Genomic DNA, 72,089 nt, shown 5'->3' with positions numbered 1-72,089 from the left:
AGCGTTTGGTCCTGAGCTCCGTGTGTGTCTTAGTGTCTCCGTCAGAAGTGTACTGTGTCTATTTTTATTTGTTGTTGTTGTAGACGTCCTGTCCGCCCCTTGATTTAGTTTCTATTGTCCACACGGTGTAGGGAGAAGTAGAAACGCAGAAATCGAATGTTGTCGTAGCGGAAGCAGAAGTTAAAAAGCTGCAGCGGCTCTGACGTTTGCCGCTCAAACTCATTCGGAGTAAAAAATAATAACTGAAGAAGTTGTTTTTTCATTTTTCTGCGTTTAAAAACGTTGCGGTAATTTCTCCTTTTGGCAACAAACTTTTGAAGTCGGAGAAGAGAAAAAGAAATAAAAGTCCCCCGTTCAAATTGCTCTTTCCAAAAAAATGCTCATTTGATGAATATTTCACTTTTTAGCAGTTCCTATTAACAATAAATTAAAAAAGACTCGCCGTGCGGATAGCTGTCCCTAAAAACTTTTTTGCCATCATATTTGATTCAAATCTTTACCCCATTATGGCTGTTATTTTTGATGTGTTGGAAGTGTTTCTGCTGCTGAGTCAAACCACATCAGTATTTCAAATAATCCCCTAAAGGACCGTAACAGCTCCACTGGTAGAAACACTAGCCTGGCTCCGCCCTCCTACGTACTTCTGCTCAATTTTCATTTTCCTTCAGTACTCCGTCTGGGTTTGCGGGTATAATCTTGGGTTTTCTCCGGCCAATTTTACCGGGTCCACCAGTGAACAGAGTGTCACTGATTGGACGGAGGGGCTGAGAACGATGACGCGTTGAGGTCGCTGCGCTAGTTTGAGTTGTACTTCCTTAATGGCGCGCGGAGAAAGATGTGAGCGAAGCCATTCGGTTCCCGTGTGGCAACGCTGCGGAATATCCAGAAGTTAAAGCCCGAGAGCATGAACAATCTTTGCTGTGTTTGTTGTTGGCGGTCGCGATGTTGGCGCCCTCCCTCTCCCTACAAATGAAATGGACCAGAGTCTGGTAGGACCAGGCTAGTGGACCAGAGTCTGGTCCTACCAGGCTAATGTACCAGAGTCTGGTAGGATCAGGCTAATGTACCAGAGTCTGGTCCTACCAGGCTAATGTACCAGAGTCTGGTCCTACCAGGCTAATGTACCAGAGTCTGGTCCTACCAGGCTAGTGGACCAGAGTCTGGTAGGACCAGGCTAAGACAACACCGCACTGGGAAACCATTCCCATTTTAAATCCCCTCCTATGAGAACTTAAAGTAGTGTCCACTATACACCCCAATCTCTTTCAGAATAATCTCTGCAGGCGATATTATCCCAATTCACGCTCGCTATACGATCATTTTACATCTGATTAATCTGGAGCTTTACATTTTCCTCAGAAGTGATCTTCTCTCCTGTGAAGCTTTTTGATTTGGGATCATGCAGCGGCACTTCGTAATGTTTGGATTTATATTATCCAAAAACACTAGATACATTTTAATTAGCATTTTAGGCACCGCTTGAACCGACCTGAACCCTAAACTGTGCCATCTGTTCATGTGGAGCTGAACAATCTACATTCATTTCTGCCAATTTTCAGATTTTAGCTTTTTCCTTTTGTTGTTTGTTACATTTTTGAAGGCCAAGTCCCGTGTACCACAATTCTTTAGTTTCAATGCCTTTACTGTTGAGGCTGCCTGTTACTGTATATTTAAGCTTTACTTTAAGGATTTCAAACTAAGCTGTCAAACTATTTGTTTTAGTCCTTTTAGTCTCCGGCTCCAAACAGCAGAGCAGACACCTGCAGATGTCTTGATTCTGTTAGTTAATAAAGTGGCGGCACAGATCCGTTTTCTTGTCTTTAAACGAGTGCAAAGCTCTAAATGTCTCCTAGGTAGGGTTGGGTACCGAAACCTGGTATCTACCGGGCCGAATGGAAATGCAGATTTCGGTGCCTCATTTAGGTGCCGCTTAAATGCCTTCTGCGCTGCTCTCTGATGCTCCGAAACAGACGTTGGAGGCAACAGAAGCATTGCTGCATATCACGCTAGTTAACACTTCACTTGACAGCAGGTAACGTTAGCCTACCGTTAGCTAGCAGCTGGATTAAACACGGTTAAAATGCTGACAGCTAAACGGTGTAAAGGGTGTCTGTATTTCACTGGAGAGGATTCCAACAGCAGGACGTTAAGCAGTGTGCAGCTGACGTTTTCAGAAAAACAACACAGACACTTGAAACTAGTAAGCCTCATGGTGTATTCAAAGTTAGTGTAATTTACACTATTTTTTTATTTATCGGTTCAGGCACTGTTTGGGCACTGGCTAAACCCTATTTTAACCCCGTTTTCAATTTTTGTTTTATATCAGAAAATATGGGATGTAGAAATAAGCGCTGAAAATGTGTACAAGAAAAATTGTACAATTTAAAACGTTGGAAAAAGCAAAAAAACAAGCGTCAAGAACATTGAAAAAAATAAGTGGGTTTTTTTTTCAAGACTGATGGGAAGACAACACAAGGATTAAAAGTACTGTTTTAGCACCGGTATCGGGTGAAAAAACTCAAATGATACCCAACCCTACTCCTAGGAGAGACGCCATATTTTAACGATATTGCAGCTCCTCCACTAAATCTGCTAACATGGTGTTTTTCAACTGCGCCTCCAACTTAACCCAAAACTGGACCTCTGGACGTCCCTGGGCTTCTGACTCCTCAAGTGTCTCAAGTCTGTCGGAGAAAAGCCAAACACAATGTGTTGTTTTTTTTGTATGAGAAACTGAAGGCCAACGATGGCAACAAGAAGGGTAAACTCAGTAGGTCGAATTTGTTTGCTTTAGTGTACTCTTTTAATGTTTCTCTTTTAACTTATGTTTTCATTTTATTGTTCCAGTTGAAGAGGGATGTGGCAGCTCAACACTGATGGTGTTCAGAGAAACTGTACTTGGAAGTTGTTGTTACAGTATTACTCCTGCTCAGTTTGAATATTGACTTTGATACCAATAAGCAGAAAATTAACTACTATGTTCCTCATCAAGCTCAGTTTGTATTTTTTGTCACTTCTTTGTTTCTAAAAAGGAGTCTGCTCTGATGTTTAGCTTAAAAAACATTTTTACCCTCACAGGACATGGAAAAAGTTATTTCTGGCCTTTAGAAAAAATTTGTATTTGCTCAAATTATGAAAAGCAAGTTCAGTCCAGACACGGACCTCACTGTGTATATTACATGTACAATATTATACTATATGTATATATTTATGTACTATACTGTATGAGTACCTGTTTAATTTGTTTCAGTTGTGGACTTTGTGCTTTGACTGTTTGTTGTAAAGGATGCGAGTCGCAACACAAACCAAAATAATCTCATTCACAGAAAATGTTGGTGTGGCCAAAACAGAAGTTTTTTCTTCTTTCATGTTTTTGTCTAGAACAAAATGTTTGAAATGAATGTGTCAATGAAGGAAACTACAGCACGGACTCACTGGGCTCTCCGACATTCCGAACACAATAAACTGTCACCTTCCCACCACACTCTGCTGCTGTCCCTCTTTATGGTTCCTCTGGACAGGGAAAGGTAGGATTTCAGGTTTCTTAACTCGTCCTGAATCATTCAAAACCAAAACTGTCAATATCTTTTATCTCAGTCAATGTTTACACTACCAGGTAATCATCAGTCTTATAGAAAGAGGAGATATGTCAGTCTAAGTGAAACTATTTGAGACGTTTAGAGAGGAAATGTCTCTGTGGTGGAACTGATAACTCAGACATCTAAACATGAAGAAGGACCCCAGACTCTGCTTTATTGTGAAGGCCCAAACACACTGAAAGTGATAATCGACGAGCCTCATTAATTTCATGAGACGAGACGAGACTAAATATGTTCATCAACGACCTTTTTTTCCATGACTAAGACGACGATGACGAGACTGCGCGCAATGTCCAAAAAACGCTGACTAAGACTAAATTAACATGAATTATTGTTGACGAAAAAAAAGAGACTAAAATCTTTTGCATAAAATCATCATTTTCGTCTACAATCATGTCTAATTTTTTCTAAACCTGGGCGCTATGAATTTTAACACTGAGGAAACCGATCTCGACAGAGGAAAAGACTTTGACACAACACCGTTATCAGATTTAAAGTGCCAACACCGCAGAACCAGCAGTAATTTAGATAAAGTTTTGTTATTTTTTTAAAGTTTTGTGTATTACAGATCAGTGGTTGCGTTACACTTTGTTCCATGACGGACAGGTCCTAAAATAATCTGTCATAATCTAGTCTGTTATTACCTGTCAATTCTATTTTAATGATATTAAGACATAGGCTATTTTAATTGGGAATTAATGCCTGAATAGAAATGAGTTAGACTGTAACTCTCCAAACATGTAGTGTGGCTGTAGAGAAAAACAGCTTTGGGCCAAAGCAGTTAGATGCTTTTATGTGCTTGTTCGGCCATTTAAAACAACAGGTTTTCTGCATCAAGCGCTTCCAGTGTGTGTGGGGCCTGAAGAGGTCACAAGTCAAAAAGTTTGGAAATCACTGGTTTAATCTTTAACAATGTATTTTATAACATATGTTTTTATATAAAATCTGAAAAGTGACTATAAGAGTAAGATAAATGTAGGGGAAGTAAAAACCACAATATTTCCCTCTCATGTTGTGTCTTTTACACTGCATGAAAAGTGGGATTTTCGTCAGTATGCGGCACTGTAGATTGTCGTGGAACTTCAGGTTTTACTGCTATACGGCAATTTACAGGCAACACCGAAAACTGCGCGTGGTGTCGGAAATGTGAGCGGGCCTTGCTTGGCAGTTGTCCCCCATGACCCCCTCCCTCAAGTTCTAGGGGAGGCTTTCACATGTAAATTAAAATGCTGTGAGATATACAAATGCAAATCAGGGTAGCAGGGGAGTTTTACCCCAGGTGACATTTTTCTAAAAGGTATTAACTTAATTTTAAGAAAATCTCTTAAAATAGATCAGATTCAGTATAGCCTAATTGTAGACTCTTTAGTAGATTTATTTGATGAAAGTATGCTAGATTAATTACTGTGTATGTCATTAGTAATGACTAATGAGATGTAAAAAAGATACACAAAATAATTTATTTCAACAATTAGTTTTAATCAGGCTTTGCCACAAAAGGTAAAATGTGCATTCCATGATTCATTCACAGTCTCAACCCCGTATACATAGTGACATGACCACAGTGATCTTTCTTTGGTCTTGCTCATCCAACATTGTCTGGTGGAATGGAGACAGAGGCTCCACTGTACAGTTTTCTAAGAGAAGTCTTTCTGCTGACACCAAAAACTGGGCTTCACATAAAGCATATCAGCTTTGTCATTGCATGACAAGGTCCCAACCATTTGTGTTCTTAAAATACTGGCAAATTCAGCACCATATTCACATGTCCATGACATATGAAGCTGTTGGCTCTGCTCAAATGGCCTCATAATCTAGACATCAATTGTCCTATTGTTATTAAACTTTCCCAGTATTCCATTAAATCTCACTGTAATTCTCCTCCACACCAGTGTGTGCGCTGTTCGCCCTGCTGGTTAATCTGCTCCTCTTTGTCTCTCTCTATCACTCTACCCCCGTCCTCACTGCTACCATTTGAAAATAGCGGCGGGACTCGGGAGCTCGGGAGAGGGAGAGATGAGTCCGAGAGTTAGAGCAAAAGCTTCCGAAATATGGGAATATTTCAGGCCAACTGGTAAAAGAGTTATCTGTACACTCTGTCAAACTTCACTTGGAAACACACAGGAGTTGTTCAAGACATTTGGAGCGATTTTTTCTCTCCTCCATGTCACCTCCGCAGTCTTCACAACTCGGAGACAAACTGTAGCGGCGCTACTAACCCGAGCAAGGGTTAAGATTTAAAGAATATGCTTTCATTGAATGAACTTCATTAATTTTTCTGTATAAGGACATAGATACCGATCTTAACCGTATTTTTTTTTTTTTAACAGACTAACCTATATAATACTATATGCGCTCGAGCTGTCTGCGGTCCAGATTTACATGACGCGATAATTACCGCCATTGTGTGTAAGTATTTTTTACTTTTTAATTTTCCCTTGTTTAATTTTACTGTAACTTATGTTTTTTTAAATTCATGCACATCCACTCTCATTTAATTGTTTTCCAGCTGTCGCAAGACATATTACGACGGACACGCAGCAGGAGCTTAGCTACGAAACAACCAGATGTGGCATCACGGGAATATTTTTCAGGTGCATTCATAGATGTTGTGTTGTGTCCGTAAGCAGTGCATTTGCGCAGTACTGATTGTGTTTATTGATTGATTTTACAGCTGCTGGAAGCGAGACAGAGTGTGCTGGCTGTGGGTGAGGTGGACATTTGGAAGTGCGCCACCATAGACTTCCAGGACCACAGCCACAGACGACGTCTGCTACATGGACAGAATTTAGACCCGAATCTGCCCGGTTACCAACAGCTCGCGAGCCGCCGGGGTTAGATGTGGACGGTGCTGCTTCCCGTGAGCGAGGGATATTTGTTGTGTGTGCTGTGTGTCTCCGATGCTCTGTACAGTTTTTTTCTGATTGGCGTTTGTGTTTTGTGTCAATAAAGCTCTATCTTTGAATAAACCCCACGTTCCTGGCAAATCATTTTAACTATGATAATCATGACATGAATATACAACATAGCATATATGAAATAAATATAATAAATAAATATATATATATAATTTTATTATAATAAGGGCCCAGGTTGACCAATAACCTAACCCGTGACAGACCTGTCAACCAATCACGAATTTTTTTTGTTTAAAAGTAGTGGTTTCAGCCAATAGTAAGTGAGGAAATTCCAGCCAGGCCAGATGTTCTCTGGCCAGGCGTCTATTCATATTCTAATTAGACCAATTAACACCTCCGCGGGGGCTCTCCACATACATCATGGTTTCGTTTCCGACAATATGTGGCACAGACGAACGTGCGACGTTAAGCGTAAATTATGCGATAACACTCGAAAATTAGGGGATTCCGGGCGTTTACAGGCATTTACGGGGACGGAAATCCCACTTTTCATGCAGTGTTATGTACCTTTGTGTGTCCTTGTACGACTTTTTTGGTTGTTAAAAACACACAATATTTCCCTGTGAGTCTTTGTGGTCTTCATGGGTTTGTCTCTGTAGTTATTTTTGTGTCTCTATTGGTCTTTTCAGTAACTATAAAAGAGACAAACATAGCACAACTATAGCTGACAGATAAATGTAATGTGTAAATGTGAGTAAAAAACACAATAGTTCCCTCTGAAATGTATCCAAGTAGAAGTATAAAGTAGCATAAATGGAAAAGTACCTTCAAACTGTAGTACAGTCCTAGAGTAAATGTAGTCAGGTACTTTGCAGTGAGCTGCTTGGGACTGACCTGAAAGGTCCTGGAAGAGAAAACAGAGCTGCAGAAAGTAAAGAAGGCCACACTGACACATAAGAGGACAACAGAGCAACACTTGAGGCATAATAACATTTAGTTATGGTTTATTATTAAATGATTTCTCCATCTTTCAGTGGCAGCCATCATTACCTTCCCACAGGACAATAACTGAGTAAATATACATCAAGGGTCATTAAAGTGATCCACATTGTCTTCATGTTTTAAAATCTCCAAGAAAATAAACTTAATGTCTAATATAATAGTAGATAAACATGTTGAAATAAACAGGAAACTGTTAACCCAGTGTACAAATATGAACAAAGTAAACTGGGTGCAATGAAAATATATTTAAACCTTTATCTGAACCTCCTTATATTTGAAAATGATTTAGAGTTTCTTTATGATTCAGTAGGACAGAACAACATTGACATTTATACACACCAATATACAACTCTTTAACATTATTCAAAATGTCAAAGAAAATAAATTGAAGAGCAGATAAAAGAAACTTAAAAACGTAACAAGAAACTAATATTCCTGTTTTAAAACCTGTAAAATTTAAACAATGTAAATATAGTTTAACCTTTTTATGAAAAAATAATAGTTAAATGATCAGAATAGAATATAAAAATGATCACATTTTCAGTGTTCAGGTTTTTCTAGTATTTAAAGTACAAATGGGCAAGCAAGAAACTATTAAAGACAAATACACAAAATGCATCATGGGTTGTAATATATAGCAAATGTTAAAGCTGAAATCTGTAATTCTTCACAAATAGCAGCTTTAACCTACTAAAAGATACATCAATCTTCAATATGATTATGTAAAATAAACAATGTGTTATCGTCTTTTTTACAAACCTCTTATAAGACAAAAAAGTTACAGTAACCCCAAAACCAAGTACTTAATCATACTTCTTTAGTACATAATCAGAGTATATTCAAAGTACTAAATAGTTTATAAAGAAAAGAACAAACATCTGTGCCAACAATTAGTGGCACCAACGCTCCAGTAGACAGAGGTTATTAAATGGTGTGTGTCAGAATAGAAGCATAATTTTTCACATTTTCAATAACATTTAAGTCTATTAAGTTCTTAGCCATTAAAAAAAAAAAAACATTTTGCCATGAAGTTTGTAGCAGTCAATTAATGAATTATTTTCAACTGAACAAAAAATGTATTTAATCTGGTGCCACCGGCTGGCAAAAAGTCAAGCCGGCTACATTGCATGCGTAACGTTATGCAGAGCGGACGTTCCAAAACTACTCTTCCACTATATTCAATGAAACTGGTGAAACCGTTACAGAGAGCAGCCGTAGTGGTGCGAATGCTCTGCAGAGATTCTGCTCTACAAGCCTAAAAATAGGACAGTCTATTCTTCTACTCTTCTATTTTTACGCGATGTGTAAAGGCCCTTTTTACACAGAAAAGGATCATAAAGTGTCTATATTTATTTTTAAATTAAACTACCGAATAAAGGAAACAACTTAATGACTGTCAATAAGCATATTGGCAGTTTCATTTTGAGAGTTTCTGTTTTTATTTCTTGTTTCCCTCCCCAGTTGACAGTAGATTGATGTTTCACAGCTCTGTGCCGGCTCCAAAACTGAAGGAACAACCACCATCCCAAAGCAAAAGCTTTCGCGTCGCCTGTGACCCACACAACCCTAGCGCTGTGGCGCAGAAGGTGTAGCGCCGGTTAAAAGATACATTCCGCGGCACATACGCTCTGCTAACGCGGTCCGCATACGCTACGCGTTCAATGTAGCCAAAGCGGAAGTGCTAACATGTCATATATCTAACTTTAGCATGATAACTTACAAAATTATAGCAAGTTACTATCATAACAATACAAAATGTACACATTAATGTTAATCATGTCAACATACCAATGGTCTTACAATTGCTCAGCTGTCTATCTGATATTTTCATCCATTAAATCACTTTTGTTCTGGTTTATACTAACACATGGCTGCAGCCATGGCATGTTCTTCACTCATATCCAAAGAAATTTAAACAATTTTTTTTTAACAATTTTAAAACCCTTTTTTTTTTTTTTTTTCTCTACCATCCTTTTTTTTTTTTTTTTCTCCTTTTTTCAGACAATTCTTCTTCTGTTTTTGTGAGTTTATCTCGCTTTAGCTACTTTGGAGATGATTTTTGCCTTTTCCTTCATTGCCTCCAAAGACTGAATTCGAGCCGTGTAACCCTTTTTTGCCTCTGACTTTTCTCCCTCAATCAGCATGTCGATGTACTCTGGAGTGGTCAGAGGGTTAGGCCTCAGCGCATTCTCTTGCAGACAAGTTATAGAGTGAGCCGACTGATCCATGAGGGACACGATCATGTCTTGAAGGTGAACAATCTCTTCCTCTTGCCTCTCAATCAATTCCTGAACAGTCATCTTTTCTTCTATTGCTTTTTTGTACTTGTCTTTTAGCTCCAGCAGTGTCTGCTTTTCTTTTACTTTAACATACTCCCAGCTGTATGTTTGGTTGAAATGCACGTTCCAAATGCATTTTCCAGGGCAGACAGTGCACCTCCCTGTGCTATCCATTGATGCACAGCGATGTTTTTGAGCATCATCTGCTATCGCACCGGGTAGTGGCATGTTATTGAACATTTCTGGCAATTGGTAATGTACTCTCCTTTTTTCGTGAGCTGTTTTTGACTGGCTTAATAACCTCCACCTCAATCTCAAAGTTTTCATTTGAAGTCATGGCTGTTTCATGTTCTTTAATCTTTTCTTTGGTTGTCCTTATTTCTTCAAGTTTTGCTAATCCAGCTTTAACCTTGCGGTTGCAACCCTTCAACTGCTGTTTCAAGATGCTTTCGTTCTTTTAAAACCTCTTGGGTCAGAGCAAGCTTTTGGTTGTTATTTTTTCAAAGCAGTGAAGAACTTCTCCATACTTTTAGCACCCATGTTCCAAAACATTTCATCAAAGTTGTCATCATCCTCATCAGATTCCTCATCACAGGCCCTGTCACTGCTGCTTCTGTTATCTGCAAACAATGCAGAGTTGTTGAACTTGAAGTGAACTGGAAGCCCTATATCATTTTTTGGACATGGAACCCCAGAGGCGCTAATTGCCTCCAGAACCGGTGGCTGTTTGCCATCTGCAAAAGTGAGAAGCATCTGAATGTTCTCTGCCACATTTTTGCCAAAAATGGAGAGTACCGAGTCAAAAACATATCGTTGCGTTGCTGTTAGTCGTGCAACAGAGGCCGGGGTAACAAAACACACTGCATCAATCTCACTTACCCCATTAGCAGAGGTAAAAAGCCTCCTGATTTGCTCTGTGATCTCCCTGTCTCTTCCTATTCCTCTTGTGTCCCCAAACCCTGGTGTGTCCACAATGGTCAGAGAGAAGGGGACTTTAAACCCCTCTTGGTAGTTGATTTTGTACACAGTGGCTTCAGATGTCTGACTTTCAGATTGTGATCTTGTCTGATCCTCCTCAATTAATTTGAATCTGAAACTGTCCTTCCACTCCACACCAACAATGTAGTTGATCATTCCATTGATCAGAGTGGACTTTCCCGATCCAGTTGCTCCAAGAAGCATTATTGTGCGATTTTGCCTCATGCATTCATTGCCAAGGTTATACCTCCGGCACCCATCGAAATCCATATCTTCTTCTTTCAGAGGCAGTTTGTAAACTGATGGAGATTCAGAATGTATTCTCTTGCTAATATGTTTGAGGAACTCGACAAGATGTGCATTTTCCTGTTTTGTTGTGCGTACAGTAACAGGGATGCTTTCTTTGCTTCTGCCAGCTACATATTGTGTATCTGACTGAAGCTCTGATATTATTGCCTTTTCTGCTCCTGCCATCATTTTGTTCCATTGGAGATCTTCCTCTTTCATCCCGTTGTCTGTGTTGGCGTGTACTCCACGATGTTGCTCAAATTATGGACATCTTGTCCAAGCCCAGCAGGTTTCTCCCAGCTAACTGATATCTCTCTTGAATTTGGTTGGGCGCTTTGGGGTTTTCCAGGAGGGCGGCAAGGTAAAGTTTTAGTGGAACCACTGACTTCATTGGCTGGTCCAACAGCTACTGAGGTCACTGCTCTGCATCTGAACATATACTCTGTGTTAGGACTCAGATTGCTCACTGTGACTTCTGCAGCTTTTGATGCTGTCTTCTGTTTCCATTCATCCTCTCCACTGACACAGTACTCAACAGAGTAGGAGGTGATGTCCTCTGCTCCAAATCTGGGTGGAGAAACCTTCAGAGTCACACTGTTGTGGTTTATATCACTTACTGTCACTGTTTCAGGCTTTGAAGGCAGCTCAAAGTTCTCACTGACAAAAGAGCCTTCTTTATAAAGGTAGATGCTTGAACCTTTCTGTGTCTCATTTGTCAAACCCACTGTCAGGAACTTAATCTTCTTGTTCTCCTTGTTGGCCTCTGCAAAGTCACTGAAGAGCTTTGCTTTGTTCCGCAATGAATCTGCTACTTTGTTTGAAAGGTACCATTGTTCCTTCTCTACATCTTGGGTATGTGCACCTTGAGGGTATTCTGGTGTTTGTTTTAAGTAGTTTGATAAAGCTGAGAGGTACGGTTCAGCACTTTCAAGTGAGGTGAAAACAAAACACACAGAATGTTTAGCACTGAAAATTTCCTTATCAAGATCATTTTGAGAAGGGACAATCTTGGTGTTTTTCATCATGTTGGTGAAAGACTTCAACATGTAGATTTCTCTCTCTTTACAGTCCATCCACTTGTTCAGGTTTTCACTGTTGAAAGGAGAAGAATGTCTCTTCTTCAGGATCTCTGCAAGCACAGCCTCCTCTTCTCCTCCTCCTCGGATTGACGGAAGTTTGTTTGCCAAGGTTTGTTGGAATTCCAGCTTGAACTTGGAGGACATTTGTTTAAAACTTTTAATCTTTTTGGCAATCTGTGGGAAGTGCCGTACAATGGTGGTTCTCAGTGCATCATTGCACCTAATTTCCAGGTCAGAGAAGTCCTCCAGGACATTTTCTGATTCTTGAACTAATCCTATACTTATCTGATGGACGAATTTGGCAGCAGAAGAATCTAAACTTGTCAGTGGCAACAGCCAGACCTTCATTGGGATGGCATTTTCTCCGTTGGCTCCCAACAATTTTGGGAAGCTTTGGTAGACTTCTACTGCATTCTCAAAGGATGTAGGATATTTCTGAAGTGAAAAGTCTCCAAGGAATCTGCAGGAAAATTTGTCAACATTTTCTCTGTCCTTGCCTTTTCGCAACTTCACCCTCTATCGCAAGCAGGGAATCTTCTGATCATCACCTTCAGGTGCCCTGAATGTCTTGATGATCTTCCTCTTCTTGGACACCTTACGGTCAAAGAAAAAAATGCTTGTGCCCCATAAAGGACACCTGTGACTACGTATGTTGCTAATCCTTTCTCAAAGATATACGGATGCTTAACATTTCCAATTCCAAGGTGATTCATCGACAGTTTCCGGAACTTTGTGGTAGCTTTGTATTTCAGAGTTACTCTGGCCTGATTTTTTGATGCTTTATGATCATTCAGGTATTTGGCCGATCCTTCAACCTCGCCCAGTCCACCTAAAAAACTTGCTTTTAGAGAGGCTTCAACTGTTAGCGCTGAGGATTTATCTTCAATTGATTCAGAAGCAACTATCTCAAATTCACTGTTTTGTTGTGGTCTTTCTCTTGTATTTTTTTGAAGTCATCACAGTCCCACAGTGTCATGCCTGCCAGAAAAGAATTAAAGGAAGTTAGGCTGCCTTTTACTGCATGATATAAGCTTGGTTTTTGTTGTTCAGTTCCATTTATTAACTTTACATGTGGATCCTTACCAGGGACAAGTGAATCTTGGCGGCAGTCGTCATAGCCCCGAGACTGAATGGCGCCGGCCGAGCGCCACCTCAATCGCTTCTGCTGGCTTCAGCCATCCCTTAGTCTAGACTAGAAAAACAGCAGGTATGTTAGTTTACTGCTCATCGTCTTTTCTGACATCTTGTTTAGTTGCTTTAACAAACACAAACTCCTCTGAAGTCAAGAGTAAAGTATGTGGTGAACGCTTTAGGATGCCAATTTAAGGGATAGTCTGAACCTTTGCAGAGGGAGACTGAATGGACAAAGGAATACGGATATTCTACGGTTGAGGAAATGTGCAGTAGGAAGGGCTGTCTGACGGCAAGGTAAAGCTGTGAAAACATTCTAAATATATTGTCTACCGCAACTGATATAGACTGCCCCAGTCCACAGCAGTACATTGCTTAGCTTCCATGTGGGTACTCCTGACTGCTTCTCCAAACTGGGACCGACCACCATCTACTGAAGCTAATACACTGACTGGAGAAGTAGCTCATACATCCACCTATAAAAATCTGAACTATTCCTTTTGGCGGAGTTTGTATGATGCCAAGTTTAAAAAGTATTTGATCGGTCTGAAGGTTAATAAACATCTAACCATTTTAGCTAATAAAAATCTTGGAAAACCAATGACAAAGTAAAAGTGGCATTTAACAACCGTATTTCCTTTTTGTGTTCATTATTATTTATTTTACTAATCATCAGTGTTCACATCAGATTGGATGGAATAGAACTGAGCTGATTGTGCCATCTGTGGTGAATTCATTTTCCATCATGCAATGACAAAATGGAAAGCAACAAACTAAATAGTCTTGACAGTTAAATAAATTAGGAGAAGAACAGACATAAAATACGCACCTCCCGTCAGCTTCTGCTAAACTGACTTCAATTCTGGACCAACATATGCTTTTCTCCTAACAAAAGATGAATTAAATTATGGTTAATCGTGGTTTTGCATGGTAAATGGTTAACTGCCAAGGTATCAAAATTCCAAGCTTCACAAGAATAACCATTTAGATTACAGGAAGATTGAACAAGTAATAACTATACTAAAGCAACATTTTTTTAACAGAACAAGCTGTAAACAACACATATTATTACCTTATGAAGTTGTTATGGTGGAATTTGTACAACCAAAACAATGTGATACATCTGTTTTCATTTTATGAGCGATTTCATATTTACAAATGTCATTTGATATTTATTTTTAACCTTAACAATCCACGTAGCTTGTCCTAAAGTAAAAATATGTTAAGGCAAACAATAAAAATCTAATAATTTGTGTAAAAATCAGCCCTAAATATTTTTTGAAATTGATGGTTTTAGTATTATTTTTTATTTCCTACTTTTATAACATCCAACAACATTTGCTCCTTACCATAAGCCAAACGTTTTGGGCCATGAGGGCAAATATAATTCAAGTAAATAGAAAGAAAAAGGAAAACACTGACTGTACAGCCATACTAATGAGTCTGATGTTGCTCTTGAGGGTCAGTGGTGCTGCGGGGTTAAATTACTAATGTCAGAATGCTCACAATGAAAATGTTGCAGCTAATATTCAGCAGCTTTCACAATTATAATTTAGCATATTAACATGTTAACATTTGCAACCACAAACACAAAGTACAGCTGGGACTGATGGGAATATCATTAGCTTTACGGTCATTTGACCTGATGATGATGCTAGATTAAAGGATAACCAAAGTTAATACAATTAATTCTGAGGTGAACATGAATGTCTGAATTAGTTGGAGCATAGTTATATGCACATAACATATAGCTGCAAGGCTATTGTAAACAGTGTTGGGAAGTTAATTCAAAAATGTAATACATTATGGATTACCAATTACTGTCATCTGAGAATAGTTATATTACAAAATTACTGTCTCTGAATTGTATTAATACTATTCTTACTTCGCATTACTTTTGAGTTACTTTTACCAAAATATCCAGGGAAGTATGACTTGACATTCTAAAATGCTAACATTGAGTTTACTGCAGCTCAATATATATCCAGTCGATGACAATATGGTATAGCATAATGACTGTGCAGGCCCCTAAGGCTACTAACAACTTAATATAATAGACACAGTGAAGGCTCATGGCACAATACAAAAAGTAACAATCACTGTTAGAATTTCCAAAAGCAGGCAAAGAATCAAAATCTGGAAGATTCTGATAGATTTACTGTTATTTAAAGCCTAGGCCTATGCACATCAATCACAATAGAGCTAGAGCCCACTATGTAACCTATAGTCTAATGATGATAAGATGCACAATCTTTAATTATTTCCGTTTTTTATTCCTTTAGTCTCTTTTAATTCTAGCTCACAGCACAAAGCCGGCACACATTGGATGACATATCTTATGCTTTATAAAGAATCAAAAAGTGCTCTTGGAGGGAATTAGGGCCCTGCGGAAATACAACTAAATATTTTCAGTCCAACTTCAACAAAAATAACATGTAGGCTAAACAAAGCCTATAATTGATTAAAAAATTAAAACACAGGCAAAACAGAGGAATCCTGCTATTTGCCAAACATTGGCAAAAACATAGACTACCAAATAAAGGCTGGTAAAAATTGAAATCATTTATAGCTAGACATGTAGCTAATGGCTCTGTGGGCCTTGCCATATTTTTCAAGAATACCAAAATTAAAGTCAAAGTGCTTGGGCCTTTAAGACCTTATGTGAAATTACAGCTCAGACATTTCAGTCCAACTTCACAAAAAATTTAAGCTTGGCTATATTGAAAATATGTTGTTACTGAGATTGTAACAGGTATATTACCACAATGTATTAGTAATGCATTATATTAGTTTGTTACAGCAAAAAGAATACATTATTGTAATTGCATTACTTTTGTAATGAGTTATTCCTAACAGTGATTGTAAATAAACTTCAATGACACAGACTCCAAACCACAAATTAACTAAATAGACATTGAAAGGTTTACTTATGAAACTGCTTTTTCTTTAAACACAAGGGTGTGATTTTTCAGCAATCCATGCAATATTATGTATTGTATATCGGTCTGTACCGATGGCGAATGTTCGGTAATATGGGTACAGGCTTATTTTACTCCCAATACACTTTGCAGACATATATAGTCAAATGCATAGTCAAATGCTTTATAAAAAGCTAAAAGTAAAAAGTGGACTTCTAAACTTGTTGTAAATCTGTTACATTCTATAAAAACTCTGAACAAAGCCTCTCTCAGCTGTTTTAATAGGTATCATAAATTGTTTTCCTACCTGCAGATGTATTTGCATACACCTACCCTTGAACCTACCTATGGAGCCTCTTTTTTATCTACTTCAGAATCAGAATACTTTATTGATCCCCTCAGGTAAATAGTTATGACACAGTATCTATTACTGCATTGCTTTTACATCATATAAAAACATATCCACAGTCATTGGTTAAGCAACTAGAAACTGCAGGACTCTTACTCCACAGCAGAACTGGGGCATACAAGAGCACATTAACAAAAGAGAATTGATGTACTTACAGTGAAGATGTGTGTGATCCTCTGAGGCACAGCTGTAGTTTCAGATATTATGTTTTCCTCTGAAAGAGAAACGCCCCTAAATCTTTAGTCATTAGAAGGAGGCGGCACAGAGGAGAATCAGGCTGATTTCCCAGAAATGGCATGACCTGCAGAGTGTCGAGGGAGGAGAAAAAAATTTGTTCTTTTTATTTAATGAGTTTGGGCTGTGATAAGGACCACCAGAAACATGGTTGTGATGACCAACATTCATTTTATGCTCTTATAGTCAACTTGCTAATGATTGATAAAACACTGCAGCGATTTTCTTTCTTAGGTACCCCTGTTTCGTTAAAACCTGAGTCAGACATTTGACGAGTAGGAAGTGAGACTGAAAGTGTTGAATGAAATTGTTATTAAATTACAAAATTAATGTAATTGTATTACTGGGTAAAATATATAATTAAATTAGTTACTAATAAAATTAAAAGGAAATTGCTTTGCATTGATAAAGTAATCCAAATAAATTAATCCAAACCACATTGGTAACTTCTAACATTAAGCAATTACATTTCCAAAATAACCTTCCTAACACTGAATGTATGTGATATTCAACACGTTATTTCTGTTTTGTGACTGTGTGGAATTTCTTTGAATTGCCATGAATTTAATTCCACTTCCTGTGCTGTCCTGGATTACTGATTGATAAAACATTGCAGCAATTTTCTTTCACTTTCAGGTTTAGATGGTGGTTTCTGGGAAATGGTCTATCTTGTTATCAAGTTGGTTTATGTCCCTGTTTATCGCAGACCTCTGGTAATAAGATTAAACTCATTTAAATATATTCACAGTTCAGAAAAGTGAAGTTAGATAACTTTAGACTTTTCCTTCTCAAATGCATGCTTATGTGTTACACGTAACAAATTTCTGTAATTTCTACAGCAACATTTTACAGGAACTTCTTTTTCTGTCATTTTACAAAGTTTAGCTGTATATTGCAATGCATTGTGGGTCAAAAAACCATTACAGTAGTTGACAGCTTTTTTCCAATACATTACAGGCATATTTGCGCCTTGACTGTAAATGATGAAGTAGTACAGTTATTTACTGCTGAATGCCTTGCGACGCGGTTAGCTTAGCTAACACAAGACCATTTGATGGAGGATTACAGAGGAGCAGCCACAATGCCACTCCACTCATCCACAAACGTAAGTATACTATTATAAATAGCCTACATAATTAAATTGTGGTTTAACTTGTTAATGTTGGTTGAAATAACCTAAGTTGACCGTGTATCAGTCTAGTGCAGGCCCCGATAAAAGCTAACTTATAGCTAACGTTAGCTGGAGAATTTTCAGAATACATTTTGAACAAGCAATCCCAGCGCGAGGCAGTTTAATGTTAAAACCAAAGTAAACGTATGGGTATAATGTTAGCGTTAACCCTTTTCATATTTATTTAATTTTCAACTGAGCGTAGTAGTGGACTTCAGTGTATGTGTTGTAACGTTAACGTTATAATGTCACTCAGGCATGCAGCAGAGGTACAAGGCAGACGACGCACCCACCGAGTCAGGTCTTTGGTAAGTAAATTCTAAGGTTACAATGTTTTATTTAGCTATGTGTGACTGACTGTAATACATTTCTTTGCCGTTCTAGCTAACACTAGCAAACTAAAGTCAACTTTAGTGAGGAAAAGGCCAGCTAACTTAACCATATGCATTAGCTGCATCGCTTGCATATCGGGGCCGCAGACGGCCCATTAACGTTAATCCGAGTCCCAATAGTTCGAAAAATGTCTTATTGAACCGAAAGCCCATAACGTAGCTAAGTCTGGTCGTGTTTTGTCCAGAAGTCACTGCTCCAAAATATACACTCTTCAGTGACTGTTCCTTAATTCCAGACGTCATTAATATATTGTTCAATTTAACAGATAATGTCTAAATTATAATAACGTTTGACTTTGCACGATCCCTGAAAAAAAAACTTTTAATTTCGGCTGATATTTAACTTTAACAGCTCTTCTGTAAACTAAGTTAGAGCCCGACATTAAGCTGGCTCCGTTTAAAACATTCTTGAGCCTCTGTGTTTTACTGTCATTAATGTTAATGATAGCTGGGTGAAAAAATGATCGGCTATTTGCAAAGGGGTCCCTTGACCTCTTAATTCAAGATATCTGAATGAAAATGGGCTGTGTAGGCACCCACGGAGCCCTTTCCCATATATGGCCACTTTTTGATAATCCCATGCAGTTAATGCAGGCATGTGTGTTATTTTCGCCTGTTCTATAAGGGTATATTTAGATATTTCAGCAGACTGGGGTCCCTAAACAGCCTTGGAGTTGCATAAATTTAGTCGACTAGAGACTTTTGTGGACTCAATAAATGTGTGATGATGATGTATCAACAAAAAATGAAATTCTTGCAGAAATCTTATCAAACGTTTTTGGTAACAATGAAAGAATTAATTTTGTATCTCATATCTTGGTGTCTTAATGTGGTATTTTGGTGGTAATTGACAATTTTTAACCAATTCCTTGAGTGGCCAATAATGGTTAAATTTAACATCAAATCTGTGTAACAAATTATATCAACCCAAATAGCTGTAACAACTTATTTTAAAGGAGGAAAATGGCCATCATATACTTCCATCATAATGTTATACACTCTCAACTTTCAAGATTCAAATATGCGCCTAACACACTGTTTATTACAGATTTATGACTAGAAAACTTGACACACCATGCTTAGCTGCATCTCAAATTTTTCAACCGTCCCCAATTTTCGGATGATGTAGACCATGCTTTCCTCGGTCTATGTTGGGTCTCTGAGGGTTACATAAACAACATATTTGTTTTCTTTTTGTATAACGGGCCTTCAGACTGGCATGGCAGCCAAAACAGAATATAATGAATATTGGCTGAGATAGTTAGAGGGTTTTGCGTTGATTGGATTAGATCTTAGTTCATGTTATACTACGCAGGCATCATTAACGAAATGTGCCCAACCTTATTAGTAACCAAATGTGAGACTAATCCAACATAACGCGTGTGTTTTTCAACTTTTGTGTTGTTTAAGCTAGCTACAGGTCGAGGAGAAACATCCTAAAGTGAGTGCCATCGCTGCACAGTGATCAACAACATACGTGGCTGAAGATGATTTTCACACTTACATCTGCCTGCAGAAGGAGTCCCTCAGGTGTTTCTTTGAAGTGTGCCATGTAAGTGTGAAATTATTATATTATGAAGTTTAAAAAAAATATATTGGTATGATTTAGAAAAGTGACTGTAAATTTGAATCCATTTTTCTTAGTCTTTTAGGTGTTGGCAACAGCAGCTGACGTTGAACAAACACTACAGCTTCCTGACTCTTCAAGACTAATTGTCTTAGGTAATGTATTTTTTTGTAATCAGTTGTAAAGCATTGCAAAGACAGTCTATGAAGGACACACATTAGTTAAATGTAGATATGTTTATGTGGAAGGCAACAGAATTTTTTTTTGCATGTAAACCATTTGTTTATTTATATTTAGGTGAATTGCTCACAGCAAGCTTTTGGATGCTGAGCATCGAGGGTCAGGTGGTTTTGCCTCCACATCCCAACTTCTTGGCTGGAGTGGCAGCTTTGTTTTCTAGCTACTACAACTTCAATCTGGTGTACCAGGAGCAAGCATCTTGCACACTGGAATTCATTCAAAGGTAACTATGTGCTTGAAGTAGAATGCGGTTGATCATTATTTTGTAAAGTTTGATATTATGAGTAACAGAGATTTTATTTTGCTTTAAGTGTACTTACAGTGAATACCTTTAACGTGATTTTTGAGTTTAGATAAAGGGTAAGTTAGCAGTTATTTACCCAAATGCTTTATACCATTGCAGAACCAATTCCTTTTATAATAATGACTAATGCTAAACTGTGTGCTGTTGTTTTTCAAACATTGACAATAAAGATCTATTTGATTATACATTTTGAAAAGTAGTTCTGCATTGGGGTAAACTGAGCATTTAGGTGAATAAACTGCAAACTTGCTTTGTTCTTTTTTTATTGCATTCACAAGAAATCCCAGATGAAAGTTAATTTTACAGTTATGCATGATTTTCTATGCCCACCCAGCCCCCACCCTCCCCACTATGGCACAGTGATGCTCAAAGCAAACACACAAAAAAGGATCTGTATGCATGTATATACATATACACACTCACGTACATATATTGACACATAAAGATACCACACACACTACCTACATGTTTTCTTTTTAACAATTTTTTTTTTGAGATTTGCATGACCTTTGACAATAATTCAATTATTCATGGGTAAAAATGAGACTCAGACAAGTTTTAAAGAAGGCGCTTTGTTGTGGAAAACAGAGTCGTAGACATAGTTCATTTGGAGTTTTTCGCAAGGCTGTACATGTTACCGACCGTAGTGATATAGTTGCATGGACATAGCCCTGGGCTAAGAGTTCTTTAATTGGAGATCTCCGGACCAGCCCAACAGCAGCAAACTTAGACAACCGAAGAACATTTACCAAAGACATTTCTTGTGTTCCTCAACAGAATACATTTTATTTTCCTGCTTTATGGTGCCCTCAGACCACTCCCTACGTTGGAACAATTTTGTTCATTACAGACCGTATAACTACGCAGTAGAGCCTTTCTGAAGCCTGCCCGGTGAGGCTCCAGTGCGTATCCAGAATGTTTTTCACAAACAAAATAGTTCCAATGTAAGGAGTGGTCTGAAAGCACTGTAAAGCAGCTAAATACACTTAATATGGTGTATTATGTTATGAATACTAAAATGTTATATTGTTGTGGTTTGTTTGATGTATTGTTGTCCTTTGAAGCCGGGGCTAGTCAGAAAACTTTCAACCAGAGGACCTGCTGCTTTAGGTTATGTTGATACAACTAAATGATATCACTACCTAACCCTAACTCATACAATTTTGTGACTAGAAATCCAAACCATCCTAACTGTTATGACCCTATATTTTCACTATATTAGTCATTGCATTGCAGAGCCACTTACTGGTTTAGCTTGCCTGGACAGCACAACTGAAATGAAATGACTAAGAATTACCAGCCTCATTTTTCTTTTGCAGTTTTTCTGCACTTAAGCTGAAAGGGCAAATTAGCTTGACTTGCACAGCCTGATGTATGTTGCACTCTCTTGTAGAACAGTTAAGGCACTTTTTCATGAAGTTTATTTTCATGTGATTTTGTGATTTCAGATGCTTTTTGGACTGAACCCCTCCAGTGGGACCAAGACAACAAAGATGGTGAGCCAAAAAAGTGGGAAGGTACAGGAGAAGAAGAGAAACCCTCACGTTTCCTCTCTACTCAAGCAGATGATGGATTTTGAATGGCTTCAATTGTAAGTCATATACAAACGACTTCCTCACTATTTGAACGGACATTGTTCTAATCTTCTAATGTTTTATTTTTGCCTGTTGTCGAGGTTATGTTTTGAACAGTTATGGTAATCCAGGTCCTGATATAAAATTGGGTCTTTAAGCAATGCATATTGTGAATTTTAATATTGCTGGACCTCGTTGCAACTCTTAATTTGAATTCCATTGAATGTTTAATGAGCTGTTAAGAAAAAGAAAAGTTACTACTTCTGAAAACGTACAGTCTTGTAACACAGTATTGCCTTTTAATAATACAATTTCATGTTTTTGCATCTTGGACTGGTTTTACTTAACAGTTGAAGGGAATCTAATGCAATGATTTTTGGATTAAAAGCAAGCCTGGTCTTATTTAAAACACTTTACAATAGGAATCAGCAAAGCTGTTGTATACAACAACATATTGTATTGTGAAATATTTACAGGTTTTTGCTTGTATTTCACAATTTGTTGTTGTAAAAGAATATTTACAACAACATATTGTATTGTGAAGAAATTACAGATATTACCTGGCAACTCGAGTTGCCAGGTAATATCTGTAATTTGAAAAGAATACAAGATAATGTTGTAAACTAAATTACAATAAAGTAAAGCAATAAAGTGTTTTCCTGTAAAACTAGCAATACATTGCTGTAATTTATGTACAACAATAACCTGTAAACAAAATCCTGTATTATACTGTAATTATTTTCACAGTTATTAACAGCAATTTTACAAGACTTTACTGGCAACTTTTTGCCAGGTATTTACTGTAATATCTACAGTCAAATTCGTTACAGTGTATGCTTATACTATAATGGATTATTTAATAATTAACTCAATGAAGCCATGTCAAAGTATATGTTTATAAGATGCGTTCACTATGAACTTTGCTTCCAACTCAAGCACCTGCCAACTGCTAAATACAAAAATACTTGGTTTAACTTGGTGATGCTAAATTAAATGATTGCATTTCATTAGTTTGTGCTAATTTACTATGTATTTTTAAGTTTTGAGTATTTTTACATCAGATGGTTTTCAGTATTATGTTTTGGAAATGAATTACTCTTCTGTTTTAGATATTTGCTGAATTATATGCATGTGTTATCAATCTGTTATCATTGAGGGCAAAGATGCAAAAGATACTTTTGCTTTCAATATTACGGAGAGAGTTTCTGGGAAATGTTCTAATTTCTGGGAAACAGGATCTAGAATTTGAATTTGAATTAAAGAATTATTTTGAAAACCATCTCTTGATGGTATTATGCTACTGACATTTGATATCATCAGTGCTGGGGTCACAACTCAAGAACGTGTAATACACATATTATTCACTTACAAAAATATAATGCATTACCTTGTTATTCTCCATGGATAGTAACTCATTACATTACTGTAGCTCAACACGGCAAAAGCCTGGCATTAAACTTAGCACAAAAAGTAAGGAAAATTGTGTTTGGTAGATTATTTCTCTGTGGTAACAATGCTTTTTGGCAGTAAATCTTATACCGTTGGAAAGCCTATTTAGTTTGCTTTCAAATGGTGCCCGATTTTTAAGGAACATGCATTTTTGGGATGAGCAGCAGCGCGCTGAGTATGTGGGTTCCGCCCATGAAAAATTTGCCAAATCTTCTCTGCCAATGCCAAACAGCTTATTCTGCCATTGACTCATTTGGTGGCTTGGCAATCTGAAATGTAGATAGAAAACACAGGAGTCAAACATGTGGGGTGACATGTTTGACTCCTGTGTTTCTGTGACCGAAGAACTACATGTGCACAAGCTTTGTAACAGCTTCTGTGGTGCGTCTCTTATGGGAGTTGTAGTTTTAAAGTATATTGGTATATTTCTCATAATCAGTGTAGAATTTTGGATACACCCTGGCAGTGGCGGTGCGCTGGCAAATTTGACCGAGGAAGCCAGTGAGCTTAGTATGTATACTTGCTCCATCGTATGTCTGACAAATGAGCTTTGTCTCAGGATTGTAGTTGGCAAGTGCCCGCATCACCACAGCAGTTATGGCTTCAGCATCTCGTTCAAGGCTAACGTCAAAGAAACCAAGAAACTGCTCACCATCATTCCCTTTTATTTACGTAGCGGTAATTAGTCTGCCGTGGGCTACTGATCCCCAAACACCGGAAATAATAGACCGTTATCGCTATTCAACCAAGATACATTTATTTCATACCCATACTGTCAAGATGAAGACAAAATATCTCTATTTATTAAAACATAGGCACTTCGTGGTGTCAAAACAGTACTAAGGCTTCGCTAATAAAACTGGAACACAGGTACACACACGGACGTCCCGACAAGCGAAAAACAAAAACAAGAATAAAGTCCAAAATCCAAAACAGAACAGACCAGGCACGGGTAACGCAGGATATCGGCACAAAGCTACGACAATGGTACAGAATATGGCTACTACAAGCTCAAACACTGAGCCACAAAACACAAGGGTATAAAACACATCACTGAATTATATTAAATCAAACCAAAGTCAGTCCTGACATAAACACTGAAATAGAGAAATGCAGCCTTAAGTTTTTGTAGGCCGCAATAGCAAATTAAAGGTATAAAGATATTAGGCCTGCGTGTTAAGCTCGACATAATAATTTTATAACAATACGGTAGGATAATTAAAAATCGGTGTGACCTCATTCTGGTTTTCCAATAATGAAGGCTAAGTAGGCTTTACACAAGTGTAACAAAAACACAATTACCTCCAATAATTCATATAAACTTCCAGTTGAACTGTTACTGAACAGTTGATAAATCATGCCAATTTACTGCACGGCGGCAGCATAATAATAAACCAGCATTATTACCTTGTGTTGCAGTCATAACACTAAAAAGAAATCCTCATCTTCAAAACGTCTAGCAGGAAAAGTGTGAGCCGAGGCTGGCAGCACTGAGCTGATGTTGATGTTCCTATGCGTTACGTAGCCTGGTGCTGCTAGCTTCACTGTCAATTATTTGACTGTAAATTTACAATACATTACAGGTTACTAGTTGCATGACTTTCACAGTAAGTTACTGTATCATTTTACAGTAAATAATTGTGAAATGACAGCTGTATACTGTGACTTCACAGTAATTATGCTGTCGCATTACTGGATTTAGCAGTAAGCTGCTGTAGAATTACGTAAAAACCGTTACATATTTACTGTAATAAAGCAGCATTTTGCTGTGAAATTACATTATCTTGCGGCTATAATCACAATAATATCCTGTATATTTTCATTTTACTGTAAAATTAATGCCAGTAGCCAGTAATTTGCTGTGAATTTACAGTGAATAAGACTGTAAATTTGACATGTGATTTTACCAGACCTATACCAACATGTTTTGCATCTGGTCAATAAAAACAACAAAGCAAATACCATTTTAACCTTTTAATGAATACAACCAAACATGTACAGTAAATAAGTAGTAAAAATTCAACATTCTTTTTCTTTGGCAGTTGTAATTCATTGATACATTAGAAAGGGGTGTCAAACTCAGTTTCCCAGAGGGCCACACTGGAAAATGAGAACCACATCAAGGGCCAGACATTGAGAGATTATTGATATGCTTTTATTTAAGAGAAAAAGTCAAATATTTTGACTGTATTATTGCATGACCTCAAAATGTAAGTCTTCTACCTTACAATTTGGGCCTCATAATGCCCCAAAAATTCCTCAACCAGCCGAAAAATACGTTGAATAAAGCACCAAGAAATTAGAAAAAATAAAAAGTGCCTAAAGCATTGAAAAAAGCATAAACCGCTGGAAAAAGGTCAGAAATGTAAAATAAAACAAAATAAAAAGCACAAAAAGTATATATATATATATATATATATATATATATATATATACAAAAAAAGAAGCACCAAAGACTTTGGAAAAGCGACAAAAACTAGGTGGGCCTAAATTTATTGTGAATCTAAATGGAAATGTGGGCCGGATCAAACCTGCGAGGGGCCGATTTGGCACTCGGGCCTTGAGTTTGACAAATGTGCATTAGAACATTATTACCAATGTGATAATGACATAAATCACCCCACAGGAATGCATTGGTACATTTAAACATTAGAACATTATCTTAAACAACAACAATACTACGCACCATCTTCCAACCTGGGTGTATTCAGAGTAGGCCTACATGGTGTCCCTGTACTTTAATCCATTCTATGCACATCAACATCCATTCAAAGTCCACAAGTTTTCACCGAGTCTGCTCACATGTGGGTTGATGCCTCCAAGCGTGTTTCTTCTCGATTTGGAGCCCATCTCAGGGTTAATACCCAAGAAGCACCTGTAAACAATATCAAAAAAAAAAACCTTCAGTACTGCATATTATATTGCTCATTATATTTTACAGTTAAAGGAATGCTCCAGAGTAAAAAACAACCTGGGGTCTATTTATGTTGATAATGGGTTAAAACTTTCATTTTTTTTGGGGAGTAAAATTACATTAATCGGAGGAGTTTTGAGCAAGACCATTATTTACATTAAAAATACTTTGTAGCGTATTGCAGTGGGAATACGCCCATGTCAAAATAAATTGCTATTTTCAAAGAAAAATCGGGTGGTAGTGTCCATGGGTATCCTACAGAGATAAACCGTTATTCCAAACTTTTAAAAGTGGGATAAATAAGCACGCATGTCTTAATGCCTCTAAATTACAACACTGTAGCTTAAGTTATGGGAAAATAATAGAATTTGAGAGATGTTTACATGCAATTTATGCAATTATATTAAGAATAGTGTTAATGTTACTAAGGTAGGTTCCATAAAACTTGAATTAGAAATGTATTTTTTGTATAAAGGTTACCTATTAATATAAATGTACTTTTGATACCTGAAAGGGATTTATATACTCTTTGATACTTAAGAGAAGACATTTGAGAATGGTTGTACAACTGAAGAGATTTAGATATTTCAATATGGGTTAACTGAAATATCACTTCATTTTATTTTCACTGTAGCCTAAGCAATTGATTTTATTTCTGAATAGTAATTAAGAGAACTGATTTGGCCTTATCTACAGGTGGAGGAGGTGGAGATTTGAGAAGCGCTTACGCACGGGGAGGTCCGCAGAGCGGGATATTGGATCACATTGATTCTTCAGATCCCAGAGTCTTCCAGGGGTTACTGATTCCCAGTTCAGTGGGCTGGGTGGCAGCTACAGGATCAAGACTCAGAACTTATACGGATTGCCCTGAATTCCTTCTTCATGGTGGTAGGACAAACAGAAACCAAACTCATATGGGCCCCAACGTTGAACATCTCTGAACTCTTGTCATCAAAGAACAATTGAGCTCATAGAACTGAAAAGGGTTTCTTTTATGAGCGCACTTTATTATTTTAGTTGTTATTTTTCATACCTGTGTTTTATCTGTATATGTGTATGCCATGTTTCTGTGTATATTAATACACTTCTCAAACTATATCTTGGTTTCCTAGTCTCTTTATTGATGTTCAATTCTCTGGCTCTTAACAATCTAGTTTTCTTCTGGTTCTGGTCCAAATTCACAACACTTCCTAACACTACTACGAGCTATTTCATAAATGTACATTCTTACTACATCGTAATAAGGGTTACAAATACTGTATTTTACTTGTGTTTCTTTTGTATCTGCTAGCCTTTGCAACTCATTTATAAATGCTTTGTAAAGCATAGCAAGTCCTCACTTTAGATGGGCTCACATCATGTAGTCAACTAATCAGTAGTAACTCATGAGTTAATCATGGATTGATGTGTTGGTAAGTGCTTGTTAAAGATGCATTAACACAGTAACTATCCGTAGGCATATTTCTGAAGGCATGTCCAAATAGAGCAATACATGTTGATCCAGGTTCTGTTAGCCTTGGAAGTCATTTATAAATGCTTTGTAAAGCATAGAAAGTACTCACTTTAGATGGGCTCACACAGTATACTTAACTAACCAGTAGTAACTCATGAGTTAATCATGGATTACATTATTGGTAAGTATTTGTAACAGATGTGTTAACACTAGGGATGGCTGAAGTGAAACTGATGTTCGAGCTTTGCTGAGATCCCCGAGCGCAGATGTTTGAAACACTGATCCGGCATTCAAAACACTGATGTCACGTGACTACGCTAAATGAAACACCGAGTGTTTCACTAGTGTTTCAACAGGTGGTACGGCGCCAAATCAGCGTTTCATTGACAGGGGTTGGAACACACATCGCACATCAGTATAAAAGTGAAGTCAACGCACCTTGACCTCGTGGGTTTTGTGAGATGAGTTTGATTTTGAGATAGCGGATATTTGGTGATATAGTGACATTCATAGTGCGAGTTGTTTAGTTATATTTTAAATAGATAGATAGATAGATAAAATAATAATAACAGACAATGGAACGTTATGATGTATCCGTAAAACCCAGATTATACATAATGCTACAGCTGAAGCCACAGTGGAAGAGAAAAATACCTCCACTCCGTTTTTGCCCAGAACTCATGATCCCCTAACTTACTGGAAAGAAAGAGCAGTAATCTTTCCTCATTTGTATGTCCTTGCTAAAAAATATCTTTGCATGCCAGCAACAAGTGTCCCTTGTGAGAGGATCTTTCAAAGGCTGGAAATTATCTGTAAAACACGAAGTAGGCTAAGTCCTCCACAGCAGAGAAATAAATATTTTGAATGAAAATCTATAAAAAAGTGAGACATTGTGGCTTGATTTCTTTTATTAATTTCATTTTTATGACCGAAATAGCATTATGCACAGTGAGGAGTCTGCAAGCCTTACAAGCTTCACATATTAGAAAAATTATACAATACAATAATAAATTTTTTATTTTTTAAATGGCTCGTTATCAAGGTTGTTTCAGATCAACACCTGCAAGTGACCACTAGGTGTCATCGTTGAGACGGGTGTCAGATTGTTTCGAAGCCTCAACACAATATGACACATTTGCTCAACTGTTTCACTGTTTCACGAAGCCTCGATCTGCCCACCACTAGTTAACACCCCAGCTATTAGTTCAGGCCTTTTCTAAATCATAACATTTTATTTAAGACATGAACAAATGTAGGTCTAGATAGTCTGTTAATCATTAACTTCCTAGTTTTAAACAACCTTTTACGTTCCTGAGTACCTAGTTGATAATGGTAAAATTACTTAATTTACAAATGGTTAATGCATCATGTAGGAATTATTAAAAAATATACTGATAAACATTTTACTTGGGCTTACTTACTATGGACCAACCATTTACTAACTGCATTTACAAATGCTTTACTGATTAGAATTAATGTAGGAACTATGCTTTAGAAATGATAAACAAATAAATTACTACTAGTTTGTAGATAGTTCATAAAGGGAAAATTATTTAATTTACTAATGGTTTTTGCAATATTTAGAAAGTGTCAAACTTCTATTTATAAACATAATTTTCGAGAGCCTTATTTACTATGAACAAACCATTTATGAGTGTGTATACAAATGCTTTATTCATGAGAATTAACATAGTAGCAGTGCTTTACAAATGATGAACAAAGCATTTAGCAATAGATAGTAACTGGTTTATAATGGCAAAATTATTTCATTTACAAATGGTTGTTTCATTATTTGCTAAGTATAAATCTTCTACTTACAAACATATTTTTCCAAGATAGGCTTATTTACTATGAATAAACCATTTATGACTATGTGAACAAATGCTTTACTGATGATGAGTTATGTAAGAACAGTTAATTAATAATGATGAACAAACCATTAACTAATAGGCTTGTTTACTATGAAAAAACATTTATAACTGTGTGAACAAATACTTTACTCATGATGAACTATGTATGAACAATTAATAAGTAATAATGAACAAACCATTAACTAATAGTTAACTAATGCTTAAGAAATGATGAATTATGGATAGTTATTATAAAGTGCTACCGAATTTAGTTATTCAGACGCACTCTCGGTAAGCAGGGCATGCGGTTGCTTACGGGCCCACACCAATCAGGGGCCGGCATCAGTGGTAGACATTCATTGGGCTCAACGTGCAGCCACTGACCAAGCGGTAGTGAGAACAGGTCATATTAATTTCCTTGTTTCTGTTAGTAAGATGAGACGTGTGTCTGACTCGAACATTTACCGACAAAACTACAGCGAAAGACCGTGCAAAACATTTCAAACCGTCCTGCCAACATGTATACATCTTAACATCAATATGCGTGTCATTTTTCACTCTAAAGTCGCTGAAGCTGCTGCCGTCAATCCTGTCCTGCTGGGCTGTTGCTCCATTTCCCACGACTGACGTGCACACACACACGCACACACACACACACACACAGTGGATGCAGGAAAACCGGAGATGAGCGTACAAGATGACCTAAATTGAGGACAGCTACGCTTGTTATTGTAAGTGCAATGATACGTTAAAGTCCAATAAGTTCTTGATCAAACCATATGAATGTGTGTGTGTGTGGCCAGGAGGAATAACTAACAATGTAAAGATCAACAAGCACTGACGTGACAGATATGTTCAAATTTGATTGATTCAATAAATTATTAAATCCACCAGCCATTTTCATACTATACCAACATTTGCAGCATCCTGAGCCTTTTGGTAAGATTCCTAGAAATCTCAGCCAGAGTAATTAATTAATAGTTATAATTATTATTGTCCCCAAAACAAGTTTCCTTTTATTTTTAAAGAACTATACAAAAGACATTGCAACTTTTATTGTAATTTTTTACAAAAGCTCCGCGAAATCAGGCATATTGGGCCGCAACAATCTCAAAATAGACTGAAATCCTGGAAGGACTGCCCTTGTGTGTTTTTTCATGTGTTATGGTGTGCACTCACCAGTGTTTTTTCGTTGTTGTGGTGGCGTGTAGGCTACTCCTGATTTTGTCAGTCATCTCATCTCTTATATGCAGTGGCGTAAGAGCCAACACACGGGCCCCTAGGCTACCATGAATAGGACAGTATAGGATCATAGAGACACAGCAATTCCTGTTTTTCACCTTTATGAGGCAAACAAAACTGGTTGGTAAAATGTCACTGTGGCAGGTGGATTGCCACAGTGGCTGGTGGTCAAAAATTATAACTTTAGGCCCTGGCCAAGTGGCAAAAAAATAAAAATAAATAAACCATAGGCCAAAACTAAATAAGAAGGCCATAAAGTTCACAATCAAAGTTTTTTACTTTTACTTCTAATCAGAAAATTACTTTTGATACTTAAAGGTGCTCTAAGTGATTTGCGCGCGTTTTTAGGCTACAACATCAAACATCTCCTCACTATCTGCTAGCTGCCTGTCCCCTGAACACACTGTAAAAACATCTCCTTACTATCTGCTAGCTGCCTGTCCCCTGAACACACTGTAAAAACATCTCCTCACTATCTGCTAGCTGCCTGTCCCCTGAACACACTGTAAAAACATCTCCTTACTATCTGCTAGCTGCCTGTCCCCTGAACACACTGTAAAAACATCTCCTCACTATCTGCTAGCTGTCTGTCCCCTGAACACACTGTAAAAACATCTCCTCACTATCTACTAGCTGTCTGTCCCCTGACACACTGTAAAAACATCTCCTCACTATCTGCTAGCTGTCTGTCCCTGAACACACTGTAAAAACATCTCCTTACTATCTGCTAGCTGCCTGTCCCCTGAACACACTGTAAAAACATCTCCTCACTATCTGCTAGCTGTCTGTCCCCTGAACACACTGTAAAAACATCTCCTCACTATCTGCTAGCTGCCTGTCCCCTGAACACACTGTAAAAACATCTCCTCACTATCTGCTAGCTGCCTGTCCCCTGAACACACTGTAAAAACATCTCCTCACTATCTGCTAGCTGTCTGTCCCCTGAACACACTGTAAAAACATCTCCTCACTATCTGCTATAGATATATACACTAAATGTCTCTGAGGTTCTAAGCATGCGTCAAAACCGCCCGCATCTTGGAACAGGGGTCTGAAGATTTCATGCATTCAGCTAAAGATGCCGGACTTTTGTGCCGCTTATTGATATTCGATAGAGGAAATGAAGAAGAAAAAAGTAACATTTAACAGGTGACAATGTGTTTTATGAATTCTAACAGTTGTTAGTATGAATTCTAACAGTTGTCCAATAGGGCTGTCGGCTGTGTATCAACCTGACTTCTGCACAACACACACTGATGGTCCCAACCCCATTAATAAGGGAAAAAACACTAATTAACCCTGACAAGGCACACCTGTGAAGGTAAAACCATTTCAGGTGACTACCTCATGAAGCTCATTGAGAGAACACCAAGGGTTTGCAGCGCTATCAAAAAAGCAAAGGGTGGCTACTTTGAGTAATCTAAAATATAAGACATGTTTTCAGTTATTTCACATTTTTTGTTAAGTACATAATTCCACATGTGTTCATTCATAGTTTTGATGCCTTCAGTGAGCATCTACAATGTAAATAGTCATGAAAATAAAGAAAACACATTGAATGAGAAGGTGTGTCTAAACTTTTGACCTGTTAAGTGACGATCCCAGCACTCTCCAGTAGATGGCGGTGTTAAGTGACGATCCCAGCACTCTCCAGTAGATGGCGGTGTTAAGTGACGATCCCAGCACTCTCCAGTAGATGGCGGTGTTAAGTGACGATCCCAGCACTCTCCAGTAGATGGCGGTGTTAAGTAAACGATCCCAGCACTCTCCAGTAGATGGCGGTAATGCAACACTTATGGATGTCGACTGCTGTTAAACCACATGAAGAAGCCTTGTCAAATGTTAAGAGAAACGGATGGCACCATAGACATAATAGAATCTACTTGATGTTACTCCAGGTAAGTTGATATTATTAGGACTTTGTCGTCAGATACATTTATTGATTTTTTCAGCCTCATTGTTGCAGTGCATTTTACAATTTCCTTTGTGTTGTTATGGTGGCAGTTTGCTCCTTTTATAGCGTGCTAACGGCAAATAGCAATGCTAACTTAGCTCGTTAAAGTCAGGAATTTGCAGTCTGAAATATTAAGGCTGCTCAAACTTGTTAGTGGGTCCAGTTGTAAAGCTAGTGAATATATTTGGTAGGCCTATCATATGAAACTAGATGATCTAAGGAATCAATCGATGATGTTGTAAAGAATTTAAATTTAACATTTGCTGGACATATTGTAACCATGTTATTAGTACAGTAATTGCAACACACTGGGTTAAATACATGCATCTCCTGTAAGACAAAGTGTATGTGCAGTTGTACACTCTGTCAAAAATGATAGTTAAATCACTGAATCTGCCATGTTTTACAGATCCGACTGATAAGATGCTGTCCTGAACATCTGTTTCGAGGTTTACCTGGACCCACAAGACTCTCCTCACAGTATCAATGTATTGTGGGACAGGTGCCGTACTTCTGCCAAGTGATGATGGTCTGAAGACAACACAGCAGCATCAGGAAAGATTCAGTATCCACAGGATGACTTCTTTGACCTGACAACCTACATTACCAGCTGACACATCCTCAGTAGAAAATAAACCCTCGTTTTAGTCTGGGTGAGGACATGATCTGGACTGTTATCTGCTACTCTGTGCATTACGTATACACACTTTATATTTCCATTTCATTGACTATGAATAAAGTGCTTTATTTCTATGCAGGGTTTGGTCATTTTAAGATCAGTAGTAAGGCTCCTTAAGTGTTATATAACATGTTTTTTCACAAAGACGTTTAAACAGGTGATATGTCTGATTTAATGCATGTAGAAGGGTCAAACACTAAGTCCTTTTAACATCCTGACTATAAAAATGTAATCCTTTAAGACAGGTAATAGTGACAGTAAGCAACACAAAACATTTAACAGTTGTATACTTTATTGTTTTGACAGATGACAATATTAATAAAATGAAAGTATTTTGGAAAGGGTATTAAATCTAATCTGCAGCTTGAAAAATATTTCACAGCATAAATATAATGGACCGGATAAAAACAAACAAGTGCAATTCTATTAGTTACTTTGTGAAACAAAAGTCCCTTTCACACAGCCTGATCAATGTCTATGGACAGTACAGTCCTTACAGTAGCAGTTGATACTTTAGTTACTGAGCAGTTGTGAAGTATGACACCTGTGGAGCAATAACTTCCTCCTGATGGTTTCTCATACTTTGAGGAGAGTCTGGTGGGTCCAAGTACACCTCATCAGTGGTCAGTCTGATCAGTAAAACACAGCAGATTCAGTGTTAGATTGAACTAGCCTATCATTTTTTTCATCACGGTGTACAACTGTACATACATTTGGTCTTGAATAAAGAAGCAGTGTAGTGAAGGTGCTAGTTCTGGGTTTATCACCAGGTTCACTCAGGTATGTCAGCCAGAACACCACTTAAGGCAAATATTCCAGAGTATGAAACGAAGAGCTGAGATTTGGTTCTTATTCTGTTTATTTCTTCCTTTTTCTTGTTTGAGTTTGAGTGTGTGTGGTTCCTATAAAGAGAGAAACATAATACAAATGAATAAAGGAAACATACTGTACGTATACACTCATTCCGCCTTAAGCAGTAATATACATTACCAAACATAATATAAACAATAGTCTGAATATTCAATTCAATTAAATTCAATTCAATTTTATTTATAGTATCAAATCATAACAAAAGTTATCTCGAGACACTTTACAGATAGAGTAGGTCTAGACCACACTCTATAATTTCCAAAACCCCAACAATTACAGTAATTCCATCAAGAGCAAGCATTAGCAGTGGCTATCGCGACGGTGGCAAGGAAAAACTCCCTTTTAGGAAGAAACCTCGGCAGACCCAGACTCTTGGTCTGACGGGCCGGTTGGGGGTGTGATGAACAGTGGCGATAATAGTCACATTAAAGGTCACAGTGACCTCGAAGGTTATCGTGGAAGTTCATGTCATAGCAGGGCACATCGTGTCATACTGCAGTCCCCTATACCGGATCCAGACTACTCTGTGCATAGGAACATCACAGCAGGGTGTTGCGGGATGTAGCGTGGCGCTGCAGAGCATGGGTGGATGCAGCGGATGCAGCAGGACGCAGCAGGATCGGCCGGGATTTGCGAGAAAAGCAGAGCATAGCTCCTGCGAAGAAACATAAGGACTCCAGGAGTAAACTCCCCAGAGCTAGATTAGTAAACAAGCAGAGTAAGAGAGCAGCTCAGTGTGTCATAGGAAGGAAACATAGGAATATGGCTATATATCTCAAACTCCAATAATGTAAGCAGAGAAAAATGATTCAAATGCTTATTATATGGGATTCTCAGACATTTCGCCCAGCTGTTAAGTTACCGCTAACGTGAACAACACTTCCGTATGTATGATAACGCCTTAAAGCCTCCAACAACAAAACGGCTGGATGCTTTTTATTTTGAAAACCTAGCAAAGCCTTGCTAGATAAGCCTTGATAGCGGTACAGAAAACAACATTTAACACCACTTACTTCTTATTGTACTCAACCACAAAAGTATTGAACAATCCCAACAACAAGTAGTAAAAGTATAAACATGTTTAAACATGATGTTACATATTTAGACCCGACGGTGATAAACTAGCATGTACAAACGTGGATATAATTAGCACAATGGTCGCGTAGGCGTAGCACCCTTAAACTCCTCCTCCTCTCATGTACATCAAATAGCAGAAATAACAGCTGGTTTAACCAAGAAATACAATATCACGATGCAGCAGATAGCCCATACTTACTATTCTCATTTACGCGCACTCTGAAGAAAAGGTGCCACTCACAACTACAATCCAACTGACCGACTAACTGTATCATACTGCTTATTAACTGTCACGTCAGCTAGCTATAATATAGCTACCAACCAGCACACACGCTACTACCTGTTAACAGCAATGAATAAACGGGAGTAAACGTGAAACATAAAACACAATATGATCAACTGTACTAAATAATAGCAACACTAACATAACTTTGTGCTTAATAATATTACAGACTGCCATACAAAGACCAAGCAAGCCCATGTTACAAGCCTGACTTTAACGGGCTAGCTAGCTAGCTAAATCAGTATCGCTGTTAAAGCTGTACAAGAGACTGAATGTTAGCACACTCTAAAAGTAGCAAACTGTCACTGCCACCATAACAACACAAAGCGAATTGTAAATGCAGTACAACAATGATGCTGAAAACATGAATGTAATTTATCTGACGACAAAGTCCTAATAATATCAACTTACCTGGAGGAACATCAAGTAGATTTTGCGAACGGTGTAGCTAGGCTTCTTCACAACTTTCATTTATTTTACATTTTAAAAGTAAAAAAACATGTCATTCTTAGTTCTTCTGGGTGTATAGAAACCCCCAAAATAATAAGCTCCCTCATTTGATATAACTTACCTGGAAAAAACAACATTATACACATTATATGAAACCCAAATATAATAATGATTGTAGTTATTTACCATAGGTTTTCTTTTGCCCAAATGTTAAAAGTAAGAAATTGCTCCTCTTCATTTAAAATTAAAAAAAATGTGTTCAGTTTAAATCTGAAGGAAACGTCTATGTACTATAGTCGGTAAAGTGTATATTACTTTACTGACTATACTACGAAGACGTGTCCATGACATTTACATTTTTTTAAATTTTTGTTTTTGTGGAAATTTTCCTTCAAATTTTCTCAAAAACTTTACAGTAAAATCACATTAAATTTGACATGGTCATAGTCACGGTCACTCTGAACAGGACTGTATAAGTGTACATTTCATGTTGTCATCAGATGTTGATTTTAATGACACTAAATATTAGTACAAAGTATCACCTTCATATTACCTCAACTGAACCTTAACACACACACACACACACACACACACCATCCGTTCAATTCACTTCTTCATCAGGATTCATATACAAAAAAAGAATACAATATAAATATAAAAAAACATTAATTCAAACATAACGGTAACATCAACAATATTTTATAGCATATATAAGTTACCATAGGTAGTAAAGTGTGTATGTTGTCAAATGTCACAACAAATACACATCTTTAAATGTTTTTCATAACCTGTTTATGACAGATAATGTCATTTTTCTTGGGAGGACAGTCTCTCAAAATGTCAGATGATTATTATCATCCAGCTAGTCTGGCTCAACGGACATACATTGCTGGAATAAAGCAGCAGGTGTTCCTCCCCTTCTTCTTCTCTTCTCTATTTCTCTTTTGCAACGCCACCGTTGCTGCATCCCGAGCTTAGGGCCGCCCAGGACTGTTGTGATTGGTTTGAAGCAGGAGTTCTCAAAAGTCTAGACCAAGGTCCACATCGGGACCAAGTCAATCCAGACCCAGCTCATACCTCACATACAATACCTTCTGAAGTGTTTCTACTTGTAAATACATATGCTATTGTGCCTTGGACCATAACCAATAGTGAAATTGATGAGTAAACATAATGCCTAAACCTCAATCCAACCTGAGAAAGCAAACGGTACTATCCAATCAGAGGCAGAGTAGGGCGGGTCATGTCTTCTCCATCCTAGGGAACGCAAATTTGACCCCAAGAAAGCTGAGCTCAAAAGCATCTTCTCGAACACATGCTCCATAAATTCCACGATGAACGTAAGTTTAGAACTTTGTTCTTCCAGATGTGTCTTTACTGTTCAGGATCTGAGATCCTCAGCTCGTCAGTCTTGGGGGTCAACGGTCACGTGGATCTGCTCACAAAGCTCCGCTTCCTCAGGACTCAACTGATGTCGTATGTCCCAATCAGGTGTCTGCAACAGTGGACAGATTGAAAGTTGTATCACACATGTAATCTGTGCTATATAACATACATTAATATACTGAGTATTACAGATTAAGAGTTAAACTGGTGTCCGTCTCATTGAGTGAAATCTGTTGAGGATCTCAGGTTCTGATAGATTATTGGTAAATGTTTTAGTATCTGTTAAAACATGAGTAAAGCTTTATTTCCGCATAAGAATTTTGTCACAACTACAGAAAACAATAAATCATAACACTGACAGGTATAAATCATGTCCTAATAAGTGAAGATAAGGAAGCACATGTCAAGTTCCCAATTTAAAAACCAATGATATCCTTTACTCCAAGACAAAAACAAGACCTGGGATATCAAAATATATGTTGTGTTATCTTCCTGTCGACCATGCAACTTTTAGTTTTTCTGGGTCAAAATTTAAAATTCAAACTTTTTTTTTTTGGCCGTCACTATGGCTTTGGTCGTCTCTTTTTGACACTTTTGTTGCTTTTCCTGATGTTTTGTGTCACTTTTCCCGGTGTTTTTGTCACTTTTTCAACGTTCCTTAATTAGAATTTTTTTCAAATGCTATAAAATTTAATAAAATGTCAAAATTCAGTTAAAGTAGTGGTAAATATCATTTATTTTACTTGTAAAACCATCCACGTTATTATTTTTGACAATTTGGTTGAAAGAAACCCACATTTGTGATGTAGAAGCTTTTTGAAAATGGGTCAAATTTGACCCAAGGACAACAGGAGGGTTAAAGACAAATGCAGACACATTACAACTGTTAAAACTGTAAACACACACACACACACACACACACATTAAGACAATTACAAAAAGTAATTAAAACTGTAATGTTGTCACGTTGCTGACCTCTGGCATGTTTTATGTTCATTTTATTTTATGACTTTTTTGTTTTTCCACTTTTCTTTCATGTATATTTCTGTATTCTGTATTCCTGTTTTTACGTCTACTAAAAATGAGCAATGTATTACCGTAGTTTCACATGATTGTAATGCATACTGAGTTTGAATAAAATGTTTAAAAAAGGCTTTACATTCTTTTTTTTATTTCTTTTTTTACTGACTTTACATACATAGTAGGCCTAATTATGTCATGTCTGTTATGTAGTTTGCATTTAAAAAATCTTAAATCCCCTTTTTAAACTGAATCACAACATATTCTCAATGAACTTCTTTAATTTGTAGGATATTTTAACAACCAGTAAGTGCATTTCTACTATGAAAAACATGATGAAACATGATTGTATGATTGTGATTTGATCTATATTTATTTTTATATGAGTGGGACTGACCAATGAGTGGGGCAGCGTCTCTTTTCTGAAATACGTTTGGCAGACACCTGGACGGCAGTGGAGGACGGACCAGAACACAGCGGACAGGAGGCTGGCCGTGACGATGACAGTCACAGTCACAGTGGTCGGCTTCTTCCAGGCAGCGGCTGGACCTGGAAGGGAAGAAACTTTCAGTTCTCTTGTTTCAACATTGGGGGGCGACACGTTGTAACGTTGTAACCGGGGGTCTGGGAGATCCTTCCCCGGACATTTTTAAGCGTGAAAACATAAATAAATTTTTTTATGCAACAATTTATGGTGCAAATGTCTATTTATGTAAAGAAAAAATATTATTCTCCTGTAATGTAATTGTGTTACTTAAGTAGTAAGTATAAGTGTGTGTGTGTTTGCCTATTTGCGTGTGTGTGTTTGTGTGTGTTAGTGTGTGTGTGTGTGTGTGTGTGTGTGTGTGTGTTTGCGTGTGTGTGTGTGTGTGCGTGTGTGTTTGTGTGTGTGTGTGTGTATACCTGTGATGGAGACACACTGGGCATCAGTGCTACTGCTGCAAAGGTGAGTGTAGAGGACTATGTGCGCTTTGACGCAGTACACCACTCCGTCCTGCAGGGCGGGGACATGCAGCGGCGTCTGCTCAGCTGGTATCAGGTACACATCAGCCTGAGAGACAGAGAGAGAGAGAGAGAGAGAGAGAGAGAAGAGAGATGTTGACATTTGGCATGTCATTTTTTATAAGCCATTACAGGTTTACCACCCTCCATGTATTGTATACAAGATTTTATTTTGTTTCCTCAAGTTGATTTGTATTCATGTGTGTGAAACAAACAAACATAACATGTAAATCCTCAACAGCTAAAAACTAAATGCATCAATGGATCAGACAAGGGGAAAGTAACAAAATCATCCTGTTTTAACCTCAATTTGTTCTAATGAAGAATTCGTATATATCGAAAGAAGAATAAGTTAAGGAGAAAACACATTATACCTAATTTTTGAGTTAAAAGAAATGATGCCTTGTTTTGCATAATAATTAAGATCAGAGGATATTGAGTGAATCACAGACTGCTATCCGTCAAAGTTTAGTCAGGAGAAAATTGAATAAAACACCAAAAATTCAATGATTTTACCTGCAAAGATTGTTGTATTGAATTCATCCATGTTATTTTTGGGCAATTCAGTAAAAACATATTTCTGATACAAAAAACAACACATTAACAGGGTTAACTTGTGGTTTTGGTGCATGACAGTCACTTTATGCTGTCATGTGACCAGCGAGCAATCGCCGTAATTTCATAGGACATCATACGAACCCGTTCCATGAGAATGCATTGAACTGAAAGAAGGTAAGAACTACAGACAAACGATATAAGAAAGGAAAGCAGGGGGAAAAAAGGGGGATAGACAAAACGAGGAAAAAGATGGAAAGAGGACCATTGACGATAAAGGACAGAAAGAAAAGGGATAAAGTGAAGTAACCTCTGACCTGCAGCTCGTCGCCTCTCTTCCACACCGTCACGCTGACAGCGGCAGTGAGAGGAAGCGCGTTGAACGTCACCTGAAGGGCATCGCCCACCGCCGTCACCACCATGTCCGGCGCCGTCAGGTCCGCTGTCGGCACAAGACTCATATTCAGTCATTCAATCAATTTTTAAAAACCTTTACATGTTGTGAAAGACAGGGATGTGCACAAATATTTTGGGAGGCAACAAAAGGCCAACCCTACGCTCCCTGGAGTCCAGGGATGCACCGAATCCAGGATTTGGCTTCGGATTCGGCTGAATATTGAGCTTTTTGACGGGGTTTGGATTCAGCCAAACCTTCGAATTGTTTTTCAGCAAACCGAACCCTACGCTTGCATTCGGCGCGCTACCCTGGTCGCTGTTATGATGGCGCCGTTGATTACGGGAAGGTGTTTACGTAGGTGGAGCGTTCAATGCAGCAGGCTGTGAGAAAGTGGAAATGGAACTGGTGAGCAGAAAAAGTTGTTGTTTGGCAGTACTTTCAGTCAAAAGAAGACCATTCAAGTCCAGCTACACTTTCAATTAGCAATGCTGATTGGTCTGGTGGTGGCGAGGACCCTAAACTATACACAACATGGCCGCTGTTACAACATCTGGTACGAAACATCTGAAAGAATATGAGTTGTGCACGAAGGAATCTCCAGACAGCAGCCAGAATGCAGCAACTTCAGTTATGGCAAAGGAAGGACAGTCACAGGTAAAAACTGGAAGTAGGATTCGGTGCATCACTACTCTTAACATAGCGTATGGATGAGGTCGTAGATTGAACACAGACCCATAAATCAGTCTTAACTTTTCTCCTAATATATCTTTTTTTGTAATTACAACAGATTACCTCATAATTACGAGGAAAAGTGTATATCTTTTCTTTTCCTTTGTGAATGCAATGTATTTCCGTACAAAATGTATGTAACTTCTGAGCAGCTTCACTGACTGAAAACAATTATATACATCTCGCATTGCCAGACCTTCCTCCACAGCGCTGCTGAGGAAGGTCTGGCTAGTCCACGCAGCATTCCTGGATGGGAGAAAAACGTGCTCTGGTTTATTGGCATTTCTTTAAACCAATCACAATCCGTCTTTGGCGGGGCTAAGCTCTGGACGGAGCCTCTAGAAAATAGTCTCGGGAAGCAACATGTGTACGTTCAAAAGTAGTTTTAGTCGTGCAACAGAAAACTCAGATTGGACAGATAGTCTAGCTAGCTGTCTGGATTTACCCTGCAGAGATCTGAGGCAATATGCAGTTAACCATAGTCCTCAGAAATCTACCGGACATCCGGCCTAAATGAAGGACATCCTACGGCCATTAGATCCAAAACACAGACAACACACACAGAGGCAGATAGTAGTTAGAGATGTTTATTTGAACAGTCAATCTTAATTGTGCGAAGAGGGGGAGTTTGGGCAGTGTAGCTTCTGGATGGTAATGAAGCGCGAGGCAGGCAGGCAGTGAGGAATCCAGGGCAGAACTGAGATTCGGGGCAGGCAGTCTGAGAGAGTCCAGTCTTGACTCACCGACAGAAACTCAGAGGGGATGTGAGTGAGCAGTGCAGGGTGGAAGACGGCAGCTCAGCAGAAAGCGGCAGAGCAAGGCTCGACAGGGCTCAGCAGGGAGCACAGGTAAGTTGCAGGTAAGCAGCAGTTTCAGAGCAGGCTCTCAAGAGTGGTTTAACAATCTGGCACTGAAGAGGTGAACAGCCCGGGTAGATATATACTGCAGAGGTGATGAATGGAATGAGTTGCAGCTGTGTGGAAACTGCAGAAGTGAATGGCCACACCCCTTGACCTAGATCCTCATAGCCACGACTCTCGCAGCCTCAGGTGCAGATGAACACAGACAGAGACAACAGGGGAAAAGGGGAAAAGGACCACACACAGGAAGGGAGAACACTGCCAACCCATAACACCTACGGAATTTCTGGCGACCCCTGAACAATCCCAGAAAAGAAACGTCGTCGATGTAGACTATGACAACATGACTGGCTAACACATGTATGATTCTGTCATAAGCTTGTAAATAATGGAAGTACAAAGAGAGCTGTCTAAATATCTGGATTATTTGACCAACCCTTTTCTGTCCGTCACCATGTAACTATCTAGTACAGGCCTCATGATGTAGCCTTTATGTTTCATATATATATAACTATATACTATATAACGTTTGGACACACTTCCTATTCAACCCTTGTGTTGTTGACCATGCAACTTTCTGTTTTTCCTCGTCAAAATATAAACTTTTTTCAACATTTTGGACGTCTTTTTCGACACTTTTATGTTTTTGACACTTTTTCCCAACGTTTTTTTCAGCACCTTTTGACGTTTTTGTGTGTTTTTTCCCCACGTTTTTGAAGCTTTTCCCGACATTTTTTCCACCTTCTTTTATTAACAAAAAAATTCAAATGCTATGAAATTGAATAAAACTTGTGAAGAGCATTGTAGGGAGCCATCCACGTTATTTCTTTCGAAAATGTCGTTGGAAAAAAACAAAATTTCTGATATAGAAACTTTTTAAAAATCAGTCAAATTTGACCCGAGGACAACAGGAGAGTTAAGATGACGTAGTATTATTATTATTATTTCAGATAATAAAAGGAGAGTTAAGTGAATGAGAAAGCGTGTCCAAAGTTTTGACTGGTACTGTTAATATTTAATTTCACACGTGAGGAAGTGTGTTTCTGTCGGCGTCTTACTGTGTCTGCGGTTGAACGGTGGGCTGAGCTGGGTCCAGGGCGACAGCTGGGAACCGCGCTGTGCTCTGACGCGGATGTTGTAGTCAGCGTCGGAGCCCAGGTCAAAGGTCAGGTCGCAGTGAGTCTGAGGAGTCAGCTGACACTCGGAAGCGTTCACCCAGCTACCGTTCTTCACCGTCAGCTCAAACTCCCTGCAGCACCAAGAGAAAAAGAGGACAGGTTGACACTTTTTTGACATTTTTTACCCTTTTTTCTTTGACACTTTTTAACGTATTATGTAACTCTTTTCGAAAAAACTTTTTTATGTATGCTTTTCTTGATTCCTTAAATTATTATAATTTTTTTTTACATTTTGTTATGTTTAATTTCGCCTTTTTGAGGCCTTTAACATTTTTTGTTATGCTTGTGAAGGCACTGTCAATGCTTTCGGAGCTTTTTTGTGACAGTTTCAAACATTTTTTGACGCTTTTAACGTTGTTTATGTTTTTTTTTTACATTCTTTTTTTTTTACATTTTGATGATTTTTCACATTTATTTATTTATTCATTCATTCATTCATAACATGCATGAATGAAAAAAAAAGAACAGGAAGAAGAAAAAATCTTATGGTACCTGTCACTTATTTGTGCACATCAAAAAAGACAATAAAACAGCTGCTTCATGAGTGGATCAACCCCAATCCTCACCCCAAACACCAAAAATTATTAATACTATCTATCTTTACATTTAATTATCATCATTTTTTTCAACTCTTTTTTTGGAAGTTTTTGAAGCTTTTCTAACGTTTTCTTTGACGTATTACACCAAGAGACACACAGAGAGTTTTAAACCCAAATTCTGCTTTTACATTCCATGTTTTCAGTTTAGTTTGTCTGTCTGTCAGACTTGAAGGTATGTAGCACGGGTCAAGGAAGAGCCTATTAGATTTTGCAGCGGATACGCAAATTATCTTTCACTCTTTTTCACTTTTGTTACCTTTGCGAGATAGGGCATTTTGTGCTGCATTCATGTGGTGTAAGAATAATCAGAATAATGACTTGCTGAATGGGAAATCTCACCCTGCATTAACCCTTGTGTTGTCCTCCTTCTGTTTTGTCTGTAAAGTATAAATTATCACCACATTCTGTGTTACATCTTCTTAGACAATTTTATTCCAACTTATTACCACTAGTGTTACACTTATTTCTGGAATTCATGGTCAATAAACCTCAATAATATTAACTTACCTTACTTAACTTATTAATATACTTACTTTCTGAGTTAAAAAAAGCACAAATTATGAGTTATTTTGACTAAAAATTAAAATCAGACAGTTGAGTGGATCACAGACTGGTCTATGTCAACGTTTAGTCAGGAAACTGTTTTGAAACCATTTCAATTTCTTTTCAAATGCTATGAAGTTGAATAAAACCCAAAGAGAGTAATGATCAGAGCCTTCATTTTACTTGCAAAAAGCGTCCATGTTATTTTTGAATCAATTTGGTTTTAAGTAACCTATATTTCTGATACCAAAACTTTGAAAATGGGTCAAATTTGACCCAAGGACAAAAGGAGGGTTAACATTTTGAGATAGGACATAATATGGCTGAGGGCTACACTCTCAGAGTGCCATTCTAGCTTCTCATCTTGGGTTGTGTAATGTGAAACTGAAAATATTTGCCGTTTCTCCAGAAAGATAATTATCCAAACTCCCTGCATGCCTCTGACTCACTGAAGCTACGTATTCTCTTTGTGTTTTGATTTTGTTTTGCATCCAGATTAATTAAAAACCGCATTGAGAATGTAATTAGGTGTAAACATGAGTCAGCTCTTTGGCCTGTGGACAGGTGCAGCCTACCTGTTGGGTGACATTTATCACTGTTTACTAATTACGTTTCAGTGGTTCCTTTCGCCACTTTTATAAAATATCCCCAAAAACAACAGGCTTCCTTCCACATGTTGTCAGTTTTACAGTAACGTAAACTTTGTTTGTTGTAAAAACTTCTGCCCTGATTTTAATAAAACTTGGTGGCTTTAAGTGAAAATTTGCAAAATGTCATGACGCTGTGATCGCGCTGCATTCATGTTGTGTCAAAATATTGTTAAAAAGTAGTACATACAGTAAAGTAGGACATGGTATCGGCGGGGGTCTGCGCTTTCAGAGTGCAGTTCTACTTACGAGTGTTTCTTCTCATCTTGTAGTAAAACCGAGAAGTGGAATGTAACTAAGTACATTTACTCCGGTACTATACTTGAGTCCAAATGTTGAGGTATTTGTACTTTACTTGAGTCTTTTCTTTTCATGCCACTTTCTACTTCTACTCCGCTACATTTCAGAGAGAAATATTGTACTTTTTACTCCACTACATTCATCTGTTCCAGCTTTAGTTACTAGTTACTTTAGTTACTCTGCTACATTCATCTGTTCCAGCTTTAGTTACTAGTTACTTTAGTTACTAGTTACTTTAGTTACTCTGCTACATTCATCTGTTCCAGCTTTAGTTACTAGTTACTTTAGTTACTCTGCTACATTCATCTGTTCCAGCTTTAGTTACTAGTTACTTTAGTTACTAGTTACTTTAGTTACTCTGCTACATTCATCTGTTCCAGCTTTAGTTACTAGTTACTTTAGTTACTAGTTACTTTAGTTACTCTGCTACATTCATCTGTTACAGCTTTAGTTACTAGTTACTTTAGTTACTAGTTACTTTACACATTAAGATTCCTGCACACAGAACACATGTAGTTTATAAAATCTGATGTTTGATTCTAAAGTAAACTAGCCGACAATATAACGGCTACAAGTCACGCTGAGATGATGAGACCATTAAACACACAACTGTGTGTGTGTGTGTGTGTATATGTGTGTGTGTGTGTGTGTGTGTATGTGTGTGTGTGTGTGTATGTGTGTGTGTGTGTAGACCATTAAACATACAACTAGTTGAGAGTTCTTTACTTTTAATACTTTAACTACATTTTCCTGATAATACTTACAGACTTTTACTGAAGTTACATTTTCAATGCAGGACTTTAACTTGTAACAGTGTTTTTACAGTGCGGTGTTAGTACTTGTACTGCAGTAAAGGATCGGACTACTACTTCCAGCGCTGATAAAATGTAGAACAGGTTACGAGGCAGCGGGGACACTGAACTGTGCTCAGCTCATAACAAACAGAGGAGAGTTTGGAAGACTTCACAGCAGCCGCAGGAATGTTCCTGTGAGTTAATTAAGGTGACTTCTCTGTGATTGACAGCTGGCACAACGCACGAGCCCAATGTAGAAACTAAAGTGTCTAAAGTTAAGTTATGTTGTTATGACCACACAGACACACACACAAAAAAAAAAGGGTGTTTTTTTTTTTGTCCTGATGGATTTGTTTATCTCTCTTTAACCTGCAGGTATCAGCTGTTTCTCTTCACTATAGTCAGTTTGGTTTATTCGTTTCTGAATATACTCACTTTACTGCAATTATTATTACAAATACATTGCAAACTATTGAAAACAAAACACAACATGACCACAAAGAGACACAGAAAGACACAACATGACTACAAAGAGACTTAAATGCTTTCACAAAAACATCTTCACCTGCAATATGTCACTCAAAGAAACACCAACCCACATCTACAACGGAGACCCAGAATCACCTCTAAGACACACGTGAAGACCACAAAGAGACACAAAGATCGCAAAAAAACACAAACAAACTCCAAAACTTTAAAATGCTGGGACTACTTCCAACGGTGAATTAATTAAAGTATCTGTGGCAGCAGGATGGTGTGTGTGTGTGTGTGTGTGAGTGTGAGTGTCTGTCTGTGTGTGTGTATGTGTGTGTGTGTATGTATGTGCGTGCGTGTGTGTGTGTGTATGTGCTTTTATGTGTGCGTGCGTGCGTGCGTGCGTGCGTGTGTGTGTGTGTGTGCTTGTGTGATGTTGTCAGTAAAGTGTTTCATGCTTATACCATGGTCTGGGTGAATACTCGATTCTGATTGGCTGCAGGGTGTCCATAAAAAAGGAGTTCCGGTGAAACTGATTGTTTACTGTTCTAAATTAATGCGCTACATTAAAACAAAATGTGATTCTGTTATTTCCAACACTGCGTAGTGCTTCAGTGTCCTCTGAACACCACAGGATGGCGCTAACACACACGCTGCAGGAAGTACGTTGCACTGCTCCTCTGAACTGACTTTGTTTCACAGTGAATTACGTTATCTCACATCCCGTTCACTGTTCAGGTCGCTACGGTAACGTTACACATCGCGGATAAAATTATTTGTAAAAGTCTTTATGTTGTTCTGGGGACAATGACGCTAGCTTGTCTTAATGTTAAACATACTGTCACATTATTATTATTTTTACTGATTGCCAACTGTACACAATGTTATTGACTTTGGATCTTGCTATCATAGCTTTAGCATAGCGTTAGCTTTCTGGCTCGGAGCCGAGCTGAAGGGTTCTACGAGCTGAGCGGACTATAAATATCCCCCCGCTGCTAAGGGTGGCAAGTCATATCTAAGGTCCGTTCTAATCCCTGGAGTAGGGAATAACGTTTGCATTGCATAAGAACCTTATGGGATGGGAGTGATTGTTCCAGGTATTAGTCAAACCCTCAGGCGTAACCAGGGAAACACAGTTATTGTTTGGAAAAACTTAAGATTTCGATTGTAAAACATATTAAAATATGAATTAATGTTTAAAAGAAAAAATACTTGGCAGTTGACCATGGTATAAGCGGGTTAATGCCCGACGAGGTGTCCATTGTCAGGTATTAATGGACGACAGCGAGGTGTGAACTGTCTGACACGCAGGATGGATGCCAGCCGAACTTAGCCCCGCCCACAATATTTGAGGTCTTGAAGTTCGGTCTGGACTTGATCCGTTGTGGAGCAACTATGCTCAAACCAGAGCTGTTTGGACCAATCACATTGTCAGGGCGGGCTTTTTACGATGTAACAGAATCAACCACATCACCAAAGAGCGCTTGGGTTGAATTAATTTACAACAAAGATGGCTGCTGCTGGAGAATTGAGATGTGTAGATTCCTCCATCACGTCTCTTATAGAAGATATCGACAGCGCATTATTATTATTATTGATCGTTTACACTCATCTTCTTCTTCTACTTCTTCTAGTGTGCGTGCAGTTGTGTTCTGTTGACAACTATGCAACGCTCAACATATGTCACATACTCCGTTGTTCTGATTGGTTGTAGGTCTATCTGTTGCCCTGATTGGTTGTAGGTCTATCTGTTGCCCTGATTGGTTGTATGTCTATCCAATTGAGTGCAGAGGCATTTTCATTCCTGGTTCGGTTGAAACACGCCCCATAATCACAGCCCAATGGAGCAGTATCAGACTTGTATTCTGACTAGAATCTGAGTAGGACCAGGTCAGGCTAATAACTTACCCCTGGAACTGCACGGAGTAAAACACAGCGGTGTGGCCGGCAGCCTGCGGGGGGCGCCACCTCAGTATGTGTCTCATGTTTACAGACTCCATGTAAACACTGTCGGGAGCCGGCAGCATCCAGACACCTGCAGACATACAGAGATCAAGTTTACATCTCAGACATCAGCTTTTATTAGTGTGTCGTTAGGAAGCAGAGTGAATGAGCTGAGGGGATGAATTCAAGTTAATAATCAGGATATTTAATTCAATTAAAACTATTTCTTTATAGCTTTATGCTTCTGCAAAGATAGGCCAATAAGTGGAGACAATGCAGGTAAATATGGAAAATATTTCACAGATATCAGCATGAAAGTACATTTTCAGAACAGAAATGTGAACATTTGATAAAACAAGGTCCATAATTACAATAATTAGACAGCTGACAGTAAAAGTGTGTGTGTGTGTGTATGTGTGTGTGTGTGTGTGTGTGTGTGTGTGTGTGTGTGTGTGTGTATGTGTGTAAAAGTTAAAGGTGTCTATAACCACAGAGGCTATCGTGCCTTCAAACAGAGATTATGTAGAGATGTGAGGAAACAACCAGCTGTAAGTGTGTGTGTGTGTTTGCGTATGTGTGTGCTGACTTTACAGGTATCTATAACCACAGAGGCTGTCGTGCCTTCAAACAGAGATTATGTAGAGATGTGAGGAAACCACCAGTGATAAGTGTGTGTGTGTGTGTGTGTGTGTGTGTGTGTGTGTGTGTGTGTGTGTGTGTGTGTATGTGTGTAAAAGTTAAACTCACAGTTTGCACCGTTCAGCAGGAACATGGTCAGCAGCAGACTCAGAGAGCGTCTCGGTCTCATCACCAGAGAGTTTGTCTCTAGAACCTAAAGTAGGAAATTCATCTGCTCACGTCAGCTCCAACATGTCCCAGTCACACCAACAACCTGCATGCAAACTGATCCACAATACAACACATATAACAACAACATGTAACCCGCATACACACACACACACACGCACATACATTCACACGCATACACACGCATACACACGCATGCACACACATGCACACACACACACACACACACACACACACACACACACACACTCTTGGCCGCCAAAAAAAAGGGACACTTCTTTTCCTTTCTGCATTTTTTTAACGCAATTAATTTTTTAAGCTGCACTACATGGATGTAACGAGACACTCAACTCACGATGCGATTTTCTTTCAACAGAATGAGCTGCAGACAAATGACTGAAAAATATTCCTTTATTTCTATAAACTGTGCAAAATAAACAGATGTCCTCTTATAACAAAAGTGACACTGAAACTGTATTTTATCTTAAATAACAAATCCCACATCAAAGTCACTAAATAAATAGAAAGTAATCTCTTTAAGTGAATAAACTAAAAAGACATAGTGACGTCTGAAGTCAAACAAGTTCAATTTAAAGTAGAGTGTAAGTAATATTGTATTGTATATTGTAAGTAAGTTGTAATCTTACGCTGTACTGTAACTTTTATTTCTGTATTCCGTACATGTCTTATTCTATTTTAGCTGTTTTTATTCTCTTTAACAGATGTGTTTAACTGCTCATTAATGTTTTATGTAAAGCACGGTGAATTGCCTTGTTGCTGAAACGTTTTATAGAAATATAGCTGCCTTACCTTTCATGCAGTGCACATTTCTGGATGCATCATTAGGTAATCCAAGATGTGTATTAAAAAGCTTTAAATCCAGTGTGAAAAAGACGATAATATCCCAGTTAATCTTTCCAGTTAAGATCCACACGATTCAGAGTCTGAGGCTTCTGTCAGAGCGGAGAAGAAAAAGAAGAAGCAGTTTGGTGTGTGAAAAAAAGCAGAAGTTATGTGAGCATGGCTGCGATCTGTCCGCAGTCTCCAGAGAAAAGCTGGTGTGTCGGGATGCTGAGGCTGCAGAGCCGGTTCAACTTGTTCTCAGTTGCCTCAGGGCGTCAGATGTCAACGTTAACTTAGAAGTTAAAGTCACGACAACTCTATAGTTCCTATTGAGCTGCTGAGCCAGGGGCCCTCCTGGCCTTCACCTGCTAAATGTTACTCGAAGAGACATGAACTAACATGAAGAGATGCACAACATCCATAGCACACAACATGACCATGAAGAGTTATAAAACGACCACAAAAAAAGAAAAATAACTGCAAAGAGACACAGAATAAGTACAAATAGAAACAAAACAAATACAAAGAGACACAACACATGAAGATCACTAAAAGACAAAATGACCACAAGAGACACAAAACAGCTACAAACAGATACCATAGGACCACAAAGAGACAAAAAGAGACACAAAACAGATACAAAGAGACACCATAGGACCACAAAGAGACACAGAGAGACACAAAAGAGACACAAAGAGACACAAAACAGCTACAGAGATACCATAGCACCACAAAGAGGTACAAAGAGACACAAAACAGCTAAAAAGAGATACACAACAGCTACAAAGAGACCATAGGACCACAAAGAGACACAAAACAGATACAAAGAGATGCAAAAGGACCACAAATAGACACAAAGAGACACAAAGAGACACAAAACAGCTACAACGAGATATCATAGCACCACAAAGAGAGACAAAACAGCTACAAAGAGACACCATAGGACCACAAAGAGACACAAAACAGATACGAAGAGACACAAAAGGACTGCAGCTGCCTTTAGATTTCAGATGTGCTTTAAATCTAGGCTTTACTAAAGACACATTTTTACTCACTGGTCTTTTTAATACTCTAATCTCTCAATCTGATATCATCATGTCTATATTTCTGTATTTGGGAATTGCTGCTTGTTGTCGTTGGGATGTTCTTTTTGTGTTTTCTTTCTAGTTATTTATTGTTTTATTTTTACATTTCTATTTTCTTTTATACAGCACTTTGGTCAGCCGAAGCTGTGTTTAAATGTGCTCTAGAAACAAACTTTACTTACTTACTTATTTAAATTTATTGTAAGGAACATTTTACATACCGAGAGATATGTTGCTTATAATAATTAAAATCAGAAAAAAGTGGTTCCCAAGTTTTATTGTTGATTTATAACCTTCATTAAACAGACAATTGATTTTAGAGTGATATAGACCAAGGTATAATAACAAGTGTGTAACACTGACAACACTGCAAGATACAACAATTATAGCTTCAGATTACAGATTCCTTCACATATAATATAAAAAATCACGTCATCTTTTGATACAAAACATCATTACAGAAACACAAGATCAAATGGTAAAGGTGAAATTATTTGAAGAAAGAAAAAACCTTAGGTGACAGTGATGTTAAAACGTTAGTTACCAACATGTTAAAAAAATATTCTGCCAGTTTGGACACAGATACTGATACAGATATACAGAGAAATATGATTCCTAATTATAGCAGTTGGAATGATGAACAGAGGCAGTTATAGTAACAAAGACAGTTGAACTATGACTAGAAATAATAGTTGTAGCAGTTGCCTCTATCATCAGACAGCAACAACATCAAGAAAAGCTGAACAAAATATACAATATAATATAAAAAATATTTAAAAAAAAAAAATAAAAAAAATATAAAAACAAATACACCCTCTCTCAAAAAAAAAAAAAAAAATTTTTTTTTTTTTTTTTTTTTTTTTTTAATATAAAAAAAAAAAAATATTTTATTATTTTTTTTTTTTTTTTTTTTTCCCACAAAAAAAAAAAAAAAAATTTTAAATATTAAAAAAAAAAAAAAAAAAAAAACATTTTTTTTTTTTTTTTTTTTTTTTTTTAAAAAAAAAAAAAAAAAAAATAAAAAAAAAAAAAAAAAAAAAATTTTTTTTTCCCCCCCCCCCCCCCCCCCCCTTCTTTTCCTCTTTTCCAAAAACAAACAACAAAAACACAAAAAAAAAACAACAACAAAAACAAAAAAAAACAATAACAAAAAAAAAAAAAAAAAAAAAAAAACCAAAAACCCCCCAAAACCCCCACACCTTTTTTTTCTTTTACAAAAACAAAAAAAAAATAAAACACACACCCCACACCCCCCCCCACTCCCCACAAAAAAAAAAAAAACACAAATTAACCCACTCCCTTATCCCCCCACCACTTCTCTCTTTCTCTTTACTCACACTCTTTATTCTTACTTTCTCTTCTCTCTACCAACAAAAACACCCACAAACCCCCCCCCCCACTTCCCTAACCCAAAACTTCTCCTTCCCCCCTCAACCCCACCAAAAAAAAAAAACAAAAAAAAAAAAAAAAACAAAAAAAAAAAAAAACACAAAACAATTTTTTTTAAAAAAAAAACAAAAAAAAAAAAAAAAAAAAAAAAAAAAAAAAAAAAAAAAAAAAAAAAATAATTATTTATTTTTAAAAAATAAAAGAAAATTATTTTTTTTTTTTATTTTAATTAAAAAAAAAAAATTTTTTTAAAAAAAAAAAAAAAAATGGTAAAAAAAAAAAAAAAAAACCAAAAAACCAAAAACCACCTCTCTTTTCCCCAAAAATTATTAAACTCCTTACTTTACTCTCAACTATAAATTACCACTACCACCTCACACCCCTTTTTTTTTCCACCACACAAAAATACTCCCACATTATTTTTATAAAAAATTTAAAAAAAAAAAAAATTTTTTTTTTTTTTTTATTTTTTCTCTCTTCTATCACTTTACCCCCCACTCTCCCCTAAACCCTCTCCCTCTTTTTTATTTCCTTCTTTTTTTTTCCTTTTACCCCCCATTCTACCTATTTATTCAAAACCTATCCTACCACTTAACATCTCTTTTTTCTACACTTCTATTTTTTTCTCCACTTCCACCAACTTAATCAAACAAAAAAAAAAAAAATAATTTTTCTCTTTCCTTTTTCCCCCCACCCCACACCCCCCCCCAAAAACCACCCAATAAAAAAAGAAATTGTTTTTTTTTTTTTTTTTTTTTTTTTTTATTTTTTATTTTTTTTTTTTATAATTTATTTTTTAAAAAATTTGAACAAAAAAAAATTTTTGACAAAAATTTAAATATTAACCACCCCCAACAACACCTCTCAACAAAAAAAAATAAATTTTTGTTTTTGTTTTTTTTTTTTTTTTTTTTTTTTTTTTTTTTTTTTTTTTTTTTTTTTTTTTTTTTTTTTTTTTTTTTTTAAAAAAAAAAAAAAAAATTATTAAAAAAAAAAAACAACACACCAACCAACAAAAAAACAAAAAAAAAAAACAAACACCAAACAACACCAAAACCCAAAAACACACCCAACACTACCAACAAAAACTTCTTAACACATTAATAAAATAAAAAACTTAACTTAAAAAACAAAAAATTAAAAAAAAACAAAAAAAAAAAACAACAAAAAACAAAAAAAAAAAAAACAAAAAAAAAAAAAAAAATAAAGATAAAAAATTAAGTTAAATATTTTGGATTTGGTTAGGTATCCCAATGTGGAGTGCTGGTGTCCTTCAAGTCTTTAACCAGAGTGGATGGTTATAACTGTCACTGTTTTGTTAATATGAGACAGGCTGCAGAGCTGAAACCCACACAGCCCGTCTGCTGCAGGAAAGGAAGTGTTGATTCACTGTCAACAGTTTTTTATGATTTCTTATAACCACTGAGAACAGATTCATATCTGCTGCTGCTGTAAACACTCAGGAACTCCTCTTCCTCCCTGCAGCTGTGTGTCTTTTCTCTTGTTGTCTGGAAGCCTTTTTTTCCACTGGGCCCTCTACCCACACACAGTTTAACTGAGCCCAGAGAGCAACAATGATGACCCACCTGGAGGTCACGTCCATGGACTTTATTTATGGGGATTTTAGCCATCAAAGGTGAACTTTAATGAGAGTCCTCATGCAAAAAGAAAAAAGGCATTGTCTAATATTAACTTTTGCTGAATTTAACAAAGTGTGGTAAAATAAATATTTTCTTTTTGCTAGTCTTAAAGAAAACATGTTATGGAATATAAATAGCCCCAAATACAGTTGTAGCTTTAAAGCAGCTCTCTCTGCTGTTTGTTCATGTGTGTAAATAACTGTCATCAGCATGAAGTTTAACACTGCACAACCCCAGGAAAATGATAAAGCCTATTTTTAAAAATGTTATGATTTACAAATACCTGTGCCCCTCACATCGCATGACCCCATGTATTACCGACTCCAGCGTGGAACACCTACACCTACTGATTTGTATATAACAACTGTGGACATATATTTGTTATTTTTTGTTGGCTGTTTGCTTATATTTATATCTTCCAAATCACTTATAGGTCCAATAACATTGATTCTGATTCTGATTATTTAAATGAAGTCCATAAAACAAGGAGGTTCATAAAACACAGAAACATTGATAAATAAATTAAATTCTGATTTGGACATTTTTCAATGTATTCTTGCATTCTATAAAATGATGAATCAGTAAATGGAAACAGATGAAGGTCAAGTCACTGAGATGGAGAACATAAGCACATTAACTTTTAGTAATAGTAGGAGCAGCAGTAGTAAAAGTAATGACTGTTAATAGTAGTCTTAGAGGCTGTGTCTGTCAATCAGTTTGTTGTTGCAGACACTAGGGGGCAGCAGTGTGAAGGAAATGTTCTACTCAGTAACAACAGTAGTTTCATTCAGATACTTTACTGCAGTAAAAGTACTGATACCACACAGTACTAATAAACAGTAAAAGTCATGCATTCAAGAGTTCCTTCAGTGAATGTATGTAAGTAGCATCAGTGAAATGTAGTTTTGAAAGTTAAAATGTCCCCTGTGACTGTTTTAATATTATATATTATATTATTTATACTCAGCATTAATGTAAAAGCAGGATTTTACTGTTGGAGTTGGTTGAGCTGGAACTCATTCTGAACTTTTAACTGATGATTCTTTTCATTCTGGATTCATCTGCTGATTATTTTCTTCATTAATTGATTGATTGGTTTGTAAGAATAGTGAGAAAAGTTCATCACAAATTACCCAGAGCCCAAAGTGACTCCTTCACAATGTTTGTTCTGTCAAACCAACAGTCCAGACCTCACAATTATAAGTGATACATTAACAGTATTAACTATTATTAACTACATCAAAATAAATCAAAGTTACTAAACATGAATAAAAAAAAAATTAAAACTAAGTTAAAAAATAGTCAAAGAATTTGGAATTTTGACAAATCATTTGACAAGAAATTTAAAAACATCTAAATTAAGAAATGAATTAAGTTTATTTACAACATGTAATTATTAAAAATGAGCCTAAATTTAATTATTTTTTTAGCAGCCTTATCTGTCTGCTGCAGGGGCTGATGGGAGATGTGAGGAGCTGTTAGAAACCACGTGGCCCTCGTCTGATCTCACAGCTCGTCCTTGTTTGGCCTCAGCTGCATCAGAGCGCCACTTCTCCCCAGGTTCACCAGAGGAAACACCACTGAACTAAATGCTTTTCCTCCCAGCTGCTGCTCTGTGCTGTCTGTGTTCAGGTGAGTGTTTCCAGCCAATCAGGAGCCAACAAACTCCACCTTTAACAAACACTGGCTCACACTCACCTTCATCTACCTGTCTGTTTCTCTACAGCGCTGGCTGCCATGGCAACACAGCTGATTCAGGATGATTTAACATTGACCAGGAGAGTTGGTGGAGACGTCTCCTTCAGCTGTTGAGGCACTAGGCAGTGTGACTTTAATAATTAATTATTTTTTAAAAAAAAAAAAAAAAAAAAAAAAAAAAACATTTTTTTTTTTTTTTAAAAAAAAATTTTTTTTTTTTTAAAAATTAAAAAAAAAAAAGAAAGAGGATTTAAAACCGAGAAAAAAACAGAACGTCTGTGAGTTGCAGATACAGAACGTTAAACTCAATCATTCAGCCACCTACTACTACTCCTGTTTGAAGTTAGATCCCCACAGTGAGAAATGCTCCCTGCAGCCTGAACAAAAAACCAAAAAAAAAAAAAGGGGAAAAAGGGGTTGGGAAAAAAAAAAAAAAAAAAAAACACAACACAAAAAAATATCTCCCCCCCCCAAACAACAAAAAAAAAAAAAAATGGGAGAGAAAAAATAATAAATTATAATTTTATTTTTTTTTTATTATTAAATTTCATACTATTAGTGTAGGTTGTTATTTTTTTTTTTTTAATTTTTTTTTTTTTTTTTTTGGAAAAAAAAAATATAGTAATATCACAAGTACAATTAAAGCTGCGAGCAGCGATGGACAGGCCCTCGCGCCTCTGCGCACGTCGGGGTTACTGGCGGACGCCGCTCCTTGCGACCGTGCATTTGCACGGCACTCAGACGCTGCAAATCGTCAACAATGAAAAGGGAACTCCCTGCCGAGTTCAACAATACCTCACACAAGACTCTACGTCATACGGTTCATTAGCTGTGAAAGCCAAAGTATAGGGGGCGAGCCAAACCTTTACCAATAAAAAAAGAAGTCTCTGCTGAGTTCAATGACATCTCACACAAGGGTCTACATAAAATGTGTCATAAGTTATAAAAGGGGGCGTGGCTTAACCATAGGGGGCGGGCCAAACCATGTCCAATGAAAAAAAAAGTCTCTGCTGAGTTCGTTGATACCTCACATAAGACTCTACCTTAAACAGGTCACCAGTTATGAAAGGGGGCGTGGCTTAAGTATAAGGGGGCGGGCCAAACCAACATCAATGAATAACGAAGTCTCTGCTGAGTTCAATGATATCTCACACAAGGGTCTACATCAAACGGGTCAGTAGTTATAAAAGGGGGCGTGGCTAAAGCATAGGGGGCGGGTCAAACCATGACCAATGAATAAGGAAGTCTCTGCTGAGTTCAATGATACCTCACACAAGACTCTACCTTAGTTGGGTCAGCATTTATGAAGGGGGGCGTGGCTTAAACGTAGGGGGCGGGCCAAACCATCACCAATGAAGAAGGAAGTCTCTGCTGAGTTCAATGACATCTCACACAAGGGTCTACATAAAACGTGTCATTAGTTATAAAAGGGGGCGTGGCTTAACCATAGGGGGCGGGCCAAACCATGACCAATGAAAAAAAAGTCTGCTGAGTTCGTTGATACCTCACATAAGACTACCTTAAAAAGTTCAAATGTTATGAAAGGGGGCGTGGCCTGAGTAAGTGGGCGTGGTCATATTATAGGGGGCGGCTCAGTATCACATGTAGACCACACATTATAAGTTTCATGTAAGGCGCATTTCCTGTTGCCAGCGGGGGGTGCTATGACCAAAAGTCAATTTTGGCCTGTAGGTGTCCTCAGGCCTGGACCTTGTCAATCGTGAGAAATTTCGGGCAGATACGACAATGTACACTCAAGTTACAACAACTTCTTTGTTCATCGCTAAACACTCAAAATGGCTCTAATGAAGTTTTTTGTACATCTTGACATGTTTACATATGTGTACCACGTTTCATGAGTCTACGTTAAACACACTGCAGGGGCTCAATTTTCTTAACTTTCTAGGGGGCGCTAGCATATGGAATGCCGTTTTATTCACAATTAAATAAATGAATAAATACATGAATAAATACATAAATACATGAATAAATAAATAAATATGCCTTTGAAATAAATCATGAAATAAATAAATGAGGCAATAAATACATAAATAATTAATTAATAATTAAATAATAATTAATTTAATTATTTCATGGTACTTTTATTTCATAAGTCCATATTTATTTATTTCAAGAGACTTTTACTTCATAAGTCCACATTTATTTATTTCAAGAGACTTTTATTTTCCTAATGCCACATTTATTTATTTCCCTCTCTATTTATTTCCAGTTCTTATATGCAAATCAGGGGGCGTGGCTATCTCTCACATTCAGAACAAGGTGAATGGGACTTCTTTGGCAGACCAACAACAGGACAATTTTAACAATTTTCGCCATCTTATTCATCACTAAATTCACTTCTGATAACGTTTTAGAAATTAAATGTTTAGATTTCGAATATAAGCAGTCTTGCGAAAATTGTTGCCGAATTGACAATTTGGTACAAAGTTTTCGGAGTTGAGACGCTCCATAAAGTAACGCGACAACAAGCAGCACCTGCCCCGGCGGCTGGCTCGTCGCTCGGACAGTCTCGCTCGGACACACCACTGTAAACCGGAGGTCTCTCAGACCGCTCACGTAAATAAGAGGCTTTTATTTCGGCGTTGACGGATCGTTTGTTTAAATATCACAATACATGTCCATCATAAGATTAATGGGAACCTGTGGTCAACTGTCTTTTCGGAGTTAAACTTAACAAGCACCTGACAACCTCGCTGGCCGTCCGTCTCTCACACACACACCGCCACACAAACACACACACACACACAGGGCCACAAACACACACACACACACACAGGGCCACAGCGCAGCAGGCAGAGGAGAGAGTGGGTCACAGCTCAGTTAGTGGAAGGGAGGGGGAGTGCTTAAAACCACTTTAAAATGTTCCAACTTTTCATATTATATTCAGCATTTTGTCATAAAAAGCCATACAAAACAATGGTGGGCGGCTCTAATCTTTATGTTTAATAAGCACAATGCTTAACTTCATGAAAAATGTGACCTGCAATTTACACTTTAACAACGCCTCAGCTGTCGTGTCAACCCGCAGTGGACAGAGTACCACGAGCTGCCTGTTGTGGTGCTCTGTCAGGTCAGTGCTAGTTGGTCGTCTAGTTACCCAGAATAGGTGACTGTGGGCTGGGCACACAGCACCGCAAACTGCCGGTCGTGGTGCTCCGTCAGGTCAGCGCTAGTTGGTGGTCTAATTACCCCAGAATAGGTGACTGTGCGCTGGGTAAAGAGTACAGTGTTGCACTCTCACTTCGCCAGCCTTTTTTTGCCCACGGCTCTGTTCTGAATGTGAGAGATAGCCACGCCCCCTGATTTGCATATAAGAACTTGAAATAAATAGAGAGGGAAATAAATAAATTTGGCATTAGGAAAATAAAAGTCTCTTGAAATAAATAAATGTGGCATGTCAGGGACCAAGCAGCATAGGCAAGGACACACGGTTGTTGTTTAGAAAAATGTAGGCTTTATTTTTGCCAGCTATAGCCATTAAAGTTTCAACAAAAATACTTAGAAGTGGGTCTTTAACAAAACTGAGGTCAACATAACAATAATACCAGGTACCTTTAACATAAACAAACACGACCTCCAGAGACACTGGAGAGAGGGATATATATACCCCAAGACTAGCCCACCCCAAACACAAAAGGAAAAACATGTAACTTACTACAATTACCAAGACCCAAATTAAACCCCACAACCAACCATAAGAGATTACCAAAGAAACAAACACTAACAAAACCCAATATTAGTCTAACACAAACAAATTATCCACATGCTGCTGTGTATTTTGTAGTTCAGAGTCCCCCTGCCCACTGCCAAGAGTTGGTTCCTTCCACTTCCTGTGGTGGAGTATAAAGGACAGCGTTCACATGGTCGGGATGCGTGTTCTTCTTCTTCTGTTATATTGGCGTTTGGCATAACAACTTTTTGCATGACTGCCACCAACGGTTGGCCATAGCCGAGAGCATCAGGTCTGTGTGAAAACATGGAGGCCACAATAACAGAAGACTTTCTGCTGTTTTCTCATGCGAGCATTCAAACAGCACATCGCCAGGTGTTTGTTTGTCACGGATAATGTGTTTTTTTTTTATACATGGGCCTATTTATGAATAATTTGAAACATATTATGTCTGTGCATGTTTCTTGGCAGAGGCATTTGTCCACAATAAACAGTTTATTGTCATTAAAATATGTTCAGTGAACCAAAGTGGCCTCCATCAAACGTCAGTTGTCAACAACGCGTCACCAACTGGGAAACTCGGGTATCTAAATCCAGCCCGAGTTTCCCACCTCTGATTCCCACAGGACGTTACATGAATGGTGACGTTTTCACTCGGAAAAACGTTTTTCCGATGTCCATGAACGCACGGAATTTCAAACTCCAGCTCTCCCTTTGGCAGATGGCTCAGCAACAGCAGCATGTGGAGAAACCAGAAACAGGTACAAATCAACAATTTATGAAACAAACAATTTATGAAAAGAATAAACATTTCTAAAAGAAATGTGTTTGTAGTTATTTGTAAAAATTAAACCATTACCCCACATTACATGCTGGCGGTGGATAGGGCCGTCACATGGCATTAGGAAAATAAAAGTCTATTGAAATAAATAAATGTGGACTTATGAAATAAAAGTCTCTTGAAATAAATAAATATGGACTTATGAAATAAAAGTACCATGAAATAATTAAATGTATTTATTTATGTATTTATTGCCTCATTTATTTATTTAATGATGTATTTCAAAGGCATATTTATTTATTTAATCATGTATTTATTCATTTATTTATGTATTTATTCATTTATTTAATTCTGGCATTCCATACTAGCGAGCCATTTTTGTGCGCCTATTCCCGAAACCCTTAAAATACATACATTTTCACCAGACTTGATGCGAGTTTTTGAATATCTTAAGCACCTCAAAAAGCCAATTCATTTGATGGAAAAAGAATAGAAAGAAAGAAAGAATAGAAAGAAACAATAATTCCTTCAGTTTCAATAACTCATTAGTTTTGATACTAAGTAATATGTTACTGTTTTAAGTAGTAATAACTAACAAGTAACTGATTCCACTTCCTGAGTAAGTTGTGTAACACTGGTCACAAACACACTGAACTGAGCTGAAGTTTCTTTTCTTAACAACACAGAGAAACAATAATAAAAGATCTGAAACAGAAATCTATACAAATAATTAAATTAGTAATACAAATAAATGTATGTACATGTGATAAAAACATGAGTAATTCCTTTTTGAAAAGCAGTTCCTGATTACAATCATTTAGATATAAACTGTTAATCAACAGAGAAATTTCTAATGACAACATGTGACAGAATATCGATTGAAGATATTTGAAGGTTTTAAAACAAAGTACAATTATATTAATGTCAAACCCTATATATATATATATATATATATATATATATATATATATATATATATATATATATATATTCATCCAAACACTGAAATCACTTTAAATGAATGATTAAATTGCAACAAACCTTTTCATCCAATAACGTTAATTTCAGCTTTAATATTTCTGACCTTAAGTTCAGCAATTATTTAAAAAGTAGGAGGATCACAACTCTTTCTACTTCAGATAACAACAAGACTACATTACAACACACAGACATTATAAATGTATAGTAATGGATGTTAGGCGCTCCCCTCCCTGCTCTCTTTTTCCTCTGTTCATCTCAGGTGTTCCTGATTTCTGATTGAGGGGGGCCCCTCCCCTGGATATAAGAGAGGCTGGGAGACAGAAATCTGTCTCTGAGACTGAAGCAGCTGATCACCGTTGGTTTCTCTTCTCTGCTTTTGGGTTTCTTTGCTTTGAGGATGGAGGTCTGGTAGTCTAGTTTTCGCGGCTTTGTTTCTGTTAGTTAATTACTACTTTTTAGTTTAGGGGGGGGTCTAACAGCCCTTGGTGGGTTGGCTCAGGCTTCTTCCCTTCTTTTGTTCTTTTTGGCCAGACCTCCAGACTCCCGTAGTTTTGGTTTAATCAATAATAGTTAATTAGTGAATACATCTTAATTTACTTTAACTAATCCTCAGCTTTGGTGTTATTCGATATGTTGACGGTCACATTTAAGTTGTTTGTTTGCTGTGGCCGTAACATATTTGGGGGCTCGTCAAACGGTCAGGTGTGTAGATCTCTAGAGTGTGGTTCTGATTTGGTGAATACCTTGGTTGTGGTGTTGTGTGATGAGACCTTCCTGAAGGGTGTGTTGTAAGTAACTACATTGCAACACACAGACATTATACATTTATAGTAATGGAGAAAATAAAAATGTGAGCTGATGATGTTACTGGATAAAAACTTATCAAAGTCAGTAGGATTCATCCTCTGAGGAACATGAACGTCTGAACCAACGATCCACAGAGACACTCTGCTAGTGGGTCTAAAAAGGACATAAAAGAAGAGACAGTCATGTTAATATGAACATTAGAGAAACACATCATGGAGCTGGAATATGATACTGGTTAATAATTTGGACTGGTTCACCTCAGCAGACACATTGAACAGCTGACAGGTTTTTGTATCACTCAGTTTCACTGTGGGAGGCAGGTCTAGGGTACAGCATCTTTGGCTCTGGAACTAAACTGATTGTAACAGGTAAGAATAAGCATTTATTTCCTTCAGTTGTTTTATTGATGAAGTTGAAAATGTGTTTTAATAAGTTTCTGCTGCTTCAGGCTTCACATGTTAGTTTTTTCATCATAAGAAGAGAATTCTTGCAGCCATCCAGCTATTGTTACATAAAAAAGGTTCATAGTTCCTGAAAACATGTTTAAATCTCACTGCACAACTCCAGTTATTCTTTATTGCTGGAGGAGATTAAACTAATTTATATAGAAAAGGTTTGATGAAATATTAGAAACATACAGTATTTGATCCTCTCAGTTAATCAGCAATAAGATAATATATGATGGTAAACATAACCGAATATATGTCAGTAAATGTATTTTTTAAAGAGTATAACTTTAATTATATTGTTTAGAATAATTAATGAGTCCTTTTAAAAGTTATTGTATTTTATATGATGGTACATTTGTCTTTTAGTGGAAGATACATTTATACATGAAAACACAGAGATACTGAATATATTACAATAAATATAACTCATGCATAATTTATATATTTAAATATAAGATACACGATGATATATAACAGCACAAACATATATATGTGTGTGTGTGTGTGTGTATCGCAGCGTACTTTTAATATGAATAGTATTTGATGATTAACATAATCTGAAATTTTTTTGTAATCGTGTATAAACGGTAAAATTGTTGTGAAAAAACTATGAAATTACTGATATATTGATTTGTTGCTTAAGCAATTAGAGTAAAATATAAGGTGGTAAATATGTTATATGTAGCCTATTGTAGTAATTAAAATGATAATTGTATTTTATGAAACGATAAATATGTAATTTATTTTAATATGTAAGTTAACTCTACAACACTTTTCCTTTGTGTGAAGGTACATTTTATAATTATTATATGTTAATTTACAATTTGGGATTAAGATAGTCCATTTATTTTATTGCAGTTTTTATTTAAATTTGAAATATAAAAACAACCCGTTCTCACTCTGAACTGGTAAAATAAGGAGGTTTGGACAGTGGCTGTCAGCGTCTGAAGAGACGCTAAAAACACCTTCAGCGTGTTTGTAGAGCGCTCCAGGGAGAGCAGCAGCTACATGGAGCTTGAATATGACTTAGCATTAAGAGAGACTACGGTAGAGAGTAGTATGAAAGCCCCAAAATCTGCATAGGGAGGTTGGTTGGGGGTGGATGGGTCAAACAACACAGGACCTTCACCCAGGAGACCGGGGATCCGGTCCGCCGTCCTAACGCTTTTTAAACCCAACCGTCCCGTTCTTGTCCCGCGTGTCATGGAAACGTAAGCCCCCCCACCATCTTTTCCTAAACCTAACTGCGTCAATAATGGGCCGCATAGTCCCGACCCAGAATGTTTAGATAAAGCACGTTTAGATCTGACGCTAAAGGAGACTTTTATCGTCAATAACAACGCCAAAGGCATCTGACCAAGTGTCTGTATTTTATGAGATGGGAGTGAGAATCTGTTGAATAAAAATCATTCACAGTTTAATGTTAAGATATTTTGACGTAAAAATGATTTCAAAGTCAATCTTTATTGGCTCCTGTACAAATAGATTTTCATTAGTGGTTACCAAATAAGGACTAAGACTCAAATAAATTGTCATATTTGATCTTTATATAAAATGTATAAACACATCATGAACAGAGTCATAGATGAGTTAAAGTTCATACTGAAAGTGGAGGCTGTTATTAAAAAAAAAAAAAAAACTATCAAATCTAATTACAATTACTTAACTTACCAGAGAGACAGTGATTTCTATTTGTTTTTGACCACATATATTTAAAATATAAATTATTTAAATCTTTTTTGTTATATTTACTTGCCCCAGGCCATGGGGCAACACTTATTGTTGAACATTTTGTTGTAGTTATGTATTAACGTGAATATTGTTGTTAAAAATTATATGACATTTTTTATGAATTTTGTAGTTTCAATATATATTAAAATATGTTATATAGATTGTAATAATTCAAAATTGCTCAAGTATTAAATGTGAAAGTAAATGTTATTTATTATAATATAGAAAGAAACTGTCCATTATATGAAGGAAAATGTCATCACTATATTATGTTAGTAATAATAATTATAGTGAAGAGCATTGTGCATTAGTCCATGTTTGTCTTTAGTCCCCATATAACCCGTGCTGACATGAGATGATGTGTGTGTTCCATATGAAGGTGAATCCAGTATATGTAGTGAACTTTGTGCTGTATTGATGAGTAGTTTAGTGATCAGAGTCCATGTAGTTTCCAGGATCAGACTGAATGCAGTGCTGGAAGCTGCTGGTGACTGTGTGAATGTGTGTCTGTGCTGCTTGTTGCTGCTGTCAAACTTCAGATGAGCCGGTAGTGAAGCCCGTGGTGAGCGTGTACCCAGCAGCATCCAGAGCCCACCTGGAGGGGAAGAGCTCCCTGCTGTGTCTGGCCTCAGCCATGTTTCCTCCTCTGGTCCAGTTCTCCTGGAAAAGACGAAATGAGAATGGTCCTCTGGAGGAGCTGCCCTCTGATGAGGGAGAGCAGCTGGAGATCAGAGAGTCAGGACACACCGCCTCCATCTTGCTGATCCATCAGCAAGAGAACAGCACATATAAATACCGCTGTGATGTCCTACATGAGGGGGGGACAGTGGAGGCCCAAACAGAACAAGGTAATGAAGGTGCGTTCAGTACTGACTACGTTTAAATGCACTTAATAACTCGGTTTTATCTCTCATTCTGAAAAAGACAATATTCCACTAATATTCCTGTTTGCATGCAGCCGTGCAAAATAGGATTTTTGTTCCAGCGGTGGTGGACTTGTTGGATTATGTGATCACAGCCTCCCTCTTTCATTCCTTCAACCAGCTTCTCCAAAACATCGGCATCTCTACAGTAGCCTTGCAAACCTTTGCTTTTTGTACAACAACCATAGCAACGCACAGAGCTGACAGTGATGAAGGCTTGGTGACTGTGTTCAGCAGTGATTCAGCTTCATGTGGAGATGCTGTCAAAGAGAGCAGAGGAGGAGATGACTGACATTTGTCACTGCAACTCCAAACATTTCACTGCTTTTCTGTTTCAGAGGTTCCAGCTCCAGCAGCCTCCTGTCCTCCAGAGAGAGATCCACCAGACCAGCTAGCTCTGGAGGAAGCTGACTGTAAGATCACCTGCTGACTCTCCTTCAATAACAATGTTAAAGCTTGGTAGAGATTTGACTTGTTTGTTTTTATTAGGGGCCTTTGAGCTTTCATGTAAATTGTAGCGGACCCCCGTCTTTATGTGAAGCTGGTTGTCCCGTCTGGAAATGTCCAAGTTATACTGATGAAGATCTGAAGATGTTCTGATGAAATGTATATAATAGAACATACTGAAACTGGTGTGTGTGTGTGTGTGTGTGTGTGTGTGTGTGTGTGTGTGTGTCTCAGTGTCCTTCCAGTCCCAGTGCAGGGTGAAGTTGTTCTGTCTGCTGTACACACAGCTGATAGTGAAGAGTCTGGTGTACTGCTGTGGACTTTCTCTGCTGATGATCCTCAGAAACAAGGGACCGTCCACCAGCTGCACACATGCTGACTGACTGTTTTCTACTCGCCTTTTCTCGCCATCAAATCTCATCAATTCATCTCATTTATCACTTTAATCACTATTCACAAAATATAAATTATGACTTGTTGTAGTTGTCATCTGAACCATATGAATACATATATATCTTAGCAGTTACTAAGTTTAAATTCTGTGGTGTTTTTAGATACTTTAGTTTATTTCTACTTTTAATTGTGACTTTTATAATGATAGATAATTTGTATAGTCAGCTGTCTGGTAGATATTTCATAGTTCATAGTATTTTTCTGTTCTTGTGTTTTCTCTTTAATACATTATGCAGACTGTGGTAGCTTTGTCAATTTTTTTCAGTATTACATTCTTAATGAATGAAATCCTTTTATTTAATGAACATAAATAAAAGGTTGTTTCATTTAAATAATTAGAATCAGAATCAACCTTTGTCATTGGACAGCTAACCAAAGTTAACAAATATATTTAACCAATTGTATACAAATCAGTAGGTGTGGGTCTTCTCGAGGACAAATCTTTTATGATGAGTTGCTCGGTAATACCTGGGGTCATAAGGTATATAGGGCACAGGTATTTGTTAATCAAACAATTCTTTAAAAATAGGCCTATATAATATAATACCTGAAAAATACCTACAAATTAGGCTTTAAAATGTTCTGGGGTTATGTGGTATATGGCACACAGGACATGTCCAACAGAAATGTTTAACTGGCTTATTAATTATCTCTAACAATAAAAAAAATTCTAAAATGATGATTCTGTTATTTACACACATGAACAAACAGAAGAGCAAGCTACTTTTAAGCTACAACTGGATTTTGGGCTATTTATCTACAATAACATGTCTTATTTAGGACTAGCAGATAGACAACATTTATATTACTACACTGTGTTTATTTGTGCCTGTAGATTTCTCCTAAATTCAGCAAAAGTTAACGTTAGATAATGCCTTGTTTGCATATTAAAACATTCAATTTCATAAAACTTGTAATACAAAAACTAATTGTCTTAATGTAGGTAATCAACTGGGGAAGTTTCATGTTGATATCTGTTAGTTAAAATATGAACACTTATTTACCTGTAGAGTCTTTAAAATGTATTAATTTTATAATCCATATCTTTAAAGGTTTTGTTCTCATTCGCTGAGCCAGAAATCTCCACTTCAGTAGCACTTACATAAACCAAACTACACACTTTCATTCCTATTTATTGTCAGAATTTCTTTACACTGGTCTTTATTCAGATATCATTCAGAGTCTGACTTGTAAAATTTTGTTTGTATGCAAAAAAGCACACATTTAATAAGAAGATGCCTTATTTGCATTGCAGACATTAACCACTGAGACATCAGATCAGAAAACACTCATGTGAGTTGTCATGTTTGTATGAGGACTTTCATCAAATCCAAGTGTAAACTGTAAAGTTCACCTTTGATGGCTAAAATCCCCATAAATAAAGTCCATGGACGTGACCTCCAGGTGGGTCATCATTGTTGCTCTCTGGGCTCAGTTAAACTGTGTGTGGGTAGAGGGCTCAGTGGAAAAAAAGGCTTCCAGACCACAAGAGAAAAGACACACAGCTGCAGAGAGGAAGAGGAGTTCCTGAGTGTTTACAGCAGCAGCAGATATGAATCTGTTCTCAGTGGTTATTAGAAATCATAAAAAACTGTTGACAGTGAATCACCACTTCCTTTCCTGCAGCAGACGGAAAACTCCGGAAGTGACGTAGTACGTCCCGCTCAGCGGATACGAAGACCTATCGGTGCACCGCGGTAACTCAAGCTTTTGAAAACACAATCATAATTTACATAACCAACCGTACAGGTTCATTTCATCTTAAGGGGAGACTCTGCTGGTGAATGGGTTCAATAATGTAACTAATAGATATCACCATGAAATTTCCCCATTTGATTACTTCATTTAGATCATTAATATTTGTATTACACGTTTTCAGAAATTTCTGAATTATCTTTTGGTAGATTTAGGAGAAATCTACAGACACAAATAAACAAAGTGTAGTAAAATAAATGTTTTCTTTCCACTAATCTGAAAGAAGACATGTTAACACATTTTAGATTTTCCTCATGTAATTTTGAATACATTTGCCATATTTTTCTTTTCTTCTTTTATTTTGTTGTAATGAATATTTGTTTGTCTTTGTGAGCTACCTATGTTAACTCTTAACCCCTGTGTTATGTTGTGTAATATCATTTAATTTTTCAGATAATTTTTTGGGGGGTTCTTTCCTTAAACTAACCTTAAACTGTATGTATGTCTAATGTATTCATGTTCTAGCCCTCTGTCCCTTTCACTAAGGGGCTTAGCCTCTTGTCAGGCCACCATTGTAAATAAGAACCTGTTCTTAATGATTTATCTAAATATAAAAAGTACTTTGTTTTATACTTGTTAGAGTTTGTTATGTTTCTTTACTTTTTCTTTTCCTGTATCTGTCATAAAATGTTTTAATATCGTCTGAATTATTGTGTTCAGGAAGACTAGCTGGTTGTCTAGGTGACAGCTAATGGGGATCCTTATAATAACCAATAAAATGATGATCACCTCTGTGCTCCTCCTGTTGTTACGTTGACACTGCTGCCCTCTGGTGGCTGCAGAGACTCACTGCTTCAAACTACACATCTTGTGTTTCTTCATTTGTGTTTTTCTTGTCTCTTTTTTGTTGTTTCTTGTATGCAGTGTTGGAGAAAGTATTCTGATCCTTTACTGCAGTAAAGTACTGATACTCCACTGTAACTTTTACAGTGGTCAAAACTGAAGTCACATTGTGAAATGTCTTAACACTATCAGCTAAACAGAAATCTATGTGGACCAAACTGTGAATCATTTTCATTGCTTTCTCACAAAATACATTTAATGCCCACATTCACCAAAATCCATGAACTAAATGGAACATAAATAGAGCATGCTTTCAGGTTATAGGTATAGGTTTGTAGCCTGGAAATCCAGACACAAATCCAAAAGATTAAGGGTCTGGCATCGAGTAATGAAAATGGCCCAACTCGAGGGACGGCACCAAGCATGCATTTGAAAATCTCACTGCACGCAATTGGATAACACTACGACCAATCACAACAATACACAGAATGACGTATCCAGAGCCCGATACACTTAGCAACCAGCACAGCTAACTGGTAGATTAAAGTGTCGTCATCTGTTTAGCTCGCCTCTGGCCCGCCCATATCAGATGCAATGATGTGATTGGTGCAGCTCGGCTACCAGGGCATAGTTAATGAGCATCATTACTCAATGCCATAGTGACTCGCTGAGAAAATTACAACTGTGCTCTTGCGAGAACTTTCCAGGGTAATAGGTTTGTGCTCTGAGACCCGAATGTTTACAGCATCTAGCTCTGGCCCTGGCAACAGCCGCTGAAACGACCGTCCCCTTACGGTGCCCTGCACCCGGCTCACAGTCACCTTTTCTCTGCTAAATTTAACTGTCATGTGAAAGTGGGTTCATGAGAATGTGTTGCTTTAGATCGAGAGTTTCTTGTGAGCAACAAATACTGAACAATCATAAAACAACTGATAATAAGAAGGGGGGTTTTCTCACGTATCAATATAAAATCCATTCAAGGTGGATTTCTTCTTCAACTGCAAAAGCATGTGCTTTATTTATTTGTTGTAAAGAAAGTTAGACAAGTTTAGAAGAAGTCAAGTTTAGAAGAAGTAGAAGTAGTGTATTTTCTTTCCCAGAATTGTGTCCAGTCTGATAATAATACTAATGTTTCTGTGTATCTGTGGACAGACAGATTGGGTGTGAAGTGTCAGACTTTGGACTCTCATGATGATCAAACATTAACTGTTAGCGACCATAAAGCCATAAAACACAACAACTCACGCAACCTGCAAACTAACCGTCTGCTTTATTTCTGTCTTTGTTTTAGCCTGAAAACCATCCGCCTGCCAAAACATAATCTCATATGTTCATTCATTCTAACTACACACATCAAAACATTTTAAAATATGTTCACACGAGTTCAAGCAAATTTTACTTTTCCATTAAAGGGTAATGTAGTTTTTTTTTTTTTTTTTTCAACCTGGACTCTATTTTTACTGCATTGGTGTTTAATTGGTGACAAACATGAACAAAAATCTTTGAAATTAGTCCAGTATTGAGCGAGAACGCTGTAACCAGCAAGTGTTAAGCGAGCTGTAATGTAACCCTACAAGACAAATGATCAGCGTCAGTTAGCGTCTACTAAAAGTTCTGTTGTTGCCGCTGACAGACTCTGACAACATTATGGGATGGATCCCTACAGAGATAGACCTTTTAGTTAAAGAGTAAGATCCTTTTAGTTTAACATGAAACAGCCCCGAAATCCCCATCACCAAACTACACCAGACTCCATGTAAATAATCAGGACTTTTAGCGTGTATAGAGCCAGTATATTTACATATATGTAAATGGGTGAATTAAGGGTTTATTTCAACCAAACCAGAGTGGTGATTGTTGGAACAGTGGAAAGATGAACCAAGACGGCTTTTGATAGTTTTATTTAGTTTCTGACCACTTTGAATGAAGTGTGTTTTACGATGATAAAAGTCCTGATTATTTACATGGAGTTTGGTGGGTTTGGTGATGTTGATTTTTCACAGTTTTATGTTAAACATAAAGGATCTTATTTTTTTTAATGTTACATTGCAGCTTGTTTCACGATCTCGCTCGACACTGGACCAATTTCAAAGATTGTTGTTCCCATCAGTCACTTAGACAAAGAGGGTCCAGGAATAAAAAAACTGAAGTTACCTTTTAAGTCAAATCAATTTTACAAGAAGACAAAATAAACAGTGGGTACATGGTGTTAAAATAACTTAAATGTATCATATTTTCCACAATTTATCTATTCATAACAGTTTCAGGTCTTATAAAGTGACAAAGAAGTTATGTCATTACTATCACTGGCTCGTTATTCATTTGACTCATCGGCCTGACAGCAGGGAAGCGCCTGGAGCTCCTTATTTGGACATAACATTTTTTATTGTCCTTTAACTTCCTGCTGATAGAAACTGACTTCTCCTTTATAAACAAGTTGTTCACCGGAGGGACGATGTGAACGGTAAACTTCAGTTTGTAGCAGAGTGAGAAACGTTTTGATAGATAGATAGATAGATAGATAGATAGATAGATAGATAGATAGATAGATAGATAGATAGATAGATAGATAGATAGATAATTTATTGATCCTCAAGGGGAAATTCAAGATCCCAGTAGCTTAAAGACATCACAGACAACATACACATACATCATAAACAGGATGATGAAATAACAAATCCACATGAAGAATATGGACAATAAAAGAAAATATACTAAATAAAAAATCCACATGAATGTACTGAGGGATGTATAAGCATGAGACGCTTGCAGTGACTGACCCTGTGATTCAGTCTGCATGGTAAGGTGTTCTATGAGAGTCATATGTGTCACGGTGGTAGTGCAAATAAGTCCAATAGTGCAAGGATAAAGTCTAGAGACCAGCATTAAATATATACAATATGGACAAAGCAGTAGCACTGATTCAGTTACAGATTAAAACCAGAATAAAAGAAATGCTGAAACTGATGTTGAGCAGATGTTGTTACTTCACTGCAATACATGTTTACCTCAGATTCAGAGAAATAACTGCTGCTGGTTTTTTCAGTTTCTATTTTAGCTAATTTGAATCTTTTCAGCTGTAATTTATTTCAGGAGCGGAGCGAGGGGGTGGCTTCCAAAGCCCCAAATGTTTTCTCAAAATCCCAAATCTTTA

General features: G+C 37.3%; 1 protein-coding gene and 1 long non-coding RNA gene across 4 annotated transcripts; one reads left to right on the top strand and one right to left on the bottom strand.

Annotated features, from left to right (window-relative positions):
* Positions 1-19,757: 19,757 nt before the first annotated feature.
* Positions 19,758-27,111, top strand: LOC120567799. Of its 3 annotated transcripts, XR_005640616.1 has the most exons (5): positions 19,758-19,890; positions 19,991-20,060; positions 20,203-20,368; positions 21,898-22,040; positions 27,083-27,111. It is a non-coding gene; the product is annotated as an uncharacterized LOC120567799 (long non-coding RNA). The 3 variants fall into 3 exon arrangements; XR_005640614.1 differs by lacking the exon at positions 27,083-27,111 and having other exon boundaries at positions 21,898-22,261; XR_005640615.1 differs by lacking the exon at positions 27,083-27,111 and having other exon boundaries at positions 19,983-20,060; positions 21,898-22,261.
* Positions 27,112-36,818: 9,707 nt separating this feature from the next.
* On the bottom strand, positions 36,819-50,520 carry crfb16 (cytokine receptor family member B16). The gene is made up of 8 exons (XM_039816306.1): positions 50,290-50,520; positions 49,420-49,575; positions 48,637-48,763; positions 43,252-43,442; positions 40,525-40,649; positions 39,554-39,701; positions 39,048-39,199; positions 36,819-37,739 (listed from the first exon to the last, which is right to left on the bottom strand). The coding sequence occupies exons 2-8, from the start codon at positions 49,478-49,480 to the stop codon at positions 37,650-37,652; spliced, it is 894 nt and encodes a 297-aa protein (XP_039672240.1). The 5' UTR covers positions 49,481-49,575; positions 50,290-50,520; the 3' UTR covers positions 36,819-37,649.
* Positions 50,521-72,089: the final 21,569 nt, after the last annotated feature.

Source organism: Perca fluviatilis, chromosome 11 (genome assembly GCF_010015445.1).
Source record: "Perca fluviatilis chromosome 11, GENO_Pfluv_1.0, whole genome shotgun sequence".
Taxonomy (NCBI): domain Eukaryota; kingdom Metazoa; phylum Chordata; class Actinopteri; order Perciformes; family Percidae; genus Perca; species Perca fluviatilis.
This window is presented reverse-complemented; position numbering and strand designations above follow the sequence as displayed.

Bases quoted from the DNA above. Each gene is read 5' to 3' on its own strand.
- crfb16 (XM_039816306.1), bottom strand. From the start codon at position 49,480: ATGAGACCGAGACGCTCTCTGAGTCTGCTGCTGACCATGTTCCTGCTG. The intron at 48,764-49,419 runs GTGAGTTTAACT...GTATGTCTGCAG, and splicing joins CCTGCTGAACGGTGCAAACT to GTGTCTGGATGCTGCCGGCT. The intron at 37,740-39,047 runs GTCAGTCCCACT...CCACTGTTGCAG, and splicing joins AGACGCTGCCCCACTCATTG to ACACCTGATTGGGACATACG.